This window comes from Morus notabilis, unplaced genomic scaffold (assembly GCF_000414095.1).
Source record: "Morus notabilis unplaced genomic scaffold, ASM41409v2 Scaffold503, whole genome shotgun sequence".
Taxonomy (NCBI): Eukaryota; Viridiplantae; Streptophyta; class Magnoliopsida; order Rosales; family Moraceae; genus Morus; species Morus notabilis.
In genome coordinates, this window is record NW_010366489.1 from 174,727 (window position 1) to 246,815 (window position 72,089).

Here is a 72,089-nt window from a genome sequence, read left to right on the forward strand (position 1 = left end):
CATGATTTAAAATCATTCTCGATTTACGTGTGTTTTTTGTGAGAGAAAATACTATAACGAATTATGAACCATGATTCGAATCATAACATGAATCTAGCAACCAAACAACCCATTGTGAGGCCAAGCTTATTAGAAAGTATGCACGTCATGTAAGCAATATTTGAAATATTGAAATTAATATCAGATGTAAACTTTAAATAAAAAAATTTGAAAACATTCATGAAGTTTGGGGATGTTCATCGGTTAAAAACCGTCAGTTTTAGTCGGTTCGGTAGCTGAGCCGACTATGTCAGTTTTATAAAACTGTGCACCGAAACCGAACCATACAAGGGAGTAGTCAATTCGGTTAACCGACTTTGATTTTCGGTCAGTTTTCAGTTTTGGTAATCAGGAAGGTAGCCATCAGTAAACCATCGTGCTACCAACATCTTTAGTTGCATTTGTTGACCAAAAAATATGGAAAAATGTAAAACTTTCCTTCTATGTAAATCTGTAATCAGAATAAATGAAAACAAAGCACAACATCTAAATTGATAATACCACAAACACAAAATATCCAAATCTAATGTCCAAAATTTAAAGTACAAACTAGAAAGTCACAACAAACAATACTAATGTTCAAAGTTCACATATAAAGTCCACTTTACAAGTGTAAAAAACATATAAATTGACATAAGAAATTAAGAAGTCCAAAGCATAATTAAAAAGTTCAACTTTAAGTAGTGAAGTTCATTTCCAACTTTTCATAAACCTCCTCCTATTCCCCTTCATCCTCATCCTTATCCAAATCTAAATCAATTATATCGTCATATGTATCGCTACAATAGAAAATTGAAATTAAGTAAATGAAATTGAATAGATAATGACAAAAAAAATATATAATTCTAATTATCTTATTTGGGTCTTTTAGAATATTATGCATCATTTACTTGAGTGCTTCCATTCGTTAAACATGTTGGAGTAGAAACAACCTCACCATCATCTATAAGTGATAAGTGCATAAAAATGCACTTAATTTGTTTATAATTGTTAAATAAATTAAGTTTTAATTAAATATTTTTATAAAATTAATTATATGTGAAAGTATTTAATTTAAATTTAATTTATCTTGTTTTGTAGGAAAATAATTAAATGAAATGAAATTAAATTAAATTTTATGACAATTTATCTTCTTTAATTAACGGAAATAGTAGAAAATAGGCCAATATAAAAAGCTTAAAAAGTATATAGGCCAATTTTTAGTTGTAGAAATTAATATGCCATAACTTGTTAAGTTATGATTTATAACCAGACAAGTTATGGACAAAAATAATAATTTAACTTATTTATTAACTTATATAAACTATTGACATATTAATTTTAATTTATCTTAAGTCTTGCCTATTTCTCTCTTTCTCTCTTTAATTAATTTAAAGAAGCCCATTAAGAAGCCCATCAGCAGGTTCAGCGGTCAGCCGCCGAGCCGAGCCTCCAGATTCCCCGTGACACCTGTTACTCTCTGGCACGCCTTAGATCCGTGGGACCCAGGTCTTCCCTCGCGCATGCGTGCTTGGCGCGCACTGCTTCCTCTTCCACGCGAGTCTGCCTTCACGCGTACGTCAGGCACGTTTCTCTTCACTTCCTCATGGGCCCCGGCTGTACAACATTTCCCACTCAGAGCGCGCCACGTGTCCCACCTGACCGAGATGCTCCCTCGCACACGCGCGCTTGGCGCGCAACTCCTTCCCCCTAGGCGAGTCTGCCTTCACGCTCGCGTCAGGCTTTTCCTCCGCGTGGACTCGTTGTGCAGAACTTCTCCTCTCCACTAATCATAGGGCGCCACATGTCCTTATCTGTCTGCTCACTCTTTTTATTGCCGTTGGCGTCCGTTGTCCTCCCCATATAATCCCATTCAGTTTCAGTATTCATTTTTCCAATTAAATCAATTGTAAATTTCAATTAATTCTATTGTAAATTTCAATTAATTTGGAAAACGTTTTTACTTTAGTTTTCCTTAATTTTGTCGCTGATTGTTACTTTTGGCATGACCAATAACTCTATAAAGAGGGTCATTTTAAAAGTAATTAGGTCGTAAATTTTAGCTTAAGTGTACACTTTTACTTTCAAATTTTACCTTTCTTTTTTTTTATATTTTTTATCTAGAATTTTGTGAGAATTATGTACAAATTAGGCTAAAATACTTTGATGAGGTTTATATATTTAAATGATTAATTTTCTTCTATCTTTTTCTAATTTCTTATATTGATATATTTTGTTGTTAACTTTTATATAAATTTAGTCATGCTCTTTTTATGTAATTATTGCTCAATATAATTGTATCAATAATATTATTTTATGAGTAGTATTTTACTGCAAATATTGCCAACGATATATTGTCGTTTTAAGATTTCTTGTAAGAACAATTTTTATTAGGTTTTAACATAAGAATTTTACTTACTCGGATACACTTTAATTCACATGTTCTTCAAATATTTATTTTCTGATTGCTAGTTTGGGATGTAAAACTTTCAATTAAGTAATCTTAAAAAATCAAAATCCATTCGGGTGAACAAAGCATATAGGGGAATCTCGACACCTTACCGGTTTTAATTACATAGGTTTCTCATATATTTTCTTACGCTTAAACTTCTCAACAAAAATTTTATTTTATTATTTATCTCCTAACGATTTTTATTTGCTAATCGTTTCTTGTTCAATTTGTCTATTCCTTGTGGATATGACCGTCCTAACTGTGTTATCGCGACCGCTTTATTTTCGACACGTTTGGGCGTAATCAACGAGGAAATTAGAAATTAATTTACATATTACAAGAAATGAATAAAAAATATATAATTACAAGTATATGTAGTATGTATAATCATCATTAGTATTACCTGGGACAACATGATAGCAATTTCTAAAAGATTCAACCTAATCCATATATTGCTTAAGAACCACGGGTTCATATTCTTCATCCTTCACGTTCAACTAATTTTTTAAGTAAATAAGTGCTTCCACCATCCTAGGTGCCAATAAACTCATAAAAGGATCAAGAATACAATGATCGATAGAAAAAGCTGATTCAGATGCAACTATCGAAAACGAAACTGCAAGCACATCTCTAGCAACTTGGGATAAGACCATATACCTAAGAGCATTGACTTTCCGCCAACCTAAGATGTCAAAACTATCATCCACTAGCTTTTCGTATTACTCAGATAAATACTTATCCACATCATTCTTATGCACATTTGCACTATCCTCGTTTGGTGGAGGGCGGACGTACGAGGAGGACTGAGGAGCGAGACGGAGCGGCGGCCGGCGGCTAGAGTTTCTTTCCTCAAATCACTGAGAGATTGAGAGCAGAAAGAGTAAATGACTGAACTTGGATGAAATGAAGAGTGAGAGTCGAGAGGATAGGAGATTAGCAGGGGAAAAAAACGACAGCAGAAAAAAGAGTGCAACTAAAAAATGACAACATTCAAAAAAAAAATTTGACTCGGTCGGTTCGGTTTTTAATAGAACCTCTAAACCCAAAATCAAAACCGAATTGGCTTTGAAAGAGTTCGGTCGGTTAACTGAACTGATTATTTGTTGTTCCACGTGGTGCCGTCTTTTTCAGTTTTTGAACGGTCGGTTCTTCAATCAGTGGCGGTCGGTCTCGATTTTATGGTTTTTTTGTAAAGTCCTACTGAAGTTTCCTTGACCAATTCATAAATAACTGCTTGCTTCAAATTTTCAAAAATCACTTCCCCCTTCTTTTTTAAGCGAATAGTAGCTAATAAATGTTTTATTATTTTCTTTTTAGTTAGGACTTTGTTTTCATATTACTTGATTGTGTGGTTTTGGTTTTGAAGAGAATTACAAAATTAAGGAAAAAAAATAACTCTTTTGAGATTTAGCATATATATATATATATATATATTAAGAAACGTGACTTTAGCTAGGCATAAAAAACGTCGAGTTTCATATTACTAAACTTGCAACTAAAATGCGGGTATAGTGCATCTAAGGGTATGTAAACGTTATTGGAGCAGATAAATTTGCATCTAAAGTAATTGCAAATCCAGAGTAGAGAATATGAATCATGTTATTGAAGGGAACAAATCCAGAAATTAGACATTTACATTAATTGAAAATCTCGAAATAAGCTTTTAAAAAAATCATTTGTAAAAATGTTTTGTTTCCATTAATACCAAAACACCACAGCCAAGAACTTTTTATAATATTGGTCATAATTCTTAAATAGTTAGATTTCTTTTATAATTTTAATAAAATTGTTTCAAGATTCTTTTAGCATATATAAATCTCTTCTAGCTAAAACTTTATTGCAAGAGATCCGGCACGTCGGCCACAAAAATTTCATTCTTAATCTCACAGTGAAACAATTTATAAGGCGATGGACTTCATGAATTTAAAAAAGACGACATATCGTCATATCTTGACCGTGAAAGTAAGAGGTTTTTAGTGGTTTTACACGATCTTTCACGGGTGTTTGCCGGCGTTGGCTCCGAAACTTCAGAGATAGATTGGGCCGTTGGAAAAATACATATGAATTTCTTTTCGTAATCTTCAACAAAGATAAAAATCTTTCTTTGAACTTACGGTAAGTTAGTTCTGGCCACCGTGGTATTCCCCACTAACAGACAATTTCGATTTTCGACCACATAGGTATTCTCTTTCTACATTACTCTTGGAGGATGGGCATTCTAAAGAACAAGAGAACTGCATGAACTCTCAATATTTTCAGACCATTGTAGTTAAAATATAAAAAGAGTAGATTTATGGTAACCATTGGATTAATGGTTGAAGTACAAAACTTCTTTAACGTCATTCTCCTTTATATATATATATATATATATTTCTAGATTATAGATTATCGATATATATTATATATATGCATATTGTAAAGGATTTTTATCATTTTGGTATTTGTACATAATAATATCCTATTTTTCTCAAAAATCATACAAAATACTTTATAGTTTTAAATATATCACCATGCCACTCCGAGTTTTGTTCATATAAATAGCTTAACGAATATAGTTCTAATTCAAAGTTTGATGATTAGTGAATATTGAGGTTAAAGTTGTCTACTTTTGAGTTTTCGTTCTCAGGACAATATTCAAAACACCTATTTTCATTAAAATACCACTTCACTCCTTTTATTATGTAACACTACTACATATTAGAGATAAAAGGATGGTTAAAAATCTTCATTAAAAGGGTACTTGGTGGTGATGACAATTAACTCAAATTAATCAGTGATTAACTATATATGCTATGAGGTTAACTTCGTCTTTTTATCCTCATTAAAAGGGTACTTGGTGATGACAATTAATTCGAATTAATCAGCAATTAACTATATATGCTATGAGGTTAATAAAAAATAATAAATAAAATTACTAACCCTTACACAAGAATAAATTCAACGATTTTCTCTTCCCTTTCCCGATACAAGGGAATAACTAACGTCCACTATATAAAGCCTAATTTAAACCAATCATGTTTGGGCCGAAAGTGGGCTATTTGACACCTATGGTCCATTTTTTATGAAGCCCAGAAGGCCCAAAATGAATCTCTTAGCCCGCGAAAACCTACGATGCATTACAAAGGAAAGGATTTTGTGGACTGTGGTATCTCCCTTCGTGAGTCCCTCCAGAGACTTCTTCTTCTTCTTTTCTGAGTTAGGGTTTTTCTTCTGGCTAACGACAAAAAAGGCTCCACCTTCACGTTTCGTCTTCTTTATTGTAAGATTGATTCAAAGAATGTCTCTTTCTGTTCTATATATTTTGTAATTTGTGTTCATATATGTCATGTACGATTAAAACGCAAAGCTTTCGCGAACGGAAAATCTCTTATTTTTATCTCAAAATTTCCTTTTTTTTTGTTATATTTGTTTTTTTTTTGTTTGACTTGCAGATTAATTATCACTATTTTTAGCGCGTATACGAAAAGAACATGTATTCCTCCAGAGGAAGTAATGCGTACGGACAGCAATCTTATGCTGGGCAATCTGCTTATGGCCAGAACGTAATCTCCTTTTCTTATTAATTTTCGCAATTTACATTTTCTTCCTTAATCTTTGCCGGGTTCTTTAAATTGACCGTATTGGAAGGAGTTTCATTACTTGATTCTTTTCAGATGATATTACTTTAGGGATTTTCATTAAAATTTGTATTGTCAATTTTCCGTTTATTCAAATCTCGGGGGCTAGTTGGGGACCAACTTAAAAAAGGCTTCATTTTTATGATTTTTCTGTTATTTTTCATTAAAGTAGTTAATCTGGTTGGTTAATTTGCTTACATTTGCTATTAGATTCCCAAAAATTGGTAATGTATCAAAGAGTTGTTTTTTTTTTCGGTTAAAATGTTTATAGCTCGGATCGGCTTATTCTGGAAGTACTGTTGGAGGGCCTGACGGTGGTTCTCAGCTTTCCATGGCTTCGCGCCATTCTTCGATGTTAAGTGGTTCTCAAGAAGCTGAGGCTGGTGGGTTTAGAGCTCATTCTGCGGCCACGGCTCATTATGGTGGACAATACAGTTCTGTGTATGGCTCGGCTGCTTTGTCCGGTGTCTCTCAGGTCAGAGGATTTCCGTTCAAGATCAATATGTGATTCTTTGCTGTATCGAATGCGTTTTAAACCTTAAGTATTGTTAGATGTTTGGATGATTTCCTTTTAGGATTAACATATGATTGCTATATTTATAAGAACGATGGGATATTGTTTAAGCAGGTTCCTGCAGTAACTGTCAAAGCTGGTTCATCTGCTCTTGAAGGTCGCGCGGGCTATGCGTCAGCTATAACAGATTCTCCAAAATTCTCATCTGGTGAATATGTCCCATCTTCAAGCCACGGGTATGGTCACAAAGCGGGTCAATTATACGCGGAGAAGAATTCTGACTTTCCTGCGATAGATAGAAGGCAATACGGTGAACGTCAGAGCTCTTATCTGGGACGGGACTTGCAAAGTGAACCCACTGGACGATATGCCGATTCTGTTAGTTTTGCTCATCAGCATCAGGTATTTTGTTTGTATCAATTTTTGTGAATTACTAAATGTGTCACTTCCATCATTCTTTTTCCTCTTGCTTTCTTTCATCATGCCATCTTTCCCTGCAGTGTGCTTGGTCCTCGATTGATTATAATTTTCCTTCCTTTATCTCTTGTGACAGAGTGAGATTTATGACAGAATTGATCAGGCGGTGCTGCTTCGGCAAGAACAGCTACTGAAGGCACAGTCATTGCAATCTGCTACTCTTGATGGGAATTCCAGGTAATTTTCTTCGATATTGTTTCAAATGTAACTTATTTTGAACTTGATGGACATTCGTGATTAACCATAGTTAGATATGTGTCCTATTAAATGAACACCCAACATCCTTCCTGCCTTTTTAGTTGGCCTATTCTTACTGGTGATAGTCTGTGGACAGCTATTTAGATGGTAATATGTTTCTGTTAGAACTGAGTAGCAACACATTTCTGGCAGAGAAAGCGATTATCTTGCAGCAAGATCTGCTGCGAGTCGTCATACCACCCAAGATCTCATCTCGTTTGGAAGAGGGGATGCTGATTCTCGTAGTTTATCACTCCTTAGCGCTTCATCGTACAACGCACAACATGCCCCATCAATATTAGGGGCAGCTCCACGGCGAAATGTTGATGATCTTGTGTATGCACAAAGTTCTTCAAATCCTGGTTATGGAGTGAGTCTCCCTCCCGGTAGGGATTACGCCACAGGGAAAGGGCTCCATGTTTCATCACTCGAGCCAGAATATCTGGGAAGCGTGTTGCCTCGCGGTGGTCATTCGAGGGTTGATGAACAAAAGGGTGATAGGGCTAGTTACCTTCGGGAGTTCGAACTAAGGGAGGAGGAACGCCGTCGCGAGCGATTGCGGAATAGAGAAAGAGACAGAGAAAGGGAGAAGGAACGCGAACGTGAACGAGATCGAGAACGAGAACGGGAAAGAGAAAGAGAGCGTGAAAGGGAACGCATTTTGGAGCGGCGGGAAAAGGAGAGAGAGCGGGAACGCAAACGTGGACTTGACAACAAGCGTGAAAGAAGTCTACCAAGAGTTTCTAGGGATCGCCGAGGCTCGTCTTTGTTAAGGGAGGGAAGACCTTTACGACGTGATTCCCCACAGCCAGAAGCTTTGCATAGGTGGATCTTCTTGTTTCATTTTGGATCGACTAGTTCTGAATATATCTGCTTGCATGTTGCGGCCATTTGTCACTAACTTGGTGTTCTGTTATCCTGAAGGCGTCGTTCCCCTGTTAAAGAAAAAAGGAGAGAATATGTCTGCAAGGTAAAAAAGAAAATATTAAAAGCTTAGTTGTTAAAATGATGATGAAAATGCGTACGTCTGCCTTCTGTTGCATCTTCTTTTAACCTCTTGAGGATCAGGAGTTATGTTTTCCAGTCTGTTCATTGGCCTCGGATTTCAGTCTTGACTTCCTTCTATAACCCTGGCCGCTTCTATTATTATATGGAGTTGAATCCTTCTACTTGTCAGTTCTTGCAGCCTTCCCCCCCTTATCCTTACTTCTTCTTCTTCTTCTTCTTTTTTTTAATATAAAAACCTGAATCTAAAAATTCCTGTTATTATTATTGGTTTTTGCTTGTGCTTGACCTTGGCTCCATGTATTTTCTTGCTTCCTCTCCTAACTTCGGATCTCTTCTTTTTCCCATCTGTGTGTTCTTTATCTTGTTCCTTCGTTATGCTGCCGCCTTCTTTTTTCCCCTCCTTGTTGTTTGGGGTTTCATGACATGTTCGGAAACCTAAACTTAAGTAGTGGCACTGTGCAACATTTCCTGCTTCTTGGCTGACGGTGGATGGTTCCTGGACATATGAGTAAACTCCCGCAACATAAAATGCAATTATTAGAAATTTTCATGATGTTGTTTAATGCACGTTCCTATCATTTTACTTTAAATTAAAGTGTGTTTGATCATGTCATTGCCTTGGCTAATTATGCTGCCTATTGCAGGTTTACACGTCCAGTTTGGTCGATGTAGAGAGGGATTATCTATGCATAGACAAGCGATACCCAAGGCTCTTCATATCCCCCGAGTTCTCCAAGGTCCATCTTTAGTGTTTTATGTTCACCTGATTACCGTGATCTAACTTATTTTTTTTTTAAAATTGTTATAGGCTGTTGTATACTGGTCGAAGGAGAACCTTAAACTTTCAATCCATACTCCTGTCAGGTAACTTGCTTGTAAAAAACTCTGTTGCTTGGTTTCTGAAAGTTTTTATTTTGAACCAAGATATGGAATCTACATTAATGTTTTCTCCAATCGGATTGGGGGTTTGGATTTGATTATATAATTGGTTTGACCTCTTGTGAAAATTAAGGAGGAAAAACAGATTTTAATTCATCATAGTAGTTTAAACACAAATATATATGGAATCTTTTCCGTCAACGTTTTGCTTCAGCTTCTTGAAACAGAAGTTTAGCATTTTGTGTATTTTATTATGAGAAGAAGAAAGTAATAGTAGTTGTTGAGTATTTTGGTGTCGTGAACAGTTTTGAGCATGGTTTTGTTGAAGAAGAGGGTGCGGCTATGGCGAAAAAGGATTCTGCTACCCTTTTGGCTGAAGAACCTGCAAAATCAGGGAATAGAAACACAGTTTGGAATGCAAAGGTTAGAGACTTCTGTTTCTGTACTTTAAAAAAATCTTCATTACTTGATTTTTAAAATGATGAACCAAAGCTCCTTCACATAAGCTTGCATCAGAGTGAGCTTCATGATCATTATTACATTCTATTATTGACAATTTGACATTTCAAACATTGAGGAAATTTATGCTTTGTTCCTAGCACGTTAAACATTTGAACTTGCTCTTTGATATGCGAGAAGAGATCCATATTGGTGTAGCACCTTCCTTTTTTACGTAATAAATTCATGCATGAATTTTAGTAGCCCTTACTGTTACCCTTCCGCAAGAAGAATATTTTGATTTTCTTGTTGGGACTAGTTGGTAGAAGCACCGTCTTTGTTTTAGCATTTTTTTCCATTCTAATGTATTCTACTGAAGAGAACACTAGTATTGTCCTGGAAGTTTTCTGCTGGATTAAATTTTCTGCTTTTGTCCCCTGGTCAGGTTATTTTGATGAGTGGAATTAGCAAGAGTTATCTGGAGGATCTCTCATCTGAAAAAATTTATGATGATCGGATACCCCATATATACAACATATTGCGGTTTGCTGTTCTTAAAAAGGATCATTCGTTAATGGCAATCGGTGGCCCGTGGCGTGCTGTGGATGGTGGTGACCCATCAGTTGATGATACCTCATTAATTCAAACTGCCCAAAGGTTATTTCTCACCCTCTCTCTCCATCTTCTATATTACATAAAGAATTATGCTTTCTCAAGTGATGTGAGCAAGTTTTACTTGATAGGTATGCAAAAGAGATTGCTCAACTTGATCTACAGAATTGCCGCCATTGGAATCGTTTTCTGGAGGTTGCCCCCTCACTCTTCTTTTTTTTTTCCCCTGTAATTTATTGCCTGTGGTTTGAAAAAGTTTTAAGTTTCTCCTTGCATTTACAGATACACTATGATCGAATTGGCGAGGATGGACTGTTCAGCCATAAAGAGATTACTGTACTGTTTGTTCCAGATTTGTCTGAATGTCTCCCTGCATTGGATGCATGGCGTGAACAGTGGCTTGCATACCAGAAGGCTGTTGCTGAAAGGGAGCGTCAACTTTCTTTGCGAAAAGAGGTCTTCTTTTTACCCTTTTAATCTTTTTCCCCCTTCTTTTCAATCAGTTGATATAGCAATTCCTTTCTGTTCCTTTAAGCTTAGATTGATTGTAAGAAGAAATCATTGCGTGCTCTAGTTGTGGGGGTAACTTTTTGGTTTTTTTTTTTTGGCTGAGTATCTTATTTCTTTTTTCTTTTTCAGAAATTGAAGGAGAAGGAGAAGCAGAAGCAGAAGGAGAAGGAGAAGGAGAAGCAGAAGGAGAAGGAGAAGGAGAAGGAAAAGGGAAAGGAAGGGATAAAAGGTAATGGAGTAGCAAAACTACTTTCTTGTGTTGTTCGATGTGTGTGTACGTGTATACAGGTTCTTGGTAATTGCGGGGTTTAATTCTGTCTTAATGATTTTTTTTCCCGGGTGATTATTTAGATAAAGGTACGGATTCATCAAAAGATGTTAAAACGGACAAAGAAGAAAAAAAGAAAGATTCTACATCCTCTGGAAAAGCCAAAGTTGTTGAGAAAAAGGAAAAAGATGGCAAGGAGTTAAAGGGAAATGTATCAGAAGCAACTGGTGATGCAGATGACCAACCTGAGAAACCAGATCAGACAAAAGGTACAGAGGAAGGTGTGAATGTGGATAAAAAAGAGGAGGGGGCAACTGCTGTTTCTCAGACAACCAGCGACGTTAAGGCTGGGAAGAAGAAAATCATAAAAAGGATAGTCAAACAGAAAGTTGTTGGTAAGACAGCTGGTGATACTGCAAGTAAACAACAGAATGGAAATGGAAATGAAAAAGAAGAGAATAATGCAAATTTAGAAAGTTCAGGTCAGCAGGATCCGTCTTCAGCTGGGTCAAGTGGGGTCAAGACTTTTATGAGGAAAAAGGTTACAAAGAAGGTAGTAAAGGCCAACACAAATGAAGATAAAGATGCACAAATTGAGAAGAAAGTTGAAAAGGAAATTGACATCTCTGCGGACAAATCAAAGGACAATTCAGATCCAAGCAGTGGTGCAACTGTGCAAGATTCCGGTGTGAAAACAACTGTGAAGAAGAAGATTATCAAGAGAGTACCTAAAAGAAAGATTGCTAGTGTTGAATCCAATGATGGGGTTCCTGACATTCAGAAAGAGGCTGATAGCAATGAGAAAAAGGTTGTTAAGGAAGTAGATTTAACACCAAATTCAGGGAAGCAAATTGCAGATGTAGAAAACAAGCCAACTGAAGTAAACAAAAGTGAGAAGAAAGTAGATGCCGAAAGCAAGCCAACTGAAGTCAAAAAAATTGAAAAGAAAGCAACTTCTAAAACAGAGTCATCGGCGGCACAAGGTAAAGAGAAACAAGATAATGTGGTAACTTCTAGTTCAGTAGAAGTGAAGGATGAAAAAGCAGAGAAGAAAGAGGTAAAGGTAACGGGTGAGAGGAGTAGCTCTGGTACTAGAGAAGAGGTTGATCCTGACAAGCAAAAGGTATCTCAAAAGGATGTCAATGATAGCAAGAAGGGGAAATCAAAGGAGGGTGAAAAAGTTAAAGATGAAAAGGACAAAAAGGGCAAAAACGTAAAAGATGAGTCGAGAAGCAAACCAAGTAAAGAACTGAAAGAAAAGAGAAAGTCTGAAGAACCTCCTCGACACCCGGGATTTATACTACAACCTAAATGGAACAAAGATTCTAAAGTAGGTGCCTTGTAGCCTGAAAGTGATAGCATTTTATCTTTCAACGTTATTATCTTATTTTCATTCCTATTTCCTTGCCTAATGTGCGCTCATTTTCTTCAGCTGCGATCATCATCACTTACACTGGAGTCCCTCTTGGATTATACCGACAAGGATGTTGAAGAATCAATATTTGAGGTTTGCTTTCTTGGATATCTATCAATTTTGTATGTGTGCAGTATGCTTTGGTAAAGTATTTCCGTAGACAATGTCATGTGAAGAGCTTATCGTCTGTTTACTCTTTTTACAGTTTTCACTCTTTGCCGAGACGCTTTGTGAAATGTTTCAGTATCAGATGGGTTATCGTCTTTTGACTTTTCTCCAGGTTTGTGTGAGAGATTTAAATCATACATGTGTGTATTTATTTAAATCATTTGCTTGTTAATGTGTCATAGTATGTTGTCTTGTCTTGTAGAAATTGCGCATAAAATTCGTGAGAAAGAGATCTCATCAAAAGAGGCGCAGGGAAGAAAAGAGTGGGAAGGAAAATGAGAAATCATCACCAACTAAGCGCCTGAAGACAGACGAACCCCCCTCTGTGAAAAATGAATCTGACAAGATATCTGAACCATTGAATGCTGGTCAGCCTGATGACAAGAAAGGTAATGAAAACATAGCAGAGGAGCATAAATCTGTTGATCCTGTTGATGAGGTGAAGATGGAGAATGAAACAGATGAAGATGAAGACCCAGAGGAAGACCCAGAAGAAGACCCAGAGGAAGACCCAGAAGAAGATCCAGAAGAAGATGAAGAAATGGATGACGTTAATCCTGAAGAAGATGATTCCTCTGTCCAAAATGACACAAAAGAAACAAACTTGAACGCTGAACCTGGAAATGAGAAGGATGAAGCTGACAAGTCAGTTAAAGGACAACCTGACACGGGAGCTGCAGAGACAACAACAAAATCTGATACAAATACAGGCGAAAAAATTGAGGCAAAGGCAGATACTTCTGAAAAAGGTGCTCCTGCTACTAAGGAGGCGCCTGTCGACAAGGAACTATTACAGGTATTTTCCTGCTTCACTTGTACGCTGATTGTGTTATTTTTTTAAGTGGTGCACTAATGCAACTTTTATTACCTGGTGCAGGCTTTCAGGTTTTTTGACCGGAATCGAGTTGGCTACATTAGGGTAAAAGTCGACTTTTCGTGTATAATAACTGATTTTTGGGGTCACAACCGAGTGGTAAGACGTTATTTGTCTTTCTTTTTTCCAGGTTGAAGATTTGAGATTGATTATCCACAACTTGGGGAAATTCCTCTCCCACAGGGATGTCAAAGTGAGTATCTGTTGCGTTAAATTCAGACTTGTTTTGTCATCCCATCTCTACTTTTCGTTAACGCTCCTGCTAATTTTTGTTTCACTGCATCAGGAACTTGTGCAGAGTGCATTGTTAGAGAGCAACACAGGAAGGGATGACCGCATTCTCTACAACAAGCTAGTCCGAATGTCCGACATATAAGATTTTAAGAATTTTTAGAGCGAGTTCTATGCTCCTGGATATATATCTTTTTTTTTCTTTTTTTTCTTGGATTTATAGTAGAGGTTTTTCAAGAAATTTATTACATAGTGCTGGATGTGGAAGATGGATTTGAATCTGCTATTAATTTTTGCTTAATTAATTTGACGATTTGAATCTGCTATTTATTTTTTGGTTAATTAATTTCTGGATGCTATCTTCTTATCTGAATGTGTATTGTGTGAGATGATGTGATTGCGTTTCCTTCACTTGGTTTTTGTCAGCCCCATTTTAAACTGGTCAACAAAAATAAACTATTAAGTACAGATTCTTTAAAAATGAACCATCAAGAGATTCTTCAAAGAATATTGGAGTTAACAAAAACAAGGACAATGAACTAATATTGCCTAGGCTGCGAGAAAGTAAATTACTATTTAATTCAGAAAGTTGTGTTCAACAAGTGGTAGAAAACTTTTGGCTATTTAGTTAATAGCATGTTCATGAACAAGATCTACAAGAGTCTTCATAGCTTGCTTCTTCATTGCTTTTCCATACAGTCCTCTTCCCAGTTTCAGAGCTTTCTCCATCTCCACTACGCCGCCACTACCACCACTCTTTTTCATTCTGTCCAACAAGATCTTCAATACCCTCTCGTCGCTCCCCACTGCTTCCATGATGCTGTCCAGCACAGAATCCACAGGAGGAATTCGCCGGCTCCACTTTTTCACCGACTTTTCCGAGCCATAAGCTTCACTAAATGCAGCCCAAAACGATGCCCTCAAATAGCCCTTCTCTTTGCCTCTCACCATCCATCTCCTCATCCCTTCCTCCAACCTAAAAACCGTGCCACCAGTATCCATGCCTCGCTCAAGACCTATCTCAATCTCTCTCACTTCTTGCCTCGAAAAAATTCCCTCCTCGAACTCGCACCTCTTGCAGCCGCAACCAAAACCCCACCTCCTTGACATCTCCTTGCGCTCTCCCAGTGGAGAAAGCACGTCAAAGTATGCAAATGTGATCTCCTCACCAGCCTTAACATCTCTAGAAGCATGGACTAATACATAGTCACCAACATGCAAACGCCTTGCATTGGGAACACATGAATGGTTGATAAAACAAGCCAAAACCCACAAACCAATTCCATAATACTCACTGTTCTTCCCCAAAACCGTGGCTGCAACTGCATTTTCCACTAGAGAATTCACATCCAAGATGCTTAAAATCCTCTTCCTATCAAGCTTCTCTACTGAGATGCCACAACTACTCTCACTCTCAGACCTAAATAAGCTCATATCAGGAATCTCAAGATCATTTTCACCTTCACCCGAACACAATGTAGCAAGCAAATCATGGGTTCTAGGACACTTACTCGCTAAATTGGTAACTTCATCAATGAAATTCTTCCACATATTCAATTGGGCATTCTCTCCCAATTCTTCACCTCCCAAAATACTCCTCTCAATGGCAATTGCCTTGCTCACAAAAAGCAAAGTCCCCGCATCGATGTTCTTCGCCGCGAACAGTCCTCGCCCGCTGATCTCCGATCTCCTTATCTGAACCTGCCCAACGTACTCGGCAAGCTCAGGCGGCTTGCCGTGGAACCTACTGAGAACCCAATCGGAGAGATCGAAAGCCCCGGTTCTCGACAAGAACTCCATCTTCTTGCATCTTTCCAAGTACCCATTGAGGCTTTCGGAGCCCCCATTACAAACCTGGGGATCCAGGTGGGCAGTTCTGAAGCAGTCCAAGGCCATGGAGTACCTGTTCAGGTTCATCAAGATCTTCCCTTTGCAGAGAAGAGTCTTGAAATGGGTACTCTCGATTTTCAACGCTTCGTCGCAGTCCTCCAAGGCTGCGCCGAATTCTCGGAGCCTGCACCGGGCTTCGGCCCGGTTAGAGAGGGCTAAACAGAGGGATTTCTGGAGCTTGAGGACATTGTTTGGGTCGGGTTTTTCATGGTGTTTGTGGAGTTGATCTTGGCAGAGAGTTATGAAGTGTGAATAGGCGTTTATGGATTCCTTGTATTCTTCTCTGAGCAAGAGCTCTGTGGCTTTGGATCTCAGCTGTTGCATTAGCTCTTCCGGTTCCGCCATTGGGAAATGCAAAACTTTGCGGTTCTTGATTGTTTCTCTTTTCTCACATCATCTTTTGGGTTTTGGCTGTGAAGATTCAAAGAATTGGGAGTGAAGTAATGAGTTTTGGCTTCCATTTGATTGACGAGGTTTCAGCACATATTTAAATTTCCTGTGTAACGGTCATATTTCATGGCTTTTTTTTTCTCTACTTTCGTAACGGTACTAGCGGCTATCTCGGGGAAATTTGTATTATAAGAAAAGCTGAATTCTTTGTTGTGTGCGTTTGCTTGGCTTTGCAAGAAAAAATGTCAACATTTTTTTTTTCCGTAATTTATAAACTGTATTTTCCTAATATCGTACTTGTCTTGAAATAAGGAAAAAAAGAAAAAAAAAACTTGAGAGATATTATTGTGTTTTGATGGTTTATGATGTGTCATTCAATCCCTTACAAGACTGCATAGGGTAAATCTTACGAATTACGATAGCCTCTTTTTTTTTTATGGAAAATTGCTTATTGGGTTCCTCAAAAAAAAAAAAAGAAGAAAAAAAAAGAAAGAATTGATTGGTTCTTTTTGTTGGCTTAGTAAATGAATTGATCGGTTATTATTAGAGCAGGATATTTGCAGTAATTTCAAGCCCCAATAAATATGAAGACCTCTATCTTGTAAAGATATGGCAATGTAGAATAATTACGCATTAATGGCCGCATACGTTACATTATCATCTAATAGATGAAGAATATATGTACTAGGAAAATTGAATTTTTGAATATTCACTACCATTACAAGGTTGGATACGTTCATTCCACTGCATGATACACGGAAAAACCTCCCTTGAGATGATTAGAATTTGACATTTTAATTACTGCCCCATAATTAGCAAATTTTCAACAACACGTCAACACCCTAGCCTCAAAAGCCCATCTTCAAACTCTTTAACGGATAATCTCGCCTCTTTATTTCTGACTGGAAGGATATGAGACATATCAGTCTATTACTTCTTTAGAGAGTACATTCCATCTCTCAGTTCTAGCTTCTCTTCAGCAACTAGTCCAGATAAGAAGCTTTGCAACTGTTGGAGACTTTTGTCATAAGACGGATCGGCTACACAGAACATCTGCAGCATTTTGTTGAACAATCCATTTGAATACAGTTTAGTTTTTTGCAAGTTAATAACTATCCATGTTATTCGACTTGAATGAAAAGTGAAGGGCACCGTCCACCTTACCTTAAGGGTATTATGGATTCGATCCAATGCCATGTTTCCGAAATTTGTGAGCATCCCCATGATAAATTTCTGCAACAAAGATGCATAGAAATACATAGAAATGTTCATTATCAAGTTTGATGTTTGATTGCATTTACCCGATGCTTGTCAAAAGTGATTTGGTTAATAAAATTGACAAGAGGGAAACAGTTTTTTTGAGATACTTTCAAGTGTCTTCTTTTCTTTTCTTGAGGAAGCTGATTCACATTAACTCAGTATGCAAAAATCAATTTTATTGGCAAATTAGTAATTGACATAAATTTCACGTACCTCATACACAGTCATTTCTTTCCGAAGTTGATCTTCCACAGAAGCCACAGATTTCTCTCCCTCATCATCAGCTACTAGTTCTTCACAATTCCCACTGTTACCAACATTCTTACTTGAGTCAACCATACCTTCCATCAGGGTAAAGACATGATTGTTGTCTTCTCTAATTGATTCTGCAAGAACTCCCTTCAGTGTACAAAGAGATTGATGCATCAGTTTTTCACTCGAATTCACAGTTCGACAAATAACAAGTTTGAACGTAATAGAACAATTATAGCTAAGTATATAATTTACTATCCAGTAAAATTAACTGTTTCTGATAGCTAGTAAAAAATGCGGTTTGCTGCCTTTAATCCAGCTAGTATCAAACATGAAATGCTCAATCACGAAAGAAAGGGGAAAAAAAAACCCGACAAAATGGTAGGTTAAATTGGATGTCTCTAGTCACGCGCACAGAAACAAGAACCAGGTAAACTATGAAACATGGTAGGATGAGTTTATCAAAGATACCTTGCTTATCCAGAAATTTATCCTGCGGTTAAGCACATCTACTGGAACCCCAATTGCAGTTGCAAGATTTTTAGAGGTCCAACTGAAAGCAAAGACACAAGTAGTGCCGTGTTAAAGTCACTAACATATAAGGTATGAAGAAACTCCTCAATTTACCTACCTAGCCTCATCTTGAAATTTCATAATTATAGCTGCATGCACTGGAGCCACTGTAAACTGCATCTCTCTATCTTCAAATTGCAATTCCAACTAAATCAGCACAATCAAAACAAAATTTTTACGTTATTTGAGTGGGTTCAGAAAGAAAATGTAGACCAACAGCTAAAAACATTTGACATCGGCAAGCACTCAAAGTACATGGTACTGAAGCACCAAACCTTGACTGCACCAAGATTTTTCTTCCACAGTAGCTTACGAGGGGTCTTGATTTCATTAAATCTCTTTGCATAATCAGAGAGCAGCTGGTCAACAGGCTGAGGTATAACAAGGGACTCGTCCTGAAAATCTTCTCCAAGTTAATCAAAATGCAACTAGTAATTGTCACGGAGATTAGAAAGTTGCGTTAATGACAATAGAGAGTTTGATTGAGATATGTACAATTAAATCAAAGAGCAATTATAGTGGTCCATAATTCCTGGTGCTTGCCATTTTAAATGGGTGGAACCTAAGTATAGATACTTGTAGAATCATTTGAACTACATGACCAATAGCCACGTATCTATTACAAAAGCAACACACTGTAAAAAAATGCCAATGAAAGTTCTATCCCAACTATCAATACAATGGAAGATGCGGATATAGAATCTAATATTATATCATGATAGGGCTTTGCATAGCATAAATTCTGTAGTAGCTATGCATGTAAAAGAAACAGATTAGGTGCTTGAAATGAATCTTTGGCAGCTAGGTCTAAAGATCAGTGTGTTAATACGAAGTACATATACAATTGATACTATTGGCAATAATTACCTGGATTGGAGGCCAGAAATTAGAAGATAGAATTGTAGCATCAAGAATATCCATGGGCAACGCAGTATCCCCCAGCTCAGAGCCTAAGAATACGTCCAGCAGAAAAAAAAGTGTGAAACAATAGCCCCAACCACCCAAATCTGTTTTTAATTACTAAAATGATAATACCAAAAGAGCTACCGGTTTGAGATAATTGATTTATGGTTGCTTTAATGTTGCTGTTTGTCCTCTTGGAACCGATTAAATCGTTTAGCATAATTTCACATTTCTGCATGCTGCTCTCTCCAAAATGTATCTGCAAATAATGAAGACATAAGAATGATCATGAAAGCAAGAACTTAATTAATAAAGTGGAGAATTTAAATACACGCTATACATAAAGAAACTCAGCTTCAACTAACAGACTTCAAATAAAAGCCACAAACTTATATAAATAAAGCACCTGCCTTGAGGAGTTCAAGAGTGCGCAATTCTGTGTCTATGTCATAATCAGACTTGTTGAGAAGTTTTTCAGCCAGCATGACACGATATTCGTTAACAAGTTGATCTTTGGAACCAATTATGCCAACAATCATCCCAAGTATGTCAACCTTCCTTCGGTTCCTGCTACCCTTCAAAGGGTCAGCTTCTACGGGGTCAGGCTCCCAGCTGAAAGGGCAGAAATCATGAAGAGAAATGCATCAGATATGGGGCATAGAAACAGAAAGATATAAATGTTTTACCATTTCAGGCGTATCAGTACAAAAGCTTTCTTATAACTTGCATAAAGCCATATTTCATTCCTGCCATGTTATTGTACACACCGTATGGCATTTATCCATGCTTGCTTGTCATCGGTGTTAAAATCATCATCAAGACCAGTGTTTTCCTGACTTTCTTCATCTCTATTTAATTCTTCAAGAAGGCTGTCCCCAGTATTTCCAGAAATATTTGAATTCCCACCACTACCATCTGTAAGCATGGTCACAATACATTTTATAGTGTCTTTCCTTCCTCTTAGATAATCTCTTATTGGTTCACCAACTGCTTCAAGGAAAACACCTGCTGGATCCATTGTCTTGAGTGCCTTAATAGTCGAAACATATTGATGTAATATGTCATTGGTTGAGGCACCTGCAGTAAGTAAGCGATATCGTAGTGCAGTGATAAATGACTCAACCAGCTTGGAATGCTGTCCAGTGTACTCAAGACACTGTTTTAAATCTTCAATCACGGGCAAACTGCATAGTCCAAGAGAGGAATGAGTAAGGAACATTCAAAGCTATCTAATCAAAGTGTTAACATGTTTCAACTATTCAATGGAGTATAATATTGCGTAAGATGGGTATTAACAAGTCCACTTTGCCGTGCACTAGTAGCCCTGACTGGTGAAATAAAAGGATACAGCCCATAATTTTTAGCACAAACATTAAATCACACAATAAGAACCTCAGTCCATAGTCCATTCAACAAATCAAGAGTAAAAGAGGTAAATTTACCTGTCAGGGTAGTCCACAATAATCTCAAATAGCTTGGCTATTCTTAAATCTTGCAGAGTTTCATAGGCAAAATATTCTAGTCGCAATTGCCATCTTACAAGTCCTTCAGATGGCGTCTCAGACCCAGGATAAAATGATGAAGGGTGTGAAGCCAAAGGTGACTTGAGGCCGGATGAGACATCCTCATAACTGGTGGACTCACCAAGATAAGCAAGAAGGGCATGCAAGAACTGAAGAGGCACGGCCTGCATGATGTATATTCAAGACAATAAACAAATATTACGGGGAAAAGAAAGTGCAACGAAAAAAATACTACAAATATCCTAAAATATGCTTATATGTAGACCTACATGGAAAGTAGGTAAGAAAGACACTTGGATCAAGACAATATTTAGGCTAAGAAAACAACCTGTATCCACCCTTTAATGGACTCCAAGACCGAACTCCTGTAATCATCACCAGCAAGATCATGTACTTTGGCCTGCCATGCGAACAACAAATTAGAGGTGACCCAGGATTAAATATAACACGGGGCAAGCCAAATTTAGCACAGTACAAAATATTTGGTCATGAAAACATCGGAAACAGAAGATATAGAGCAGAGGTGGGAAGTAAAACAAGATAAGCTAGATGACATAGTGCAAAACGGAAGCAAATTTTCACCTTAAGAAGCAAAAATATGGCAGAAGCATAGGCATCTTCAGTCATGGATGTAAAACCAAGATTCCTAAGATCGCGAACAACCTTCCCAATATTTTTCACCAACTTGTTATTCTCAGAGAACCTGCCTTGTATAGAGGATTCATCAATTTCCATTTTACCAGCCCCATAGGATCCTTTGCTCCTTTCATCTAAAGCCATGTCATCCTTATCTTGAATTTCACTTTCATCATCATCATAATCCCCATCAAATTCTCCCGCCATGATAGTACTTAATTGCTCCAAGCTCTCCTTAAAGTACCAATGTAGCACCTCTAAGAAAACAAACTAACTATCAAAAAAAAAAAATTGTATGAAAAACAAGAAACATCTATATGGGTAACAAACAAGATATTCACATACCAGGAAAATGACGAGGAAGAGAAGCCATTAGAACCGAAGACACTAGTAATTGATACTTAGAAAAGAGGTGAACTCTCTCTGAATGCGAATTATGGCTTCCATCTGATGAATTGTCCTTGAAAGACTGTAAAGCGTGAACCAGCATTAACAAGCACTTCTCTTGATATTGCTTTTCCGTTGATATCTCTTCCAATGCCTTGCACAGTACTTCCTGAACTTCGTCTTCCCCAATCTGGCTTCGAAAAATTTTCTCGCATCAGCAAAACAGGAAAAGAAGAAGAAGAAGAAGAAGAAAAAGGAGACTTTCAAGCTCATTACATTGGAGTTTTTCAGTTGGAGTTCGGAACTACCGCGATAAGGATCGAAATGCCTCCAAAATTTGAAAGCGCCATTTCTCTGAAAAGTTTCCTGCGATGAATAGAAAAACCCTTGAAATTCATATTTCTTCCATTGGTACAAAGATCATGGAGAGAACAACGGCGAAATCGGTTACCTCGAGAGCACGAAGGAAGTGGTCTCTGACGAGAGAGTCGAGGCCGTGTTTGCAGAGGGCGTGGACGTGGGCGACGAACTCCGAGCCAACGGAGAGGTCGCCGGCGCCGTTGAGAAGCGCCTCCGTGGCGGCGCAGAAGCCGTCGTAGCTGCCGGAGATTTCTTGGATTGAGTCGTCGGTGAGAGTGTCCAAAATCCCCAAATTGAAAGCCGAGGAGGTCGAAACCTCCATTGTTGCTCGGAAGGAAAGCTCTGGGCACCCTAGAGCCTAGTACTGAAATGAAAAATCGAAACTTTCGTTTCTTTTGGATTTGGATTTGCCGCCAATTCGACGTCGAAGGGGAAAGTTTTCTATGGGGAAATAGACGCTCGAGTGTAGAACCCATCTACGACGTTAACATTGTCGTCGTTTAGGCGTACGCTTGGGAACTGAACAATAAAAGGAAGGTTTTTTTTTTTTTTTTTTTTTTTTTTTTTAATGAAGATTTTCACTTATTATTATTTTTTTCTCAGGAGAAAAAATGTGAGCAAAATTATGTGTGATGTCGTTCTATAAAACCTCTCTCTTGAAAATTAACATTATAGGATAACTTTTAACTTTTCCTACATATAAAAATAAAACAAATGGAGAAACTATGAAGTAATTGTTACACTTTGATGGACAAATAGATGAAGACAAAAACAAAAAGGAATATGAAGTAGGGGTGTAAGAATTGAGCCCGAACCCTGACTAACCCGTCCGACCCGACCCGAAAATATAGGGTTATATATTTAAAAAAAAAATTAGATTCAAATAGGCCCAACCCGCAATGTGCGGGTTAGGCCGCGGGGCGGGCAACATTTTACCCGAGTTGCCCCGACCCGCCCGTTTCTGAATGAAGTTGTAAAAGTTTGTAACCCTAATCCAAATCCTTCCTCACAAGTCACAGCCTCCAGTTCACTTCAAGCCTCCCTCACTTCCCAAGCCTCCTAAATCCTTCCTCGCCTGAGTCGCCTCGATCTCGCCTCCGCCTACATCTCGCCTGCGCCTCCATCTCGCCTCCACAGCTCCGCCTCCATCTCGCTTCCCCCTCACCCTCAGTCGCGCACTCTCGATCTCGCCTCCATCACCCTCAGTCACGCATTCTCTCGATCTCGCCTCCTTCTGTCCCTCAGTCACGCATTTCCTAATTTTGGGATTGCCGGTTCGAGCTCAACATATCCAAGAGTATCGCCGTTGTAAGTACTCGATTGATCTTTGTTTAAACTGATTTGGTTATGTTTTCATGGAAATTTTTTGCTTTGGTTGCCTTTCTCTCCATTTTGCTTATGTTTTCACCGTAAGTGTTTTTTTTCTTTATTCGATTCTATCAACATGTGGGTTAATGTTTGTTCCAACTTTATTCTATGTGTTATCACCGGATTATTCTCTTGATTGATGGATTTTAGGAAAAAGAATTCATTTCTTTGCTCTGCTCTGTATTTCTTGATCTTGGGGGTTTCCTAATCTTGCGCGGTATTCCTGATTTTGGGATTGCCGGTTCGAGCTCAACAGATCCAAGAGTATCACCGCTGTAAGTACTTAACTGATCTTCGTTTAAACTAATTTGGTTATGTTTTCACGGAAATTTTTTCCTCTGGTTGCCTTTCTCTCCATTTTGCTTCTGTTTTCACCGTAAGTGTTTTTTTCTTTATTCGATTCTATCAACATGTGAGTTAATGTTTGTTCTAGCTTTTTTTTGTGTGTTATCACCGGATTATTCTCTTGATTGATGGATTTTAGGAAAAAGAATTCATTTCTTTGCTCTGCTATGTATTTCCTTATCTTGGGGGTTTCTTGATCTTGCGCGGTATTGGTGGGGGGTTTCCTGATCTTGGGGCGGCGGCGCTGGCGGGTTCATGGGTGGGAGATTGAGGGAAAAAAAGGGAAGGATGTGGTTGAGTTTGGAGACAATTGCAAAAGTAGAGAGAGAGATAGAGATACAAAACTTTGATTGCATTTCCTTGAGTATGATTATGGAAAACAATAACAAATTGATTCTTGTTTTTTTTTTTTTCTTTTTTGTTTTAGAGTGAGTTGACATTTCAGGGGACTATGTTTGTGTTTGTAGGTATATATATGTGTGTGTATGGATATATATGTTTGCAAGAAGTAATTTTTTTAGAATGGTGCTCTGTTATTTGGTTGGAATTGTTTCATGGATATGGTTATTTGGTTGGAATTGAAGTCTTTTTTTTTTGTTCTTTAAGGTTTCTGGCGGGTTCATGGATATATATGATTATATTGATTACAAATCAAATAAGGTTTATGTTTTTGTTTCTAAAATCTTATTTTTGATAATATTGAGCTTTAATAATATTGGTACTCGTTATTATTTCCAGGCCAGCCGAGGAAGAAGAGTGAAGAAAAGACTAAAATCTTCATTGAAGGCAAGGCTGAAACATAAAGGTTAGTTTGATTTGTTTTCTGTTTGTTTTGTGATACCTGAGAACTGGGAAATATTATGTTTTTCATGAGAACTGAGATGAATTGATTTTAGGTTAATCTCTACGCTTAGTCTCAATCATATGTTATCTGTTTTTAGGCTAATTTGTGTGCTACACGGAAAAATTTATCATCCACCCGACACAAACTTCTGAAAGCACCTGCAAGTCCTCTGTTGAAACAGAAAGTGACTAATGCCAGACCAAAAATCCAACCTCTGTCTCTGTGCCTAAAGAGCCCATTACCTTGCCCACTCCCACACCCAGCCCTACCCCTGTACCTAATTTGGGCACTAAAATTGAAAATGAAAAAGAGGAGGGAGACAGTAAAAAGAGGAAGAAGTCACAAAAAAAGTCTCCTGTTTAGGATCATTTCAAAATCATAGAGGGTGAAGATCCAAATGAGCCTAGGTGTAAGTGTATCTATTGTGGGGCAACATATGCATGTGATAGTAGGAGACATGGCACCAGTAGTATGAAGGTTCACATAGAAAAGTAATGCAGGAAATACCCATATATGATCCAAGACAAAAAGTAAAAAATTATGAGTTTCCAAACAAGCACTGAAACTGGCAGTAATCTTGTTGCTATAGGCTTTAACAAGGACCATTGTATAAAAGCGTTAGCAAAAATTGTGATTGTAGATGAGCTTTTCATTTAGGTTTGTTGAGGGTGAAGGATTTAAGAATTTTTATCAAGTGACGCAGCCTAGGTTCTCTATCCCCTCACGTGTTACGATTGCCAATGACATTTACTAACTTTTTTTGGAAGAGAGGAAAAAACTGAGGGCTGAATTTAGTAAGGGCAGTCAAAGGATTTGCCTAACAACTGATTGTTGGACATCCTTGCAAAATATTAATTATTTGTGTCTAACTGCACACTACGTTGATAGTGAGTGGACTTTACAAAAAAGGATTATAAACTTTTGTCAAATTTCAAGCCACAAGGGAGAGAGTGTTGGTAAAGTCATTGAGTCGTGTTTGCATGCTTGGGGTATTGAGAGAGTCTTCACTATGACTGTTGATAATGTCTCCTCAAATAGTGAAGGAAGATTAAGGGGTGGAAAGAGGTTATTTTAGGTGGGGAATTTCTACATGTTAGGTGTTGTGCCCATATAGTGAACTTGATTGTCAATGAAGGTTTAAAAGACCTACATAATTCCATAGCTGCCATTCGTAACGCTGTGAGGTATGTGAAGTCTTCTCCGGTTAGGTTGCTAAAATTCAAGTCATGTGTGGAGCGAGAGAAAATTGAATACAAAGGTCTCGTATGCCTAGATGTCCCTACTAGATGGAACTCCACTTATATGATGCTAGATGCAGCCATTAAGTTTCAAAAAGCTTTTGAAAGATATGAAGAGGAAGATAACAAGTTCGTGTCTTATTTTTGGGGAGATGAGGGAGGGGGGGGGGGGGGGGGAGAGGAGGGGGGGGAGGGGGGGGGGTGGGAACGGAAGATTGGCCTGCTACTTGATGATGATTGGGAGAATGTTAAAGTGTTTGTGAAACTTCTGAAGACTTTTTATGATATAACTTTGAAGTTTAGTACCACTTTGAATGTCACTTCAAATTCTTACTTTCATGAGCTTTGTGAGATGCAAAACCAGCTATTTGAATTAAGCAAACAAGAGGATTCAATGCTTTCATCCATGGCTGTGAGTATGAAAATGAAGGATGACAAGTATTGGGGGAATGTTGAGAATATAAATTGTCTTCTCTTTATGGCTGTTGTACCTTGATTCTAGGTACAAAATGGATTATTTGACATATTATTTCTTTATAGTGTGTGATTCTTGCACTTCTGAAACATTAGCAAAGAATGTGAATGATACTATGTACCGGCTATATGAGGTTTATAGTGGGGACAATGGTGAATCTGTGGCTAATGAAAGTAGTGGGGAGGCGGCAACAACAAGTACAACGGTGGCAAAAACGGAAGCAGAAGGAATATGGTGTTTGTGGAGCTCATTTCTTTGGAAAATAGAGGAGAAGAATGTGAATGAGTACAAAAATGATGTGGACAGATACTTGACAAACCCTATGGAGGATCCAACTCGGTCAAATTTTGATGTTTTAGATTGGTGGAAGAATAATGTAACTAATTACAAGGTTCTCTCACTAGTTGCAAGAGACATTCTTGCCATTCCTATTTCAACGGTAGCCTCAGAATCTGCTTTTAGTACCAGAGGCCGCATCCTCGATCCCTTTAGGAGTTCATTGAGCCCCAAGATGGTGGAGGCATTGATTTGTATATAAAATTGGCTGCGTAGTCGTGAGTACATCAACTTTATTGACATGGAAGAGTTTAATGAATACGAAGATATTGAGTCGGGTAATATTTTTACGTTTTACTTTTTCTTTTTTAACTTTATTTCATCTCCTTGTTGTTTATTTTGTTGTCCTAAACTTGATTCTGATGACTTTTTTTATTATGTTTTCTTTTCATGATTTGTCAAATTCTGTTGCAACAAATGAGGGGCAAGTTGGGAATATATGTGCTATTATTTTGGATTAAACTGTTTGGAGTGGACTAAATTTCCTATTTTGCTGGACTATCTCTATATGAACTATTTATTTGACGTATTGTTAATTTTATTTCTGGACTTTATTGACTGTTAAGAAGTATGTTTAATGTTATATTAATGCTTATGGACTGTTTATGGATTTTATGCTTTTGGACTGTTAAAAGAGGTATGGAGTCATAGATTAAAATAGGTTTTCACCAACCCGAGTAACCCGACCCTGCCCGAGGTCACCTGACAGGTTGCGGGTTTGTAGGCTTAAGAGAGTGTTGCGGCCTAAAGTTTTCTCAACCCGCATTGAGCGGGTTGGCTCAATTTTTTGGCACAACCCAACCCTACCCGGCCGAATTACACCCCTAATATGAAGTACTTTTCGTGTTATTAATTGATAGAAAGGACCAATAAAATAACAACAGACTCTAAACCACTTATCACCCGTTCATTTCATCGATTCGAGTTTTGTTACAGTAAAAAGCTCTCAGAAACAATCACATCTAACTTTTTCACTACAGTAAAAAGCTTTCACATAAAATCACATCTCAACTCAAATTAAAAACTCGAATCAGTGAACTAAACGGACCCTTAGTCTAAACATGCACCACTTACTCCTAAAAAACTTGCCACATCTGAACAAATAAAACAAACTTAATAAAAATGCCTAAAAACTAGGATGACACAACATCAATTAAATGACCACGTAACATAATCTTGACTAATTCAACAATCCCTCCCTTAAACTGATATAGATAACATCAGTTTAATAACAATAGACTCTAAAGTCCCCCCTCAAACTGAATCAACCAAAGTGCAAACTCCAAGCAGCTTCCTTAACTTCTGAAACATAGGCCATTTGAGGGACTTGGTAAATATATCTGTAACCTGGTCTCCACTCCTGCAGTATATGAGATCAAGTGTTCCATTTCTTGTGAGATCTCTTAAGAAATGATACTTCACGTCAATGTGCTTGCTTCTTCCATGTAGGACATGATTCTTGGAGAGTTTGATTACTGAGCTATTGTCACAGAAAATTGTAGTAGGCCCTTGTTTCTTGAAATGAAGCTCTTCAAGAAGTTTCTTCAACCATATAGCCTGACATACACATGAAGTTGCAGCAACAAATTCAGCCTCCGTGGTTAATAAAGTGACGATTGGCTACTTCTTTGATGACCATGAAACAGCCCCAGAACCAAGCATAAAAACATATCCCGAAGTGCTCTTTCTATCGTCTTGATCCCTGGCATAATCACTATCAGTGAAGCCAATCAAGCCTGTCTTTTCTCTTTTCTTGTAGAACAACCTATAACTAGCAGTCCCTTGTAAGTATCGAAAGATTCTTTTTGCAGCTAAGAAATGAATCTCCTTTGGACACTCCATGAACCTGCTTATGAGACTTACAACATGCATTATGTCAGGTCTTGTAGTTGTTAAACACATTAAACTCCCTACAATTTGCTTGTAAAGAGTGCTATCAATCTTCATTCCTTCAGGATCTCGAACAAGCTTCAGACCCACTTCAGTAGGCGTGCTAACATATTTGTAATTTTTCATTTGAAACCTGTCCAAAATTTATTGCACATACTTCCTTTGAGAAATAAAAATCACAGTAGCAAATTGCTTCACTTTAATATTAAGAAAATAGTGCATAATTCCAAGATTAGACATATCAAATTCAACCATCATGGATCTCTTAAAATTTTCAAACATGGCACTATCATTTCCAGTGAAAATAATATCGTCAACATATAAGTAAGCAATGAGCAATTTTCCTCCATCTCCAACTTTGTAAAAAGTGTATGCTCATGTGGACATTTCTTAAATCCCTCTTAAGAAAAATAAGCATCTATACGACTATACCAAGCATGTGGAGCTTGTTTTAGCCCATATAATGCCTTTTTGAGTTTATAAACCTTATTTTCACTTCCAAGCTTCACATAACCAGGAGGTTGATCGATAAATACTTGCTCCTGCAGGTCACCATGCAAGAATGCTGATTTCACATCCAATTGGAAGATAGGCCATGACTGTTGAGCTGCCAATGCAATCACCAGTATGATCATATCATGTCTTGCAACAGGAGCAAAGACTTCTCTATAATCCACTCCAAACTCTTGCTTATAGCATTTAGCTACCGAGCGTACCTTGTATTTGTCAACTTCTTCATTCTCTTTCAATTTTGTCTTGTACACCCACTTAACACCAATTGTCTTGTGCCCTCTTAGAAGATCAGTCAATTCCCAAGTGTTATTCCGTTCAATGGCTGCAATTTCTTCATCCATTGCCGTCCGCCATTTGGATTCTTTAACAACCTCTTTGAAAACTGTAGGATCACAATATGAAAATAGAGTAAAATATGTAAGTGGGTCCTCAATTTGGTCAATTCCGGTTACCTCATAATCAGTTATCCATGCAGGACTTCTTCTAACACGTTGGGGTCGTTCTTCATTTGCTGTTGTTATTGGCGAGCTTGGAACATCTGCTGGACTATCTAGTGGGATTTGTTGATCATTTTCCGTTGGCTGCTACCTCTCCTCTTCATTGATGCCATCAAAGTTGGTAGGTATTTGTTGTTCAACAACATTGTTGTTCCATGGCCAAAACCTTTCTTCATCAAAAACGACATCACGACTGATAACAATTTTCTTAATGATGGGATTGTAAAGCTTATAAGCTTTTGATTGACCACTGACACTAAGAAAAATGCATTTTTCTCCTTTGTCATCTAGCTTTGTCCTCTTCTGGTCTGGAATATGGACATAGGCAATACACCCAAAAATTCTGAAATGATCTACCGCCAGTCTCCGTCCACTCCATGCTTTTTCTGGTGTCATATTTTGAACAGCAAGTGTGGGACTTCTGTTCAAAATATGAATGTCCAGTTGACTACTTCGGGCCAGAAAGTTTAGTGCAATTTTTCACTCACAAGCTCCATTTTGTTGAGGCGTGTAAGCTACCGTAAGTTGCCTCTTGATTCCATGGGTCTCACAAAAACTTGTAAATTCAAGTAAGTTGTATTCTCCACCATGATCAGTGCGAAGAACTTTTATTGGGCTGCCAACTTCTTTCTTAACAAGCACTTTATAATTTTTAAATGCAACAAAAGCTTCTGATTTTTCCTGCAAAAAATACACCCACGTCTTTTAAAATCATCTATGAAGGTGATTAAATATCTTTTACCTCCATTGGAAGATGGATTTATTGGCCCGCAAAGATCAGAATGAACCAGCTCTAATGCCTTTTTTGCTCTCCATGACTTTCCTTGCGGAAATTGATTACAGTGTTGTTTGCTAACAACCCATTCTTCACAAACTTTAGATTGAGCTGTAATTTGAGGAAGACCAATCACCATATTTTTCTGTTGTAGAGTCTTCAATCCACCAAAGTTTAGGTGACCATAGCGAAAATGCCATAGCCATGCTCCATCCTTTAATTTTGCTGAGAAGCATGAATGGGGATGTTGTGGAGATAAAGCGGAAACATACGATTCACCGTCATGTTAACTTGAGCAATTAAGCCCAACGTTGCATCTTGAATTCGACAAAGTCCACCTTTGATAGAAACCTCATATCCCTTTTCTTGCAGTTGACCCACACTAAGCAGATTTGTCTTCAAGTTTGGAATGAAGAGCACATTAGAGATTGTTTGTGTAGAATCCCCTTTGGTTTGGATTGTCACCCTTCCTTTTCCCATAACCGAGACTCTAGAATTGTCACTAAACTTCACATTATCGCGAAATGACTCATCCAAATGAGAGAATACAGACTTGTCTCCACACATATGATTGCTGCAACTTGTGTCTAAGTACCACAAATTCTTGTTGGTTTGCTCCTTTGCATGACAAACCATTAACAAAGATACTTCTTTTTCCTTCTCTGCAAGATTATACATCTCTCCATGTTGTCTATTCATATTAGTTCGGCATTCAGACTTGTAGTGGCGGTACCTATGACATCTGTAGTGAAAAGATACCAACTTCATCATCGTTCAATTCTCAGGAATCTTACAAGAAAAGATTTAAGCCTTTGATATGAAACATAGTTTAATATGTTGCAATATCTCAAGGATTTCCTCATTCACGATTTCTCCCTTAATTTTCTCATAACCGTTAGAGATAACCAGCTGGGTTTCCTTTCATAACCCATGATCTGCTCTTGACCGTTGAAAACCAAATCCATGTAAATAAATGTATTTATTCTTTTCTCTTTTTTGATCTCTCATGTATTGTATATATAAAGGCATCCCTTATGTATCAGAACTCACATATAAAAGACATAAATATTAATCAAGTGTATTTCATTTTTAAATCTTATATTGGTATCAGAGCCTCACAAGAGATCAATCCTATAGCCACTACTGTAAAAGTTCCTAAAGACACCTCTGAACCCGAGCTCACTCTCCAAGTTCTCCATCAATGCTCTAGCTTGATCTCTCTAAAGCTCGACAGTTTCAACTACCTGCTATGGCGATCTCAAATGGAACCATTAATCCAAAGCTTGGACATGGCACACCATCTGGTTGAAGGCAGTGAACCAACAAAGGAGATAGTCAAGGAAGATGGCAAGGTTGAGCCAAACCCAAATCACATCCTCTGGACAAAGAATGACAGATTATTGAAAGCTTGGCTACTGAGAAACATCGAAACAGAGGTATTGATCTCCTTAGAAAACATAACATCTGCCTACAAGGTATGGAAATCTATTGAGGAACAAATTCTTCCAAATAATGTGGAAAAAGAAATGATGCTTGATGATACCTTGATGACACTGAAAAAGGGAATCCTTTCACTAGATGATTATCGTACGAAATTTGAAAGTGTGTGTGATAGTCTTGTAGCAATCAAGAAACCTGTAAATGAAATCAAAAAGGTGTTTCAGCTGGCTAGAGGTCTTGGACCCAAATATCAAGAGTTCAGAACTGCCATGCTCACCAAACCACCTTATCCCACCTACCATCAGTGTGTATTAGCACTGCAGACACATGAAAGAATGATGAACAGTAACACAGAAGAGTAAGAAGTTGTACCACGCCAAGACTAAGCCTTTGTCCGCCAAAGACAACGAGGACGGGTCATGGTGGAGGCAAATTCAACTCTCGAGGCTGCTTCAATCCAGCATCAAGGTACAATTCAACTCCACACTATTCCCTTAATTTCAGTGGCAACAAGAATGACCAAGGAGGAAAAAGTATAAATTGGAAACAAGCCACACAAGGAGATTGCAACAAAACATGCCAAATATGCAGAAAATTCAATCATACTGCTCTAGAATGCTGTAACCGTTTTGATCATTCCTTTCAACCAGAAGATCATCTGCCTAAGGCTCTTACTGCAATGAACCTGAAAAATGAAGAAGATTCAACCCTTTATGCAGACTCGGGAGCCACAACTCACATGCTAAATGACACACGTAAACTCTCCAAAGTCGTGCATTATAAAGGTAAATACACTATTCTTGTAGGTAATGGAGAAAGCTTAAATATTTCTCACATTAGTGAAGGAAAACTTAAAACTAAGAGTGGTCCTTTGGATAAAAAACGTTCTTATTGTTACAAACATTAAAAAGAACTTAATATCTGTTAGTCAACTAACACATGACAATGTTTGCACTATTGAATTTGATGCTAACACCTTTCTTGTCAATTCTCAGGAGGGCAAAATACTTGCTAAAGGGCGCAAAAGCAATGGATTATATGCATTATATGAAATAACACATCAAGCCTTAGCTACTTTCAAGAATCATGCTTCTCAAAATATTTGGCACAAACAAATGGGACATCCTCATTTAAAATTCCTTAAGCATTTACATTCAAAAAGCTTTATCGATGTTTCTAGTTAGGAAAAGGAAAAATCTATTTGTATCAGTTGTCAAATGGGAAAAAGTTGCAAAATTCTTTTTACTTTATCAAATAATATTTCAAAATTTTCTCTAGAAAAACTACATTGCAATATATAGGGCCCTGCTCCTATCTTATCCTATCAACAATTTAAATACTGTGCTATTCTTATTGATGATTGCACAAGATATTCATGGATGTTCCCTCTGAAAAGAAAATCTGATTTCTTTGAATGCTTCCTTAAGTTCCAAAAACAGGTTGAAAACCAATTCGAGAGGAAAATACAAGTCTTTCAAAGCAATGGAGGAGGTGAATTCATGTCAACCGATTTTGAAAAACACTTGTCACAGTGCGGTATCCTCCACCATGTCTCATGTCCCCACACACCCGAACAAAATGGAGTGACGGAACGTAAGCATTAACATATAGTAGAAACAGGCCTCACCTTGCATTTTCAAGCCAATATGCCAACCAAATATTGGGTGGATGCATTTCTCACTGCATGCTTTTTAATAAATCGTATGCCATCTACATCCTTAAACATGTAAACACCATTCTTTAAACTGCTTAACCGACACCCAGACTATGGGAGTTTGAAAGTTTTTTGATGCAGGCGTTTTCCATACTTGAGAAGCTATGGGAAAAACAAGTTTGCAAAGAAGACATATCCTTGCATTTTTATTAGTTATAGTCCTGTTCACAAAGGTTATAGATGTCTTGATCCACAAACCAATAAGGTTTGGATATCAAGACATGTAGTTTTTGGTGAAAATGTCTTTCCTTACGCACCCCACAAAGAAATTTCACTGCAAGAAAATCTTGAAGTCACAATGTTCCTTGACTCAGACGCAAGGAAGAAAGAAAAGCATGACCACATAATTCAAAAAGGGACACAGTCAAAACCAACTGAAGACCCTGAGGATAAAATTCAAAAAAGGGAATCCTGCATCTTTTGTAATGAAGAAAATGCAGATGATTCCCAAAGAGATAATAAGGAAACATCACAAATAAAGGAGATAGAATCAGGAAGCGATATGGAACCTGCAGCCCCTAACAATGATGCCACAGAAAATGATATCGACATGGGAGTCTCAGAAGTACAACATTTCACCAAAAATGAAATCAACAATGACGAAGCTAATGTTCCAGAATAAGCAGAGTCAACGACTGATAGTGATCTTACAACAAGGCAGCAACCTCCTCATTTGGACAACTAATTAACTAATAACTTTAATATCCATGATGCACGTTTAGTTCAAGGCCCAGAAGATAACCATATGATCACCAGAATGAAGCTGAGAAGGAATCCAGAATTAGATCCAAGCTTGGCAAATGAGACACAACAAATTCAAAATCGAAGGATTCAACTAACAAGCAAACTACATCTCTCTCTCCTTGCAGTCAACGAAGACACAACACTGAAAAATCATAGAGAAGCTCTTACACAACCTCACTGGCATGATGCAATGAAAGAAGATATACAAGCTCTACATGAAAATCATACGTGAAAACTAGTGCCCAGACGGACAAACAACAATGTACTTGGCTCAAAATGGATCTTCCGAATAAAATGTAAAGAAGATGGGATGATAGAACGATATAAGGCCCGATTAGTGGCACAGGGACACACTCAAGTGGAAGGATTAGACTATGAAGAAACTTATAGCCCGGTTGTGAGAGCCACTACTATTCGATTTGTTCTTGCCATTGCAGTCTCAACAAGCTGGAAACTGAGGCAACTGGATGTTAAAAATGCATTTCTTCATGGATTTTTGAAAGAAACCGTATACATGGAACAACCACTAGGGTTCAAAAATCCAAAACTACCAGATCACATGTGCCAACTAAACAAGTCCCTCTATGGGCTCAAACAAGCACCACGTGCTTAGTTTGACAGACTATCAGAGTTTTTGATTCATATTGGTTTTGTTTGTAGTAGGGCAAATTCTTCCTTGTTTATCTTAAGACAGAACAAAATTATTTTACTCATGTTAATCTATGTTGATGACATTGTGATTATAGGAAACAATGAAGAATCAATACAAAGCCTGATAAATAAGCTCAACATATAATTTGCACTAAAGGATTTAGGAGAATTGCACTTCTTCCTTGGACTTGAAGTCTAACACTTTCTTGAAAGCATTACACTCTCATAAGGCAAGTACACCAAGGATCTCCTAAACAGAGCAAAACTCTTAGAAAGTTCACATTTCAACACACTGATGGCACTAAAACCTCAACCAATGTCTCAATATTCAAAACCTGTAAAAGCAACAGAATACAGAAGCTTAGTTGGTGCACTGCAATATCTAACCTATACTCGGCCGGACATTGTACATGCAGTCAACAAGGTGTGTCAAAAGCTTAAAGAGCCAACTGAAGGAGATATGAAAGCTGTGAAAAGAATACTCCGGTAACTCAAAGGAACAATGCACTATGGAATCAAATTCCATGCTCAAAGTCCATTCGAGCTATACAGGTTCTGTGATGCAGATTGGGTTGGGTGTCCTAACACTAGAAGAAGTACAACAGGCTTTTGCATTTATCTTGGAGCAAATTGCATCTCTTGGTCATCGAAGAAACAACCAACCGTGTCAAGATCAAGCTCGGAAGCAGAATATAGAGTAATGGCATTAACAACTGCAGAACTAGTCTGGATCACCTTCCTGCTTAGAGACGTGGGAATCAAACTAAGTGAATTTCCTCAAATTTTCTGTGACAACAAAAGTGCTCTATACACGACAATAAATCCAGTATTCCGTGCTCGCACAAAGCATATCGAGATAGACTACCACTTGTAAGAGAAAAAGTTGCCATAAGAGCATTAACAACTAGATACATTCCATCAACTCATCAGATTGCAGACATCTTCACCAAACCCCTTTCTAAACTACCCTTTCGATATTTCAGAGACAAGCTAGGAGTACATTCCATCATTCCCTCCAGCTTGAAAAAGGGTGAAAAGATACCAACTTCAGCAACGTTCAATTCTCAAGAATCCTACAAGGATAGAATCAAGCCTTTGATATCAAACATAGTTCAATATGTTGCCATATCTCAAGGATTTCCTCAATCACGATTTCTGCCTTAATTTTCTCATAACCGTTAGAGATAACCAGCTGGGTTTCCTTTCATAACCCATGATATGCTCTCGACCATTGGAAACCAAATCCATGTAAATTAATGTATTTATTCTTTTCTCTTTTTTGATCTCTCGTGTATTGTATATATAAAGGCATCCCTCATGTATCAGAACTCACATATAAAAAACAGAAATATTAATCAAGTGTATTTCATTTTCAAATCTTATCTTGTAGCACTCCACATTGGACTTGTTTGCTGACCTCAGTTTATATGTAGTCGAGTGGTGGCCTCCTCGTCCTTTTCCTTTTCCTTGAAATTGATTGTCTTAGTGTTGGTGTTGTTGGTTTCCATGATCATTGTTTCTTCTGCCTCTTCCTCTCCCTCGATTTGCTCCGTTTGCTGTCAAAGGCAGATTGTTGGTGGAGGCTTGCAATGCTTGCTCTTCTTTTTCTTGTTGAGCCATTTTTTTGTTCATGTACCAACAAAGAGCCCTACAATTCATCAATCAAAAGAACATCAAGATCTTTTGATTATTCAATTGTACAAACAACATAGTTAAATTTTAGCGTCATTGATTAAAGAATCTTCTCAATCACATTCATGTCTTCTATCTTTTCCTCATGCACACACATCTTGTTGATAATTGCCATTGTTCGTGAGAAAAGATCAGAAACGGACTCTCCCGACTTCATGCAAAGCATTTCAAACTCCGTACGAAGTGTTTGAAGTTGCTGCCTTCTTGCTTTTGTCGATCCTTGATATTTTCTCTTCATTGAATCCCAAATCTGCTTGGAAGTTTCTTTCTTTAGTATGGTTTTTAAAATTTATTGATCAATAGCTTGAAAAAGGCAGTTCTTTGCCTTCAAATCCTTCAGTTTCAGTCTTTCTAACTCTATTCTCTGCGTCTCTGATAGCACTACACTTTCAGCTGGTTCTGCAACTCCAGAATCAACCACTTACCAGTACTCCTTGGACCTTAGGAAGTTCTCCATTAGCATGCTCCAATGATCATAGTGACCATCAAAGCGAGGGATTACTGGCTGCATAAATATTGTTCCAGTCGCCATCTGTGAAAAAGAAAACAAGTGAAATAAAAAGCTACAACTAAAACTCTATTTCACTCTCTTTTTTCTTTGAACAGTCACTCACACAACCAGACCCAATTTTTTACTCTCTGACACTCGATCGTATTGAGCTACTCTTGATACACTCAACTTGCTTTTTTACTCACTCAGTGCTTACTTTTCTCACTCAACAAGTGGCTCTGATACCACTGTTACAATATATATATATATATATATATATATAAGTGGAAGAAGACAAAGGTGAATAACCTTTTATAGTTATCAGCAATTGAAACTGAACGTACAAAGCTCTTTATATATAGTAACATCAATACATGAAAGAGATTATGAAGTCTAATCGTGTAAGAGCCCACTAACATGCGAGAGCCCACTAAATCTAACGTGCAAAAGCTAAAGAGTCGGTAAAATAACAAACCATTATTTTATCAGTAAAACACACTTGCTAAAAACAGTTAAGCACTACACTAAAAAACTAAACTCCTAAATACTAGGACAACTGTTAACAAAACAAAAATCCCTCCTGTTGACGGCTAAATTTCGTCAACAGAGATACGCCGGGTTACCCACTAATATCCTGTTGGTGCTAGAAATTAACTGTATATTTAAAATTAGGTTATGAAGTGTTTGTGGTATTTTTGAAAGCATGAGAATAATGCTTGAATGAAAGGACACACAAAATTTATAATGGTTCACTCTATTAATGAAGAGCTACATCCACTTGTGTACTGTATTTCTTTTTGGACTCTTACAATTTACATGCATGTATATTCTTCCTCTGATTTAATACTAAAGAAACCAATCCATCCCCCTCCGTGTATGGGGCTTTGTCCCTTTTATAGCTCAAGGTTCCTTCGCGGGCGGTTCTCCTTTGTAGGTAGAAGTACTCGAGTGGCCTACCTCTCTAGGCCCAGACCGTAGTCCACTAATCACCTTTTGAACTGTTCACTCAGCCAATTGGTCTTCCATTACGGCTTTGTGGATCCCTGTAATCCTTCACTGCCCACTGTATGGCGGTTTAGGGGATTGCAATTAATGCCTGTTCTGTAGACATCTCTCATCCCTAGACGCAACTTGTGATGTCAGGCTCCTTTCTAAAGAGTATTCCCCTCGTCGTCTGTGCTGCGTAGACCTCATGTCCTTCCTGGCAGTCGACCCTTTCCAGATATGAATTGTTGCCATAAGATCGACGGCACGACTAGTCGACAGTACGCCGGGTTGATGCCCTAAGTTAGGCCTTCTTTGTAGCGTAGAGGGGAAGCGAGCTTCAAGCGTCGAGGGTTGTCGCCTTTTGAGAGAAAATAGGGTCACGCTGTCGCTGTTCCATATGTCACCTATATTATCCCACACAACACCTCCCTTAAACTAAAAGTTTGCAAACATTCAGTTTAATTCCAGCGTGCCAACAGTAATTACGTAACATGACCACTAATTGACCTTAGTTATCTCTCTTTTAAATTTTTTTTAACAAATCTTTTTATTACGTAATAGTACATGCTATTTTTTTTTTTGAATCTTGTTTTCGGTTTTCTTATTTCTGTGCTTAGAGATAAATCTTAGATCATTTTTTTATAAGGATTCTTCTTCCATACATGCATTGTCATAATTTTCACGATTGTTAAGATAACGATTCTAATTTCTTAATCTTTATGTTTGTGAGCAATGCCACATATTAAATTTTTTTATAGGGACTTATTATATTGTTAATTCTTTTTAAAAAATACTGATATTCTCTATTTATCAGTCGTCAAATATGTATTAAATTTAGTCAAAAATTAAATCAAATTAAAAAAATAATACAAATTTAACGATTAATAAATAAAAAACATTAATATTTTCAACAAAAAAAAAAACACCAGAAAAATTCTCTATATTACATCCATTATTATAATTTCTTAACCATCATATTAGTTGTATATTCATAGCAGGTTGAGCGTGTACTGCCAATTTCCTTCATTATCATAAGTACGCAATATGTCTTACAATGATTGTACGTCCAGTGAGTAATCACGCTCAATAATTCAAAATATTTATATTTCAGCTAACGATTTATCTTATCTGATTTGTTGTTAGTTAGTTTCTAATTTTAGATTATTTATACAAAGAAATCATCATTACGGTAATAAAAGGGCAAGAAATGTACGGGTTTTAGACGTTTTTATTATTTTCTGAGTTTGTGCCAGTTTTTAAGAGGGGTAGTAAATAGAGATGCAACAATGAGTCATTATTTGAGGCACGACCCAGTTTATAAATATTAGTGAGTTGGGCTGAGTCAACATATATCGGCCGGCCCATGAAGAATCATGAGTCAGGTCGGGCTTGGGCCGGCCTGTCTAGGTCCATGATAGCTGGTCCAGCTCGGCCCGTCTAGGCCCATAATGAGCCGGTCCAGCTCAGCCTGTCTAGGCCCATAATAAGCCGGCCCAGCCCAGCCCATTTAGGCCCATAATATCTTCATGTTTTTTTCTTTTTTTTATAGTAATTTTGTAAACATCTTATGTATAATTATTCTGATTATACTCTTTTTTTCTTACTAAGGTTTTGTCCCATTGGGTTTTTCTTAGAAATATTTTTATTTAATGAGGTAATCATAAATAAAGTATCATTTTTCATATTTCTATTGACTATTTAAACTTATATATTTGTTAACTTGTTTAAAAATTCAAAAATAAAAAATAAAAATAAAAAAAATTGAAAATTGCATGCTTAAATGGGCTGGCCCATCTAAACCCATGATGGGCCTTGCGTGGGCCAGCCCATTCAAGGCTCATGGCACGGTCCATCCTGGCCCGCGGCACGACTCAGCTTGGCCCACGTAAAATTGACTCGTGGTGTAAATTGGGCCGAGGTCATTCTTATACGGGCCGGCCCAGCCCGGCTCACAAAACTCGTGGGCCGGCCTGACCCGGGCCGGCCCAGCCCGGCTCACAAAACTCGTGGGCCGGCCTGACCCGGCCCGGCCCGAGACCCGCGTGGGCCTAAGGAGAACGGACCGGGCCGGCCCGTTCTTGCATCTCTAGTAGTAAATAGATGCATGTGCCATTGACCCAAAATCAAAAGGATGAGGAAAAAAACACATTTTGGAGGGAAATAAATATTAAGAAAATAGATTTTGAGACATAGAAATTAATAGTATAATTTACACACACACACACACACACAAAATTCAGAGAATCAGAAAATATCCAAAATTATCTGACATCTCTTATCCTCTCCAAAACTATCATGTCTTTGATGTTGCTATTTTCTTTTATATGTTTTTAATCAATCTCATTTATGGCAATTTTTTTTTTCTAGAAAACATGCTATTTATTATTGGGATTCGATTTGACGAGCCTAAATTCATTAAATGTAGGCCATATTAACTCACAGAGATCGATCCATAACAATTAACAAACGAATCAAGAACTAATTTTTGTTTGTAGCGGTTCGACTCGAATAGAATGATTGACTTATAATAGGCGTTAAAACCGTCAATCAATAAAACAGGGGCTGCGCAAACTCAATCGAGCCTATCTGTAAGGATGTGCAGATCGTCGATTGATAAGAATCGACTGCACATATCAACTGGTTTCAAAGATAATAGGAATCTCATATAAATAATCGCCCACGAACATGATCAATCCCACTAGTAAGAACATTGACATGTGAAAACATTCACTTTAAGAAACGACTTCCACTTCACTTACTGGGGTATGAAGCAATCCACGATTTGGGCTATGAATGAGGCCGATCATGATACTCGAGATAGTGGAATCTTTGTCTCGAGTGAACGTAAGTCCTGTTCATTTTATCGATTTGAGTTTAGAATTTAAATTTTACAACAGTAAAAAATACTTACATAAAGTTACATCTCAACTCAAATTAAAAACTCAAATCAGCGAACTAAATGGGACCGTAACTTCTACTATAAATTTGTAGTCTCCATCTTAATTTATTTATTTTATTTTATTTCCGCTCGTAGTTAGTTTGTTTTAGTTATAATCTTACGAATCCAAACGGTGATCAAAGGCTCTAATTGCTTTGTTTACAGTTTCTTTGATTTAATTATATTTTACTTTTTATTTAACTGTAGAAAAGCACGTCTATAATTAATTTCAAACTTTGTCATTTAATTACAATTGTTGTAAGAGAAATGCTATTTACTCAATTTCCCAAAAATAAAAGAAGGAGGAAAGAGAAAAATAGGTCAAGACTTTAGATGAATTAAAATTAATAGGCCAATAGTTTACATAAGTTAATAAATATGCCAAATTACTGTTTTTGTTTGTAACTTGTCTGGTTATGAATCATAACTTGACAAGTTATTGTCCATAACTTGATAAGTTTATTTATAATTTATCTAGTTATAAACTATAACTTGACAAATTATGACCTATTAATTTCTATAATTAAAAGTTTGTTTATATATTGTCATTTCTACTATTTCCGACAAAAGAATTCTTAAAAGGTACCGAGCCGAAGAAGGGATCCAAGCCCCAGAATCCAAGTTCAAAGGTGTGGTCACTGGTGTGAATGCAGCCCATTTCGAGTTCTCTTTAATCTTTCTCCTTCTTGCGTACGTTTGGGCCTCTAAAGCAATAGACTGGGTCCAATCCAGGATTTTGTAGACATTTCGATGTTGTAAATGGGCTACAACGAATTCTATCTGACCCATGTGCTTGGGTTGACATAAGGCAATGAGGGGAGAATAAAGCCCTATATTAGATACCTTTTTTTCTCCTTAATTAACGTTGTTGTTTAAGTTAATTAACTTTCAATTAGCATGATGTTTGAGCAGTATTACTATATGGTAACTGGCTTTTCCCCCACTTTATAATTTTGCATGTTGTGTAAGAGAAAATCATAGGATTCATAGAGAATTGAATTCCCTGACCTAATTTTGTTCGCCGAATTTAAGTTTAATCAATATAACACAATAAATGCTATATCTAACTAGATGAATACAAAGCTCCCTAAATGTGAAAAAGAACCGCTATGCACGTTCAATGTTAACTTGAAGAAACCATCATAAGATTTGTTGTTGACACATTACGAGTACTGCACTGCAAAATTATTCAATCTACCAATTTCAATATGTAGATATAAATTACAATTTTCGCAATATGTTGGTGGACTTTGGATATTATTATTCTTTTTTTCCTAAGGTCAACTTGCTTTGTTGTATTTTCACTTTTAAATGTTAATTTACCGATTCATCCTAAAGCTTAAACTATTAGGATGTGGGCCAACAATAGTTTTATACTTTAACACTCCTCCTCACGTGTGGGTTGGACAATGGGCAATCGTGTGGGTTAATTAATTAGAAAGCCCAACACGTGAATATTTAAGCCCGAAATATATTAAAGACCCAACACATGATGACAATTTTAAATGGAGATAAAGAGTGTAATTACGGGAGTTTGAACTCAGGACCTCCCGCTCTGATACCATGCTAGTTTACCAATCCATCCCAAAAACTAAGCTGTTAAGAGATATGCCAACAATAGTTTTATACTTTAGGGAGAAAGAGAGAAATAGGTCCAGACTTGAGATGGATTAAAATTAATAGGTCAATAGTTTACATAAGTTAATAAATAGGCCAAATTACTGTTTTCGTCCATAACTTGTCTGGTTATGAATCATAACTTAACAAGTTATTGTCCATAACTTATCTGGTTATGAACCATAACTTGACAAGTTATGGCAACTAAAAAATGACCTATATACTTTCTTAAGTTTTTCATATTGGCTTATTTCATGCTATTTCCCTATACTTTAACATTAAAAACGAAAGTTGGTGAGTGCTAAGTAACACTAACTTCAGAAAAAGTAGAAAGATATATTTTTTGGTACGCCTAACGTATTGATACGTTGAATCCGTACACTTTTAACTTTTACGTGATTTTATACAGATTTGACGAGCATAAAACCTAATCTACCGGTATGTTGGCGTACTGAAGAAAAAAATAAAAAAAAAATAAAAAGAAAGAAAATTAGAAAAGAAATGTAGAGGGACACTTGAAAAAAAAAAAAAAAAAAAAAAAAAAAAAAAAAAAAAAAAAAAAAAATTGTTTGATTGTTTTTCTCTTTTTTCATTTTTTTTTTCAGCTGATGAGTCACTGCAGATATATTTACTAAATAGATAGATATAATATGTGTGTGTATGTCAATCAATATATTTTCTACGTCGAACATGAATTATATGCTTGGAAAGCTCTTAACATATAATAAAGATACCACTATTAATAACAGCACGCATCTAAGTACATGTTTTGTCTTGCAAACTAAATATCGATGGAAGCTTGTAGCTATTTTTCACCCAATAGTTATAAGGTGCTTCAGAATTCTGCCAAGTTCAGACTGTATAGTATACTCACAGTAAATAAATGATGGCGTTTATTTTCTCCTCTATATATGTGAATTCAAATTGTCTCAAACCCATCAGAACCACATATGTCATGTGTGGATCGATTTTAGAAACTCGTGCGTTATATATTAACTTCTAGTTCTACATTACATATTGCAGAGGATAGAACCTTCGTTCCCCAAAGCGCATATATATACATGGTGAGAAAAGAATGCAGGTGTGTTGTGTAGGAATGTAGAGTAGTTTATGTAATAAAAAGATCTAAAATCTAATAAGTTAATCTTTTAGGTTAAGTTAGGTTCTTAAAGTGTGTTACGCCAGTTTCACATGTGTTGTCTTCTCAACAAATGGTATAAGAGCTAATGATTCATATGGGTTAAGTGATTACATTCGATTGCAGTTCTCACGTTGCCTCTCGTGGAGAGTTGTTGGTCTCGTAATTGGTGCTATTGCAAGTGCGGATGGTGGAGTATTGGTGGAGTTGCATGATTTCGGTTCTCTTTCCCATGCTAGAGTTGGCTCATATTTAGAGTGTGATGCTTGGATGTGTCAACTACTAGAAACTTTGGTTCGAGGGGAAACTCCATAAACACACATATGAGGAGGAGATTATTAAGAAAAGTGTATGCATGTGTTGTCTCATATGAAAAATTAATGAGAATATAAAATGGTTTATATACATAAAAAACCTAAAACCTAATAGATTAATCTTTTAGATTAAGTTAGAGTCTTAAAGTGTGTTCGACCAATTTTAATTGTAGTGTCGCCCAACAATATATATATATATATATATTTGGGTGTGTATATATAAAAAACAAATATGTTGTAGATAGAAAGGGATGTAAAACGTGTTGTCACTTGGCACCGAAGAGTGTGCACATAATAAAAATTGGTAACTATAATTACAAGTTGGTTTAAAGTACTAGTACCAGAAGTTCTCTCCAACCATACATCTTCTTATTTAATTTAGTAACATTATTACATATAAATATGGTATATATACATATATATATATAAATATATATATATGCTAGTTTTTAATAGTTATATTTTTATAGTATTACTCATATAATATAAAAATTTAACGAGATAACATGATAAAAATTTAATCTCGTTAATTTGTCGTAAATATATAACATTATAATGAATTTGTATAGATATATATATATATATATAACCTGTCATCTTTCTTTTTGCTTTGAGCTGTCAATTTTAATTACCATAGGGCTACTCTTTTTGCACGCAGCAAATGCGAAGTAACAAGCTTTGCTGGGGCAGAGCAGCCTTATATACACAAATTAAGACAACTCTATCTCTCAGCCATTAATTGCAAAAAAATTGGTTGGAATTCTTTCCCTTTGACATACTTAAATTATATATATATATATATATATGTAGTATTCTTACGCGTCACAATAAAGAACGACAATCTTTGTGTAGTGTTTAAAGTATATATCTACTCAAATTAAATGTGTATTTGGTATTTTGAGACGTGGTTTCATTTATATTAGATTTTTAAAATTGTATGACTTAGTTTTCAAGTTGTAAAATCCGTAATTATTTCTTATCTTCTTCAATTTTAAGTGTTGATGATAAAAATCTCAGACAAGATCAGCTGTTGTATCATGTATGGTCTCACGGAATTAATCTCATATGTAATAAATAGCGAAAAACATAAAGAAAAATTTAAGAAAAAATACAAGATTTATATGAGAGCTTCCTTCGTTATAATTGCTGAATTTAAAAAATAAAAATACAAGACTTGAGAATGACCCATATACCATCATGATCAATAAACACACATTATTTTAAATTTGGAGTACAAATCGACTAATTAAAGAAGGATAAACTTTATCTTCAGTTTGAAGCTTAACTTATTTCTTTTTATAAGCCTCATAACGATGTCGGCCACTTTCTAACCAATCACTTGAAAGTATTTATAGATAAAAATAATCCACACTTAAAGTCGGCCCACTGTTTTTTAGTCTAACACTAGTCTTTGACGTGCGCGATGCGCGTGATTCGTTTAAAAATAATGATTGTATAAATTATTTTTTAAAATAAGTGAAATAAAAAAAAAGGATATCTCTCACTCAAAAAAAATTCTAACTTAATTGTATTGTGTTTTTAATTAGTTTTATTATGTTTTGTTTGAATATATTTTTTATTTATTTTAGTGTGATTTGATTTTTTAGCTTAACACATTTTTATTTATTTTTTCATTAGAATAATTTACAACATTTTCATGTGAGTAGTATCGGAAAGTTGGTGCAAGATGGTAGTAAAATGATTATAATTCATACAAATTATTTATATATTTTTATCTTTGTATAACATCGAAAATTTGGCACAAAACAGTGTTAAAAATTGGGCTACAAATCACTTAAAAATAAATAAATAAATAAACATAATAATAATAGTAATAATAATAATAATAATCATCATCATAATGATGATGATAATAATAATAGGGGAATGATTCCAAGTTACGTGCGTAAATGTAATCTATTCAAAATAACTGATATGCAAATTATTTTTTTTTTAAATGAACGAGAAAAAAGGCATAAAAGAAACGTGTTTGAGTATGGTGATCCGAATTCTATTTAGTCCGACCTGAAAAACTCACGGCGCGACATATGTGGTGGAGCTTTAATTATGAAAATTTTTTAAGGGTCTGTGGTAGTAGCGGAAGGATCGGGTCGATAGGCCCTATCTTGTAGCCCTAATTTATTTATTTTTAAATATATTTTGACATGATTTTATTTTATTTTAGTGTATTTTAGTTTAATTTTAGTTTTAGCATTTTTATTTGAGTTGTATCAAAAATTTGGTGTAAAAACGGTGTTCAAACGGGCAAAATCGGGCAACAAATAACTCTAAAATAAATAAATAAATAATAATAATAAAATAAACCCGACATTGTTTCCTGATCGTCTGATTAAAACAGATGGACATTTCAGATCTGTGTGTGCATAACACGTGTCAATAGGAGCGCGTCGGTGGATAGATGTTGCAGACGTCTTCTCCAGATGGGGCCCGCCAGTCACTCGGTTCAGTCAATGAACGCACACCACTTGTCAACGTTGTCAGCTACATTCTTTCTCGCGCGTTCCCATGCGACTTCTTCCACGACTACGTCTTTTGTGACCCAATTGCGAGCTGAAATGTTGGACCACTTTTAATCCAACAGCTTTCATTCTTCCTGTGTGGATCCGCAACCAAAACAAGCTAATCGCTCTTTGACGCGTGGCTTTTTTGCTGAGATGCGCTACACTAAATTATTTTCTCTTCTGAAAAACGTATTTTCAGGCTGATTTTGAGGGGAGATACGGACGAACCCAAAAACGGATTCTCCTTTTATTGTATGAAAGATATATATGGAGGTGGTGGACTTCATGAACCACTTATAACCTTCTTTCTACTCGCACAAAACATGATTTTGAAAAATTCAATATTACACAATCATTTCCAATTTGCTGGATAAGATGTCATATATAATCTATTATTTTAATTATTAGACCCAATATATGGTTTCCAAATTTACACATATCCATCTAGACTACAGAAGATTCTATCATGAGTTTTCTTTACTTAGAGCTTGAGATCGTAATAAGCCAAAACGTAACATCAGTTACGTCACATACATATATATATATATATGTATGTATCTATATATGTTTTGATATATTTTCCTGTTCGCTTTCAATTTTATGCGTAGTAATGGTTTGAACCCGTTCATTTTGCCGATTTGAGTTTTGTTACAGTAAAAAACTCTCAGAAACAATCACATCTAATTTTTTTGTTATAGTAAAAACCTCTCACATAAAATCACATCTCAACTTGAATTAAAAGTTCGAATCAACGAACTGAACGGACTCTTGATCCATTCTCAAAAGGAGGAACAAAATATTTGCATGATGATATGGATAGATAGAAAACTTGTCCAATATAAACATCACAAATGGACTGCAAGTTTGCTTGAGTTAGAAAGAAAGCCACTTATTGATCATCAGCCCCCACTTGAATTTGAAAACCTACTCATCATGATCTCGTCAAATTAAACGCAAAAATTGTACTGAAGTTTGCTTGTGACAGTTCTCTCTGCAGTCTGATACATATCATGATATACAGTTATATTATATATAATACATATGTGTCCCACCACCATATATTATTTCAGATACGAGGAAGCAAAAAATTCCCTCACATGGGATTGCTTGTGGCATTTTGCATATTTTCTTAATTATTCACTGCATGCAATTTTTATTTTTATTTTTATTATTTATTTTCTTTGCAACGATGACATTTAAAAGAATTTTATATACAAGTATACTTAAGGTTTCCATCAAAATGAGAACATATGTAGAAGTACTTAAAAAGTGCAAAAAACTTAAAACTTATATAAACGTCAAATCCTCTTGCGAATGCTATAAAAAATATATCATGTTTTACATATTAGGATCTTTCAAGTTTTCGAGATGCAACGTCGGAGCGGTTTATTTGTTTTTACCCCCCTTTCTATATAGTTTGGAGTTCAATAATGTGTATAATTTCCTTTATAAAAAAAATGTTATTAATTTTCAATTCTTATTAATTATTCTGTTTAACGGTGTATTAACTGCTAATATTTTTAAATACATACAGTCGTAGTACACTAGAGTGTGACCAAGAAAGAAAAGAGAGAAAAATAATATTACAATCTGTATAGATCAATATTTTTAATCTGCTAATTTCTTGCTAAGAGAACTGAAAGGAGATTATAAAACGTTAATACCAAAAAAAAAAGAGCGTCTTCTGCACTATATCTTGTGTTGAGCGTATGTTCGACTACGCCCGCCGAGCACTGTTCGGGAGCATGACGTCAAGAAGACATCACCGATACTCCGTCACTAACGGTGTCGCTGAACATGATAACTCTACCGTCCCTGATGCTCGACAACTTCTGCACCCGAATATCTTGCGCCAAATACCATCTTGCGACCAGTCTCTTTGTTGAGCACTCCCGATGTTGAGGGTTCATATTATGCTCCTTATTATCCGTACAAGGGACTGTTAGATTGGTCAAGTACGATAGTCATCGATTTGCGACACATGTCTCTATGTCTGACAAGCCTATACAATCGTACCGGCAAACCTACGGTGGACGGTGGGTAAAATCCAGATTCGGCAAGAAACTATAAATACCCCTCAAAGCACATTTATTAGGTACGAACACTTCTTTGCGCCTACTCATTGTCTCCTCATTTATTGCTCGCAAGCCTAACACTAACTTGAGCGTTGAAGGGTCCTTGGCTGGCACCGCACCGGTGCTCCAACTGATCTCAAGCCTCACTTGTCTCCAGTGCAGGATAATCAAGTCAGCACCTCGAGAATCAGAACACCCATCAAAGAGGCTTGACTAAGCAAGACTGAGTCAGATAGAAAAGTCCGACCACCGTGTGCAGCCGCACGTGGGTGTTGACTCAGCAAAGACATCAACATCTTGCATAAATGACTTGTATTTTCATCCTTTGTGAAAAAAAAACGAGTTCATCCGATCTATCACAATTTTTGCTTTTATTAGAGTTACTTGTCCTACCTATCTATGTATATACATATATACTAAAATATGCGATATATACACATTAATATTTATGACTGCTCACCAGAGTTTATTATTAAGAGCAAATTCCTCAACTGCCATAAGGGATGATAAAAATAAAAAAAAAAATAAAAATTCTCATATTAACATGTAAAAAGTCCCGATTTTATGTTGGCGAAAAAAACTCTGAAAAGTCCAAGAGTACTTGGTATTGAAGCTGGCTAGCTATGCATGTGAAAGTTATTCACTTACACTTGCATAATTCATAGCACCACTACTTCACACGTCTATTCTCACCGGCCACCATTTACATTTTGTACGTCACATATGCATACATATATACGTATATTTATACTTATGGATTAACCTATATCTATGTATACTTATTGTTATTCCCTCTCTATCAGAAATCAATAGTTAAAGAACAGATTATAATATTGATAAAAATAGTTATGTTATGAACTTATGGCTGGGAAGGGGGACGGAGGATTGCAGATTGCTGTAAACATTTTTGAACAAGCACAATCATGTTTGTTATATGACAATTTTCTTTGCCAAATTTAGCAAGCGAGCTAGTACCTATAAGAGTTTTCATTAATACATGAGTTGGGACAGATTAATAATTTAATATATCTAATTTCTTCTCTCTGCTTTAATTTTTCCCCCCTGCTCAACATGTCTGAATATTCAGAGCCATTAATTAATTAATTTAATTTGTTAAAAAAATGAATAGTACCAATAAAAACAGAAAATACAGGGGGAAAATAGTAAATAATTTATTCCAGCTATAAGTCCACTGAAAATAGTTTGATAACCGTATGGGACCCCTATTTATAACGAGAACCAGTCATTATATTGCACTGAGAAGCTATTTAACATACCCCCTCATCATGTCCATTATCTCACACACACAAATTATATATATATATATAAGTGTATGCATATTATTTATATAACTGTACATTTACTCTTGAATAGTTGCACCGTTATACAGAAAGTTAATTTGCTGGTGCACTCAGCACAGAATTTAATGCCCCCTTTTTCTCTTCTATCTTTCAGTGGTCGGCAAAGATTCATCTTTGTTAGTTTACTAATCCCTCATAATAACTTAAGTTTTTGAGATAAATTGATAAACTAACATAATATTAAAGTGAGAAGTCTTGAGTTTAAACCCTCCTAATTGCACTAATTATTCTCATTGAAATTATCATCATGTTGGATCTTTTATATATCTCGAACTTAAATATTCACGTATTGGGCTTTCCAATTAATTTATTCACACGATTACCCATTATCTAGCTCACACGTGAGGAAGAGTGTTAAAGTATAAAACTATTATTGGTTTATCTCTTAACAGCTTAAGTTTTTAAGAGGGATTAGTAAACTAACATGGTATCAGAGCGGGAGGTCTTGAGTTCAAACCCTCGTAATTGCACTCTTTATCCCCATTTAAATTGTTATTATCAGAGAGGGATGTCCTGAATTTAAACCCTCGTAATTGCACTAATTATCCTCATTAAAATTGTCATCATGTGTTGGGTCTTTAATATATCTCAGGCTTAAATATTCACGTGTTGAGCTTTCTAATTAATTTACTCACACGATTGTCCATTATCTAGCCCACACGTGAGAGAGAGTGTTAAAGTATAAAACTATTGTTGATCCACATCTTAACAACATTAGTTTTTGGGAGGGATTGGTAAACTAACATGGCATCAGAGCGGAAGGTCTTGAGTTCAAATCCCCGTAATTGCACTCTTTATCCCCATTTAAATTGCTTTTGAGATGGATTGGTAAACTAACATGGTATCAAAGCGGGAGGTCCTGAGTTTAAACCCTCGTAATTGTATTAATTATCCCTATTGAAATTGTCATCATTTATTGAGTTTTTAATATATCTCGGACTTAAATATTCACGTGTTGGGTTTTTCATTTAATTTACTCACACGATTGCTCATTATCTAGCCCACACGTGAGGGAGAGTGTTAAAGTGTAAAACTATTGTTGACCCACCTCCTGGCTTAAATTTTTGGGATGAATTAGTAAACTAACCATCTTGATTACTCATGGAAAAATATTTCAAAGTAAATTTTCTTTCGTCCATACAATGTAAAATAGTTTTTTTTCTTTTTTTAGGGGAATCATGTAAAATGTTTTTATATTACTCCTCAAAAGAATATGTTTTAACTACAAAATGCTCGACAATTATACCCGTAATCACACAATGCTCGTTTGCTTCGCACATTTTTAGTCAAGATATGATAATGAGTTTTAATAATATCACGATATTTTAGCAAAATATAAGATGCAGAATTTAGATCATGTCTCTATTCTTTTTTTTTTTTTTTTTTTTTTTGAAAAACTGGAAATGCTATACAGAAATGTGAATTTATGCTTGTTATTTCTTAATCCAAAGAACTATGGCTCATCAATAGTTCTTGTACAATCGATGGAAACATCTGAATAACTGCTTTAAGAATATTATAGCACCAACGCCACACACACACACACACACACACATAAGAAACGAGTTCACTGGACGAAAAAAAAAACCAACTAAGGCCATGTTCTTTTGTCCAAAAAAGTCAAAAAAGATAACTCGAGTTTCAATTTTATTCAAGTTCACGTTCTTTTAAGTTTCAATTTTATTCAACTTTACTCAATTTTATTCAAGTTACAACTTCAACTCAAGTTATAACTCAAATTTAACTCAAAAATTACACTCAAATTACACTCCAAAAGAACAACCCCTAAATTACTAACAAACGAGAGAAAATATGCAAGTGGAAGTAAAAAAAAAAAAAAAACCATTGTTAAAACCTAAACCAAACTAAACAGACTAAAAGGTAAACAAGAACCACAAACAAGCAAATGATAAAACTTCCAGCGAAGAGACGGTCATCACATCCAGCAAATGATAAAAACAATTAAAAAAAAAAAAAAAGGTTGAACATTGTATAAGAGAGAAAAATTGCAGACACGCCACATCCAACGTGGGTAGACCACACACGCATGCAAATAATCAACTGGATGTTTGGGACCCCTCGCCCCGCTTCCTGTGCTGTAGTGACGCCTGACTAGAAAATAAGGATTCTACCTAATATTGCCGTCCAACACTAGATATACTTTCGATACCATTAAAATGTGTCGTCCCACCGGCCGGGTGATCAAGATCCTCAGTTTGAACCATAACAATGATTAATAAGTCTTTAAAAAAAAAAAAAAAAAAAGTCGACTTTTATAGTTTAAGTTAATTAAGCTCAGGAGAATTAGTTAACTATACCATAGATATAAAAAATGTGAAAGGCCGACAGTGAATTTAATTTTCTGTTCACTACTATCCTTATATAAAAGGTGTTACGCGTCGTCCACAAAAGAACAACCCCTAAATTACTAACAAACGAGAGAAAATATGCAAGTGGAAGTAAAAAAAAAAAAAAACCCATTTTAAAACCTAAACCAAACGAAACAGACTAAAAGGTAAACAAGAACCACAAACAAGCAGATGATAAAACTTCCAGCGAAGATACGGTCATCACATCCAGCAAATGATAAAAACAATTAAAAAAAAAAAAAAACCCATTTTAAAACCTAAACCAAACGAAACAGACTAAAAGGTAAACAAGAACCACAAACAAGCAGATGATAAAACTTCCAGCGAAGATACGGTCATCACATCCAGCAAATGATAAAAACAATTAAAAAAAAAAAAAAACCCATTTTAAAACCTAAACCAAACGAAACAGACTAAAAGGTAAACAAGAACCACAAACAAGCAGATGATAAAACTTCCAGCGAAGATACGGTCATCACATCCAGCAAATGATAAAAACAATTAAAAAAAAAAAAAAAAAAGTCGACTTTTATAGTTTAAGTTAATTAAGCTCAGGAGAATTAGTTAACTATACCATAGATATAAAAAATGTGAAAGGCCGACAGTGAATTTAATTTTCTGTTCACTACTATCCTTATATAAAAGGTGTTACGCGTCGTCCATGGTCGCCACTCGCCATCACCCTCTCTGTGCTTCGAGCGCACTGTCTTTCTTACATTTACGTATCGTGTGTGTATTGGTGATTCGAAATGATTTCTTTCCTAATGGATATTGGTGATGAGAAATTTAAACCTAGGTATAAAATGGGGCCCCATTTTCTTCTTGATTTTTGCTGTGTTAAATGGGACCCACATTAATACATTCATCTTATTATTACTCGAAAAAGCAGTAACGTTTCCGTGAAGCTAACAACCGCGGCATTGCAGAGAGAAATTATACGTATCGTGTGTGTGTGTGTATATATATATATATAGTATACGTATGTGTGTATATATGTTACCGGTTTTGTTCCGTGTGATGGATGATAAGGTACCCTACAACTTACAAGATGGTGAAACGTAACCATATATAACTGTCCCTTTCTTGTAGTACGCAGAAAACAAACCCAATAATTTTGTCTAACACTATGTTGGAGGATTGCTCATAATTGGAAGATGTCCATACATATATGTCTTTTGTATTGTACAAATACAAGATCTTAGATATATATATATATATATATATATATGTATATAACTACACATCTCTGCAGTGCTTGCTTCTAGAAAATTCCTATACATATTATGTATATGCATGGTGAAAATTAAGCAAGCACGTTTTGTCTGGAATAATTAAGAAACTTTTTTCTGAACTAAGTTGTGGCATCCATAATTATTTTAAAAGCCACATGACATTGCCCAATATTTGAATATATTAGTGAGACAAACTAGTCTCGCTATAGCTTATAAAACGTTTTTCCTCTCCTCCCACGTAACATAAAAGAACAGTGGCGATTTTAATTTCCTTATTTTACTATACAATCTTTCTTTTCATTTATGGTTGCAGTTTCATATGTAGTATTGCATTCAGTTTGCTTTTACTTGTCATATTTATTTCTCCTGTACAAATGGACAGGCTTTAAATGATGACACATCCTTTGTCTCGAAAAAAAAAGAAGAAAATAAGACGCATGATGTCATATATATATACACACACACGTACATTATATTATATCATGGTGATTAATTATAAATTGATACTTATAGTACTAGTGGACTACATCTCTCTCTCTCTCCCCCCACTATATACTTCAATTTATTATATCATTTTAGCTTACAATATATATACACACATACATACATTATATTATATACATGGTGATTAATTATAAATTGATACTTATAGTACTAGTGGACTACATCTCTCTCTCTCCACTATATTCTTCAATTTATTATATCATTTTAGCTTACAACCGATTATTTTATTGCTATATATTATCTATCATAACATTATATAACTACAGTTTAGAGGGGCTAGCTAGCTTTATTCTTTCACATCTTACAAATTTAGTGCCGGGATCAAGAGATCACCAATGCTGACAAACTTCTAGTTGGTATTCTTTCTCTTGCTCTATAAATTCTTTACCAATTTATTTAATATATATGTAGCATTTATTTTTTTAGCTAGCATTTATCGGGTCTATATATTATCTGTCATAACATTATATAACTACAGTTTAGAGGGGCTAGCTAGCTTTATTCTTTCACATCTTACAATTTAATGCCGAGATCAAGAGATCACCAATGCTGACAAACTTCTAGTTGGTATTCTTTCTCTTACTCTATAAATTCTTTACCAATTTATTTAATATATATGTAGCATTTATCTTTTTAGCTATCATTTATCGGGTCCAGATTATAAATACCGTAGCAGCACACCACCTCCTCTTTAATCATATGTGTTTGGACAAATTTATTCTCTAATGGACCCATTGCCTTCATTCCAAATAAATACGCTTATGGAAAACTGTCAACATGCTATAAAGATTAATCTTTATATAAAAATGCATGAATGTATATTATATAAATATATAGTAAAACAATATTTTTCTTCTACCAAAAGATTTCGTGAAAAAAAAAATGCGAAAAAGGGGAAAAGAAATACCCTTGGGTACGTTCTCATCACTTTATGAAGGGTGGAAAAAAGAGAAAAAGGAAAAACAAAATAAAGTAAAGGGAAAGAGGATGAATAGTGAAGAAAGGTGTGGGGAAGCAATTGAATGCCTCTTCATAAGAATCTGAATCAGAAATTGTTGACATATAGTGGTACATATCTTTGCGGATAGATTGCCGGAATTTATAGCATCATTACAACTCAATCATGCATTGAACTGCTATCTGTCACTTTAAATATGAAATATTAAAAATGGATCGTGTCATATTAAATGAGAATAAATAGAACGTTGAGAGGTTTGAGGATCACTATACATAACAATAATATTACTTATTTGTTTACTTGTTTAACTTTGACATATGTCTGCATGATTTTCTGAAAATAGTTTAATTTTTCAAACGTGAATATGTATGTTTTGAACTCAAATCACATGTTTAATTTTTGGTGTCTTAATTAGTGTCTAACCACTTATATTATAACACATCATTTAATAGACTTAAACATTAAATTATAGAAAAGTTAGTTAAAATATATTTTAATTTTTTTAAATGATATGGCATAATTCGATTGGTTAGACACCAATTAAGATACTATAATTAGACATGTAATTTCAATCCGCATGTTTTCGATGAGTTTAGGAATAGTGTCTTTGAGAGCAAAATTAATGGCACTAAAAGATAAATACGGTCTGATCATATGTGGTGTGTAATTAACTTAATAGAAATAATAAACGTTGATCAACCAACCGGCCACATCAGAAAATTAAGCCTTTTTTTTCTCGTTAGAAAATAATCGAAGCTTGGTTTTGCTTTTTTCCTTTTCGTTTTATGTTTCCAATATCTATACGAGTACCTTTTGTTTTGTGTTGTAAATTTGTAAAAAAGTTTGGATTTCCATCTTCCAAAAGTTTTTACAATTAAGATGGGCTTCAAACTCTTGGAATAATCTGATGACAAAAAATAAAATAAAATAAAATAAGTTTAGTTTGTAGGAGATCAGGACTAATCAATTAATTTACTTAAAATTTGCAAGAATTTCAATGGAGACTACTCCATTTTAAAGGAAAATAAATTAAAACATGAGAAATGGAGGAGAGAGAGAGAGAGAGTTGTTTTTGTTTTGTTTTTTGTTTTGTTTTTTGTTTTAAGCCTAATTAAAGATCCTTCCTGTCAAACTCTTTAGATCGATGACAAATCGGGACCATAATAAAAGTAGATTCTGACAGGAATAAAACTGTGAAAATAAGAAGGTGACCCCAGTATCCATTCTATCAACTCAATGCGAGGCTGTGTCATATTTAGGTGTTTTAATTTTCTGCTATCTCAGTTCATCAGTTCTTCTTCTCTCTCAATATTTCCAATTTAAGAAACCCTTCTTTTCAATTTGAAGGAAAATAGAGGGTTATAGTGATACAATTCCACCTCAAATTATATATGTACATGTTCCCAAAAAAAAAGTACAGTTGCGGCCGCTTTAAGCCACCATAATATATATATATATATATATATGCTATGAGTTTGAATCGCTATAATATTTAATTTGTAGGACTGCAGAATCATATTCCAATTTTGATAAAGTACTATAGCATATATATACCCTAGCTAGCTAATTATATCAAGATTTAGATTATTATATGAGAGAGAAAACATATAATCACATGAATAAATTTTTGCCCAACTTTTACGCTGGTATATGCTATATATGGGTGCCATATTGTCATGAATTTATTAGGGATACAGATATGTATTGACAAACACTATTCACTTTTCTTGAATCCAAAATATATAGCGTGTACTTCCCTAGAGACGGGCACCTATCCTAGCTCTCTTAAATGCCCGCATTGGTCCACTGTACTAGTTTTCACAATACGAGTGTTTTTTTGGGGGGAAAAAAAAAACCTGGGTTTATTTTTTCAGGTTTTAAAAAAAAAAAAAGAAAAAGAAATTATGGGTGCTAGCGAGCTAGGTAGGGATAATTTGAACTCTATTAAGAGGCGTTTAATATGCAGTAATCTTAAAGATGAGAATGAGAATCTGTAATATTACTATATTTGGTACAAGAATTATAATTTTTAGATTCCCAGAAAAGTGATTACCATGGGATTCACTTTTCATCATTTTAAGATAATTTGAATACCACCCAATATGGTATTATTCAAATTCTCAGGAATCTCAAAATCATGGGAATCTTATTGTTATTATTATTAAATAATAATAATATTAAATAATAATAATATTATTATTTTTATTATTTTTATTATTATTATTATTATAGATCTTCTTCCATGCGAACAACCAAACACAGTAATGTAATATTCATGGGAATTTAAAAAAGATTCATGTATAGAACCAAACACAGTAATATATTATTCCTATGAATCATATTACTCTCTATCATTTTCTTAAAAATATGATTTTTACTGATTCATGCATACTAAACGCCCTTTTAAAAATGTGAATTCAACGCAAGACTACTTTTTGTAATAGAATAATGGTAGACAAAACTTGCCACTACCAAGTATCTAGCTCGTTCTTTATTATTCTTCATTTGTGTGATTTTCCTTTTTCTTTTGGATAAAGTGGTTATCATGTGATAATTATATGGTTTGAATCCGAGATCAGGAGGACTTAAATGAAAAGCTTCCATATATTTGCAGGGTCTGATATTAGAGTACGATCCTAGCTAGGCCCTACTTAAGATTCCCAATTGTTGAAAAAGAAAAGGCTGATATTTCCAAGCAAATGTATTAGATTCTATGTAAAAAGTTAGAAACATACAATTCAGGTTTTATGAGTACGTCAAAAGGTTTTTTTTTTTTTTTTTTTCTTTCATTTGTACGAAAGAAAGAGGAAAAAACTAATAAAGATATATGTATAGTACAAGTTAATAGACATATTTATCTTAGTACTGCGAATCATTTATATGATGAAGATTGCCGGATTAGCGCCTCTTATGTTTCTCTTCCCTTTATTTTATATGTATAGGACAAGTTAATAGACATTTATCTAGTGATTCTTTCAATTTGTGATTATTAATGTAGACGTAACAATTAAAAACTTATTTATATAAATAGATATATGCTCATTATTGAAATTGTATGAGACAATGAGGCAAACCTTTGAAAATTCAGGGTGGGTATTATGAAGAACAATGACAGTTAAAAGAATTCATTATCTTAACACGCTTTATTATTAGCCATATTTTTAGTTTGAATGGTAACGGACACTGTACAGTTGTGTTATGTTGAACACGTGATGTAACAAAGCCCAAAGACGTCTGCAGTTTTTTTTTTTAAATAAATATTATGTGAATATTTTTTTTGCTGCTAACTTGTAAGACTCTAGTTGGATTCCACGGACTAAGGAATTAATTGATATTTATTTTAAAGAATCTTTAGTTTATAACTTTCATAAAATATTGATGGTCGTACAAAAAATTGTTTTGTAACGCCAACATTTCTTTACCATATGATATAGAAATTCATTTACGCAGTATTGTTCAATTTTCAATAAAGAATGGAGCGAAGGACATAATTCACTATATGAAGGTCACTTAAACTTCACGCATGCATAAATTCTTATCAAGTCAAAGAACTATGAGGAATTGGATCCTATAATAGTTGTGATATATGTCTTCTCTCTCTAGATATATAGAATTTATTAGATAATAAAAGTAAAAAAACAAATAGCTTTGTTACAAATGCAAAGGAGCTAAGAAAGTCAAAATACAATCACAAAGATAAAAAGGACTAAAGGTCCGTTTGATAGAGTTTGTACTTTTGTTTTTAATCAGTAGAAGAAGAAAAATAAAAGTTGTAACTTTTTAGTAAGTATTTAGAATAAAGAGCTTAACGGGTCAAAGTGATTTTTAAATTTTTTAATAAACAATAAAAATGTTAAAATTAAGTTTATAATGTCTTAATTAAACTCTGGTACAAGCTTTAAAGTCTATTCATAAGTATTTTTTTAGAAGCCACAATTTTTGGCTTTGACTAGAAGCTCTTCTAAAAAGTCAAAACACTTCTGATAAATCATCCAAACACTTTCAGAAGCAGCTTTTGGACCCATGAAGCCAGGAAGCTCTTCAAAATAGGCACTGAAAGTAAATTTATATGAGAGAAAGTACTGTAATATAAAAAGTTGAATTTAAATTTTTGTGAGAGAAAATATTATAATAAAAGTATAATATGTGACTTGAATTGTAAAATGAACGGGACCTAAAAGAGCTAAAAGCCGAAAGTCATCCCAAGAGAATGAAGTCAAGACTAACATGATCTTGTAAATAATCTCCAAATTAATATGCCTAGTATAGTAGTATCAAAGAGAGTTATAAGAACTTCGATCAGTGTATCTTTAATTAAAATCTTCACAGTAATTCACATATCGCAAGCATAATAAATTAGGAAAGAAAATATTAACATTTGACGAATTACGAATTTGTATGTATGAGCCATAGTAATAGTATGCATAAAGCTTCACGACCTACTTTATGTGAGAAGGTTTTTACATACATTTTGTTTTCTGTTTTTTTGTTTTGTTTTTGTTTTTGTTTTTGTTTTTTTGTTTTCTTTTGTGCCGATAGAGAAATAAAGACAAGTAATATATCATGATATACGTATATGTATATGTATCTGTATATGTATATGTACCCGCGGTATTTGCACGTGCTTCGTAACACAAGCTGGACCACCATTATATTATTTCTTGCCCGTACTCAGATTTAGCTATAACAATGCTAGATACGAATAGCAAATCGAGGGTATATTGGTCATCAAAATTAAAGTTTTTATTTATTTATTTTTATGTTTTGTACTTATACCTCGATATAACTCATCCTCTTATTTGTTACTCTACCTCCTATATATATTGCACCGCTTCGTTTCATTTTCCCCAATCTCTTTCACACTTTTTTTCTTCCTAAATCTCCATTTACGTGTTCTCTAGTAACGCTCTCTCTCTCTCTCTCTCTCTCTCTCTCGGACAAAAGAAAACTTTAGCTTAATTCTTCTACTTGGGTTTTGGGATTTAGCTGAAAATTATGGGAAGGTCTCCTTGCTGTGAGAAAGTAGGTTTGAAAAAAGGTCCATGGACTCCTGAAGAAGACCAGAAGCTATTGGCTTATATTGAAGAACACGGTCATGGAAGCTGGCGAGCCTTGCCTGCAAAAGCTGGTAATAATTATTTCTTAATATAATTCACAACTTCTTCAGTATATACATGTATATATAGTATATATGTGTATTGGGTAATAATAGTAGTAGCTTAATTTGCTTTATTTTAAAGTTATTTTTGAGTGATGTTTTCTCTGTTTATGATCATGTCTAGGGCTTCAAAGATGTGGGAAAAGCTGCAGACTAAGGTGGACAAACTACCTTAGACCTGATATCAAAAGAGGAAAGTTTAGTTTGCAAGAAGAACAGACCATTATCCAACTCCATGCTCTTCTTGGTAACAGGTAAATATTAATTTCTAAATAAAATGAAAATAAGATGGTATTAAATAATATTATAAATACACTTCTGAAAGTTTCAGTAGAATCTAATTAATGAATATTATGATTTTCTCCATTAATTTCTCCCGCGCCACTGCTTTTCTCGTCTCTTATTCTCATCTAGCTAGTCCATTATATCCTTACAAAGAAAGTGATCGCACAATAGATCATATAATAACATCGTACGTATAAATAATATCACAAATCACAAAAGCCCTAGCTTGTTATTCTCAGGATCTTTTTTCCTTATTATTTAATGTGATAATAATGATTTTCTTTTGTATGATTATAATTTATAGGTGGTCTGCTATAGCAACTCACTTGCCAAAGAGAACGGACAATGAAATCAAGAACTACTGGAACACCCACCTGAAGAAGAGGCTGACCAAGATGGGGATTGATCCGGTGACTCACAAGCCGAAGACCAACGCCCTCGGCTCCGGCACCGGCAACCCCAAGGACGCCGCCAACTTGAGCCACATGGCTCAGTGGGAGAGCGCTCGGCTCGAAGCCGAAGCAAGACTTGTCAGGGAATCCAAGCTACTAGTCTCCAGCAACAACAACAACAACCCTCTAGTGTCTCACCAGCTCGGCTCAGCTTCGGCCCATCAGTTCCTCCCCAAAGCCGCCGCCGTGCCGCCGTGCCTCGACGTGCTCAAGGCCTGGCAAGGCGCGTGGTTGACCAAGCCCACTAACAACAACAACAACACTAACAACAATATTATGGCGTGTATGATGGCCATGGATGACCTAGAATCTCCGACATCCACGTTGAATTTCCCCGATCATAGCGGCAGCGCCACCGCCACCGTCACCACCAATTTTGCGGTTCAAGCCGCCGTCGGGTTCGGCGTGGACTCTCTCGATGATCATCACCATGACCAGAACAATACGATGTCGTTGCAAGACATTGCTTTTGGCTGTACGGACAATGCCAGTGCTTGGTTTGTGGAGGGTTTCAGGACGGGGAATAATATTGAGAACGTGACAACAACGACAATAACGTCAACCACCAGTACTAATAGTGTGCATGGACTTGCTAATATCATGGAAGGTTTTGCGGACGTGTTTGGGTACAACTCCGTCAACGATGACCAGCCGAACTCGTCTGCGGACGGCGGCGAAGAAGGCGGTAATAATGGCGGCAGCGACGGAAGCTGTGCCGGGGCCAGTGGAATATTTGAGGAGAACAAGAGCTACTGGAACAGCATACTGAATTTGGTTAACGCTTCGCCGACTGGGTCGCCTGTGTTTTGACATGATAGTTTGCAGTTTGTGTACTAGTTCAAGTTCTAGCGATATTCTAGTTACTATCTTAATTTAGATTAATGCTAATGATCAATATGGAAGAAAAGATGATACCTGATCTTAAGCAGGGATGATAATTCAACTTAACTAGTATACTAATAATAAGGAAAAAAGTTCTAGTTTTAATGACAATCTAAGTACTCGTTTTAAGATCGTATAATAACTCATCACGTGAACATCTTATCACTAGCATTAATTTCTCTATTTCATTTTTAACAGTTAATTTGAGTTTTTAATTCGATTTGAGACGTTATTCTATGTAAAAGCTTTTTATTATAGTAAAAAAGTTAAATATAATTGTTTTTTAAAGTTTTTTACTGTAGTAAAACTCGAATCGATAAAATAGATGAGATCTTATTTCTTTATTCCCCTCACGTCACCTTAAAAGCTCAGCTTGGAAATTTCTGTTTCCTGTTATATAATACCAAGTTAGTTTTACCATTAACTATGGCATGAGACTTAGTCCAGATCGAGCTAAACTGTCAAATGGAACGAACTATAACAATATTTAACACATGATATATATATATATATATATGTATATATATAGTATATGTTGTATGGTGACTTTTTTTAATTAAAAAATGGCAAACATGTGCAACTTGTACCATGCACGAGCACTTCATTATATTGTTGGACTGAACGAAACGGTCACGATGAATCTCAGTCAGTTGATCTTTAGTTTATATGATCTAGGATTTTGTGTTTATATATAAGTAGAAGAAACCTACTAATTATAACATGCGTGTTACATTCATATTTCGGATGATCATCTCAAAATCTAATAACTAATGTATTTTTCTTTATTAAAAAAAATAAAATGTTAGATCATATCAAAACCCAATAGATAACATGCACTTTTGAATGCTAAATCATCATACATAAAATTAAACAATTGTATTTAAAGATTTCAAATCATTTTGAAATAGAATAATAAGACTATATGATAACAGAAATTAATTATGACAGTTCGTGTTTCTAAAAGTTAGATCTAATTAAAATCATATTAAATTAATTAAAAAGCACTCAAAAACTTATGGAAGATTCCAATTAAAAAAGCCAACATATGGAAAATCCTAATGTAAAATTCTCAATGTACTATGACAAAAATTTCAGTCATGGATATGTCAAGAGAATAGTGTGCCAGTGTTACAGAATCTCGCGCGATCGAGTACTACTGCTGTCAAAAACCATGAGCAGAGAAGGAGATAGTCACTGTAGCGCAATGAACGCAGTACTCTCTATTTTTAGAAGACGTTTGGTTCATAAATTAGAATCATTTTCGATTTACGTGTATTTTTTATGAGAGAAAATACTGTAACGAATTATGAACTATGATTTAAATCGAGGTACGAATCCCCCAACCAAACAACACCTTAGATCGAGAGCAAACGCAATTCAGTAATCGCCGGTACTTCTTTACCCGTTACAATATTAATCATGTTCCCATCTGTAGGTGCAAAGCAACACAGAATTAAATTCATTACAGAGGAGCCAACGTCTTTTCGCAAACCAGGACATTGTCCTAGTTAGTCTAGATACATGCATATTAATCTTTCAAATAAACTATTTCTCTCACACTAATTTTTCATCTAATGCATCTAAATTTACGACCTAATGTCCGGATAATGGATACTAAATAGGAATTAAATAGTAGCGAAACCTATCAACATTCTCTGATCTGTGTAGAAAACGTTTTTGATAATACGGTTTACAAGTTTTGTAGATTAATCGAAGTGCGTGCGCTGACAAGCTGGTTTGAACACTCGTTAATTAACAAAACAAAACACGTTTTGTGAGTAGCGAGATTTTTTATCTCCATCAAAATGAATAGAAATACTCCTGTATAATACACATACACAAAAAGTAAACTGTTATCATTTTAACCTACGGTAAAAAAAAAAAAAAACTGATGCTACCAATTAATCAACGTTAATTTGGCAATACGTACGATGGGAATAATGTGAATTACCGTTGTCACAAGGACGTATATTGATAAGTAATTTTGTTAAATACCAAACGTTATTAATAAAAGATAAAGCTAGAGTAACGATGATCGGTACGTACAAAGTAAAAGGTTTTGTTGGCGATAACTTTATCCTAGCTAGCTGTGTAGTAGTAGTGGACGTCCGTTGAAGATGCATTAATGGACGAGGGTCAGAGCAGTAATGAATATTGACTGTCTCTTTCTAATTGTATTTAATGTGAGTCGTGACAGTCTGATTGGAAGAAATAGACCGATCTCCCCCTGAGGCAATCATAACTATAGGAAATGTTATAGGATGCAGGTGCTTTACGGATGTCACACTCTCGATTCTGCCTGCACTCTTATACATTTGTGTGCGTAAATATACATATGTATATATAATATTAGGCAAAGTATTTACATCGCCATTTATTATTAACCGGATTGAAACGGACAATTCAGCATAAATGGTATATATTTATATGTAAATATGTATAATAAAGTATAAATTTTGTATATTTACACATTGTACAATTTAACATATGTCTTGTACAATTTAGCATACGCCTCGTATAATTTAACATATAAAAGTTATACAATTGTAAATATGTATAAGTTATATGACAAGTTGTACAATTCATCATATATTTTGTATATTTACATACGATAGTTGTGTAATTTAACATAAATCTTGTATAATGTCTTCCGCCGAATCAGTCAGGTAAATATTGTCTGCCGGATGGAAGACATTTCCTATAATATTACTCGTAATAATATTATTTTATATTGCACATTTCACTGCTTGACATATGATGAACTCTATTAACATAATATATTATTACTTTAGTAAAAAATGAGATAGTACTAGATTTCATATATTAAACAATGAATGCAGAAAATAATAAAAAGAATGGTCACTGAACGAGCAACACTAGCATTTCTCTTCCTTTCACATACTGGTATTCCCCTTCATTTCACACGTTTGTTTTGATAATTCAGACTGGTTTTTAATCTATAGTTTAATTATATGTATGTAGATTCAAACCACCTCTTTAATTTTAATTTTGTGTCTCATAATATGACGTCATTTAATAGACTTAAATATAAAAATATAAATAAATTAATTAATTAGTATTTAAAATTTTTAATATAATATAATTTGTTAGACACCATTTTAAATATAACTATTATATGACCATATGTATAAATATAATAATTATGTAACACTGTGTAAAGATAGACGTGGAACCATCAATCTCCCTTCTTTAACTTCTTTTCGTATATGGCTGTGGATATATTGATCATTATTTAATTGCGAGGCATCTTATACATACATACATATGTCTTGTGAATTTATAAATAACCACTAACGGCTACATATTTATATATATATGACACACATATATATAATATTATATAACAACGTAATTATGTATATTTAGACGTAGACCTATATACACCAAAGAATACGTGCGAATAAAAAATAAAGCTAGCCTTGATCGATGATCGAAATCAATGCAGTTAGCTTTGTATATTTATATATTATAATCAAAACGGCATGGACTGCTTAAATGCTATAGCAGTATAGAAATAATGTTCGTATATCTTAACTCAACTAATGTGGTTGAATCCATTAATTGTTACACTAAAGTGACAAATATCCATGTTCTAAAACTTAATCTCGTTTGCAATTTTCTCAGTGCCAATGGTCCGAAAACGTGAAAAGCAATGACATGCCATTTTACCCATACAATATACATATACATATATATATATATATATATGTGTGTGTGTGTGTGTTCTGCGCCCTTCAAACCAATCATTAGTTTCAGGACACCTCATAAAAAAATAAGTAAATAATTGTTTAATTATTTGCGTAAATATGCATGTGATTACATGATATGTAAATGAATATATATATATATATGTATATATGTGTGTGTGTGTGTGTGTGTGTGTGTATAATTCAAGAACAATATATATGCTGTCTGATATGCTTGGCTTGTTTTTTAAACAAAAGTTATTAAAGAAAAATTAACTGAGAGATCTCATGAGATCAGCTTCAGCTGGAACGCCGTGGAATAATACATGATTGATATATGCTGGAGTTCTTAATGAAACTAAAGCAAATATCGTGGACCTGGTCCCTTAAAAAGAAAAAAAAAAAAAAAAGAAGAAACATCATGGGAAGTTATGATATATGGTGTATATTTTTTCTACGTTACTGTAATTATCACAAAGAGTGAGGGATTGAAACCATACATGATGTAATCCTATTGACCAATTTCTTGTAATTCTTCTATTCAATACTATCCTATCCTCCGCACCAAACAGACAGGTGAAGTGCAAATTCAATGATGTAAGTAAATATGATTGTCAAACAAAATTACTCATAGTATAGCCAACTTTATTATATAATCCTTCATCATAGATCAGAGATGTGTTTCAACTAATTATAAATTACCATTAATTTGGATGATTATTATCATGATACATGGTGCAATACATACCAATCCAAAACTGATTATATATATACACATGATCAATTAATACTGATTATAACATATTTATTTGTATCAATAGTCTTTAACCCGCACTTCGCGCGTCATTTATTTAAGATAACAATTATATTAATTGTTGTTTTTTTTTTTTTTAAAAAAAAAAGAGAAAGAAGAAAAAAAGGACATAAAAGGAATGAAGACAAAAGCGAGAAAAAGATCTAAAAAGACACAAAAAAATGTTTTTAACTTATTTTGTTGTGTTTTGTATTAGTTCTATTTCGTTTTATTTAATTTATTTTATTTTAGTGCATTTTTATTTATTTTTATTTTTATTCAAATTATTCATAGTATTTTTATTTTAGTAATATGGAAGAGATTTAGTACAAAAAGGTGTTAAGACAAATAAAATCGGACCACAAATTAGTTATAAATAAATATATAAATATAATAAGTAATAATAATAATAAATAAATAAAATAAAATTTTATTTCGGCCGTCGGATGAAGCTTATCAATGGTTTTGATGTGTGCGTGAACAGTACGCGCAGAAAAGGTGAGTGGAGCAGTAGGCCTGCATCAGGAGAGCCCCACTGTGATTCTCATCAGTCAATTAGAACGCAACACGTGGCGCTTTTGTCGGCCACTTTTGATCAACGTTTGATTCCCTGCATCGTGATTCACATGAGCTCATTTTTTTAACAAATACTATTTGGACATGTGATAAACTAAAATGATGAATCATTTATGCAACGATACGTGTATTCCACTAAAAATCACCGAATTAAAAATTGACACGTGGCGCAAAAGAAGACAAAATAACTTAACAAAAATTGTAAATAGTTCTTTTGTGTCTAGATGAATAGTAAGTGCATTCCCCTTTAATATATGGTTATAGATTATAGATATATAAATAGACAACCTCTATGGTGGAACTCTTAAAAAAAATCCACCGATGAAATCCCCACTTTTAATAGATGGTTTAATTTTTTAACGGTTAGATTTGTGTAAAGTTTGCATTAAAAAATTTATAATATGCCACACATAACTGCTCCTGCTCCTGTTATAAATCCGTCCGTTAAAAAATTAATCTAATAGTTAAAAGCATGAGTTCCACTGGAAGAGGTTTTTTTAGGGTCTCACGATAAAAGTTGCCATATAAATATATTGCTTTATACAATTTCCTTTTGGGGCTCTTTCGCTTGATTCAATGACTTAGCACAATATAGTGCATAATTAAATATCGTTTTTTAGTAAAATTCGGAAATTTATATACAAGAACTCAAATGAATTTGAACATTTTTTTTTATATAAAAAGAGGAGAATGTCACCACTTTTAAATGAGGTTAGGGTGATTTAAACTCTCAATTTATGACTAGAATGAAGACTTACAATTAATTAGACTGTTCTTACACATTTAATTTGAGCAATTTATAATGTAGCCAATCATAACTATTTGATAACAAGATTTGCGTACGTATATAATCCACCTTTTAGATTTCACGTTAAATAAAGGGAGAAAGAGAAAAATATGTCAAGACTTGAGATGAATTAAAATTAATAGATCAATAGTTTACACTTTACACAAGTTAATAAATAAGTCAAATTACTGTTTTCATTCATAACTTGTCTGGTTATGAACCATAACTTGACAAGTTATTGTCCATAACTTGTTTAACTATGAACCATAACTTGATAAGTTTGTCCATAACTTATCTGGTTATAAACCATAACTTAACAAGTTATGACCTATTAATTTCTATAACTAAAAGTTAACCTATATACTTTTTTAAACTTTTCATATTGACATATTTTATACTATTTCTCTTAAATAAATTAAGGTCTTGTCTCTAAAATGATTTACGTTTCACATTAAATAAATTAAGGTATTGTCTCTGAAAAGATTTACGATAATTTGGAATACACTTGAAAACTTATTTCTAAACACTTAACTACAGTTCGTTTTTTCTTACAAAAAAAAAAAAAAAAAAAAAAAAAAACTATTTCTCATAACTTGAGCATCAATCGATTCTCGATATATACGTTGATCAATATTGACGAAATGTGGACCAAATCGTATGTAATTTACCCGTTACTTCTCGGATTGCGTGTATGAATACATTTTATATAGTCCAAACACTTGAGTGCTCTATGCCTAGGGAAGAAAATGCCTAGAATTCCTCGCCCAGCTACTTATAAATACTATTATTTTATTTTATTTTATTTTCTCACTGGACTTTGTTATAAATACTGTCTTGTTGCGGGCTCGTTCACTTCGCTGATTCGAGTTTAAAATTCGAGTTGAGATGTGATTTTATGTGAGAACTTTTTACTGTAATAAAAAATTTAGATGTGATTGTTTGTAAGAGCTTTTTACTATAGAAAAACTCAAATTCTAAACTCGAATCAGCGAAGTGAACGGACCATAATCCTTCTTCTCTGCTGTTTCATTCAAGTCCTGGCTTGGAAGGGCATTTTCTAATTCTGGCTTGGAGGTAATTATATGCATTCTTCAGATCATGTTACTTAATTTTATCATTCTTGTTTTGCTTTGAGTTCAGAACACACATTATTCCACTCTTTACTTAATTTGTCTCCTTGCAAATTATTTATTTCTTATTTTTATTTTTTGTTTTCTTGCTTCAATTCATTGCAGATCCGCTCTTCTTAGTTTTTCCTCTTTAGATAGAACTGTGCACACTTTTGTATGGATGCTACTTGTTATCTAGCTTAGTTTGTCTCTGTGCAATAAATTTGTGAAGTGAAAAATTGGATAAAGTAATCATAGCAAACGGATGAACTTTTTTTTTCCCCTCAAATGAATTAATGCAGAGCTTTACGAAATTTGAAGAAGTACTTTTGAGATCTTTTTTTTCCCCACTCATTGTTGTAATTTGTAAGAAATGTCTGTTTTTTTTTTTTTTTTCAATCACTATTAATTTGTATTAAATTGTAGTAATCTGTAGTTTTTTTACTGCTATCTAAAAGACTCACTACATGGGCTAATCCCAATCAATTTTTAATGACTTATTAAGAGTACATGAGTTTGAATTTTTATCTTTTACTTTTAATTAATAAAGTCATTTGACTAAAAAAGATAAAAATAAAGAGTAAGAGTAAAAGTCAAAACTTTGTCTCATTTCCTCATTTTCAATTAGCTGAGTTTCTTTGATTGTTGTTGTTGTGTTGTTTTATTTGTTATAGTGAGTTCCGATCGACATGTTCTATCTAATATTTCGATGCATATTTAAATGAGTTTTGGCATACAATATATATATATATATATATATATATATTACTAAATAACTTTACACTAATATATGATTAATACTCAAAGAGAATTGAGGAATTAGGCATATAGCATAATACTATTAGTCATATTAAAATATAGCAAAAATTAAAAAGTTTTTAAAAATAACCAAAATTAAAATCATTATAATAATTACAAAATAATTTTTATCATAAAATGTGAAAGTCATTACATAATTCCTACTTAAATTTCTATTGCTTAAATATTTCAATCGAAAATAGTAAAAAATAGGCCAATATGAAAAGTTTAAGAAAGTATATAGGCTAACTTTTAGATATAGAAATTAATAGGCCATAACTTGTCAAGTTATGGTTCATAGCCCAGACAAGTTATGGACAAAAATGGATAATAACTTGTCAAATTATGGTTCATAACCAGACAAGTTATGGACAAAAATAGTAATTTAGTCTATTTATTAACTTATGTAAACTATTGGCCTATTAATTTTAATTCATCTCAAGTCTTGGCTTATTTTCCTATTTCTCCCTATTTCAATTTCAATCTTATAAACATTAAACTTTACAAGATTATTTAGGTGTAAAGTGTTATTATTTGGGCCCTTTTTGCCATTCATGCCTATAGCGGATCACACACGGCCCGCTTCATATATGAGAATTACATGTTCATACCTTGAGTTGAAATTTTACAAAATTTTCATAATATTATAAATATAACAAAATGATATAGTTATTATCTTAATGATTTTTGGGTCTCAACATTAGCTTATTAAATTTTACCTCTTTAGAATAAGTAATTTAACAGATTATTATTAATAATTTGACATATATCATCAGCGGGCATAATTTAACATATTAATGTCTAAAATTTGATAAATTATTATCTATAATTTAACAAATTATTATCAAAGAATAACTTATTACAATAAAACTCTAAAAAGATGTGTTTAAGGGTATACAATTTTCTCTTTGCTATATGTGTGAAGAGCCCATATATGACTCCACCACAACTGGGCCAACATTTATTTGTGGATCCAAGTCCAAACAGTAGTAGCCACTACTAAGCCAATATTTAATTTTGTTTTGTTTTGTTTTTTTGTTTTTTTGTTTTTTTGCTTGAATTAATCAGGAGCTTGATTTTGCTTCTTCAACCTTCCTAAAAATTATCTACGGTTCTGATTATATCTTGTTGATAGTTGCTCACTAATACATCCTAGGTAGATTTACCAAATTTTAGGCTATATACTGTCAAGTTATGTATATAGAAGTAAAGTCGGATTCAGAACTTGATCTTGACAATGAGGATAAGTCAGGGGCTGGCTACTACAACAACACTAACGTGTATGTCAGAGTTGCAAAGCCAGTTTAAATCAGAAAGGCTCCTTAGGATTAGTGTCAAATGTTAAATTGATTGAACAATGCGGTATGTGATGAGTACTTAGAGATAATCTTATTTTTACAGCTTTTAACCTTTAAACGTTCATATATTTCCGTGATTGGCACTTGGATCTCCCGGGCGTGTCCCGGTGGTGCCCCGGGTGGTCCTCGGGGGTGTCCAGGGGGTGTCCCGGTGGTGCCTCGGGGGCTTCCCAGGGGACTCTCAGAGACGTCTCGGGGGGGCCCCAGGCACGTCCCGTGGCGGCGCCAGGGGCGTCCCGGGGGGGCACAGGGGTGCCCCCGAAGGGGCCCTAGAGAGGCCCTGGAGGAGCCCCTTACCCTGAAGGGCCCCAGACGTCTCCCGGGTGTGTCCTGTGGGTTTCGTTAATTACACTGCACTTCATTGACTAGTCCATACAAACAAAACAAACACCCATTTCATCCTATTCTTGACCAACAAAACAATAATAATAATGATTGAAATTTTCCCATCTTAAAATCACAATAATAACAAACACATTACATGTATAACAAAACCTTACATGTGAAATCCTGTCCATCTTGTAAACCTCCCAAAATCACTCCCATGAGAAGCCGCCATTCCAATCCCTGTTCTTCCCTCATTCCCAACACCTCTATAATACAATCTCCACTCATCTTCTTCTCCATCCATTTGAACCAAACAAGGTGATCCTACCCCTCTATTGTCCCACCCATTTTGGGCCTCTGAAGCCTTCAAAACAGGCCCATCTCTAAACTTGGTCCAATTCTTAAGCCCATCTTGGGACATTGCCAAACCAATACTTCTCTCTCCATTACAAGAAACCCCTTCATATGCCATCAAGTACTTGCCATCTTTCCTATTTCTCACCACATTGGCATTAAGCGCTCCAAACTCATCAAAGGCACCACTAGTGTTTTTCTCACCACCAATGATCTTCCCCAACTTCACCCACCTAATCCCATCTCTTGACCTAGCCATTCCAATGCAAAACTCCCCATTCCCAACATCAAATGAGTGGTAGTACATCCTTAAATCCCCATTCCCATGGAAAACAACTTGTGGTGAGGCAATGAACAAGGAATCCCATTCCTTTTCTGCCCCAACATCAAATAGAGCTCCACTATGATGCTCACCTTCAATTCTAGCCCAATACCTCCCATCTTGGCTAATTGCTAAACCAGGTAAAGACTTGTGAATTTTACCACTTGAAGTTGAACCACCCTCAAAATCTCCAAAAAACCTTTCTGGGTTTTCAAGACTGAATTTAAAAGACTCATCAGAAATATCAATATCAATCTCCTCAG

The 72,089-nt window shown here is 35.1% G+C and overlaps 5 protein-coding genes across 5 annotated transcripts in view; 2 read left to right on the forward strand and 3 right to left on the reverse strand.

The window, feature by feature from the left end:
- The first annotated feature begins 5,606 nt into the window (after positions 1 to 5,606).
- On the forward strand, positions 5,607 to 14,043 carry LOC21398767 (FK506-binding protein 5). Its single transcript, XM_010110393.2, has 21 exons — positions 5,607 to 5,729; positions 5,902 to 6,012; positions 6,359 to 6,562; positions 6,716 to 7,003; positions 7,155 to 7,255; positions 7,469 to 8,140; positions 8,240 to 8,285; positions 8,968 to 9,060; positions 9,132 to 9,187; positions 9,508 to 9,625; positions 10,086 to 10,297; positions 10,384 to 10,447; positions 10,535 to 10,708; positions 10,892 to 10,991; positions 11,114 to 12,360; positions 12,463 to 12,537; positions 12,650 to 12,724; positions 12,815 to 13,408; positions 13,490 to 13,531; positions 13,617 to 13,679; positions 13,773 to 14,043. The coding sequence occupies exons 2-21, from the start codon at positions 5,941 to 5,943 to the stop codon at positions 13,860 to 13,862; spliced, it is 4,386 nt and encodes a 1,461-aa protein (XP_010108695.1). The 5' UTR covers positions 5,607 to 5,729; positions 5,902 to 5,940; the 3' UTR covers positions 13,863 to 14,043.
- A 235-nt stretch (positions 14,044 to 14,278) lies between these two features.
- On the reverse strand, positions 14,279 to 16,158 carry LOC21398768. The gene has a single exon (XM_010110394.2). It carries the CDS (start codon positions 15,950 to 15,952, stop codon positions 14,342 to 14,344), a length of 1,611 nt encoding a protein of 536 aa, XP_010108696.1. The 5' UTR covers positions 15,953 to 16,158; the 3' UTR covers positions 14,279 to 14,341.
- Positions 16,159 to 16,640: 482 nt separating this feature from the next.
- Positions 16,641 to 22,357, reverse strand: LOC21398769 (anaphase-promoting complex subunit 2). The gene is made up of 16 exons (XM_024173669.1): positions 21,983 to 22,357; positions 21,808 to 21,897; positions 21,490 to 21,721; positions 21,091 to 21,401; positions 20,837 to 20,908; positions 20,428 to 20,672; positions 19,753 to 20,169; positions 19,396 to 19,597; positions 19,130 to 19,244; positions 18,950 to 19,032; positions 18,358 to 18,477; positions 18,141 to 18,229; positions 17,981 to 18,062; positions 17,471 to 17,656; positions 17,162 to 17,230; positions 16,641 to 17,050 (listed from the first exon to the last, which is right to left on the reverse strand). Exons 1-16 carry the CDS (start codon positions 22,211 to 22,213, stop codon positions 16,928 to 16,930), a joined length of 2,667 nt encoding a protein of 888 aa, XP_024029437.1. The 5' UTR covers positions 22,214 to 22,357; the 3' UTR covers positions 16,641 to 16,927.
- Positions 22,358 to 59,893: 37,536 nt separating this feature from the next.
- On the forward strand, positions 59,894 to 61,623 carry LOC21398771 (transcription factor MYB106). Its single transcript, XM_010110397.2, has 3 exons — positions 59,894 to 60,046; positions 60,201 to 60,330; positions 60,666 to 61,623. The coding sequence occupies exons 1-3, from the start codon at positions 59,914 to 59,916 to the stop codon at positions 61,621 to 61,623; spliced, it is 1,221 nt and encodes a 406-aa protein (XP_010108699.1). The 5' UTR covers positions 59,894 to 59,913.
- A 9,543-nt stretch (positions 61,624 to 71,166) lies between these two features.
- LOC21398772 overlaps positions 71,167 to 72,089 on the reverse strand; it is a 1,696-nt gene continuing 773 nt past the window's right edge. Inside the window, exon 1 of the mRNA XM_010110398.2 lies at positions 71,167 to 72,089. This exon is cut by the window's right edge and continues 773 nt beyond it. Coding sequence (XP_010108700.1) covers positions 71,320 to 72,089 — 770 coding nt within the window. The 3' untranslated portion in view covers positions 71,167 to 71,319.

Coding starts and splice junctions, on each gene's coding strand:
- LOC21398771 (XM_010110397.2), top strand. CDS start 59,914: ATGGGAAGGTCTCCTTGCTGTGAGAAAGTAGGTTTGAAAAAAGGTCCA. Junction 60,047..60,200: donor AGCCTTGCCTGCAAAAGCTG/GTAATAATTATT, acceptor GATCATGTCTAG/GGCTTCAAAGATGTGGGAAA. Junction 60,331..60,665: donor CATGCTCTTCTTGGTAACAG/GTAAATATTAAT, acceptor TATAATTTATAG/GTGGTCTGCTATAGCAACTC.
- LOC21398767 (XM_010110393.2), top strand. CDS start 5,941: ATGTATTCCTCCAGAGGAAGTAATGCGTACGGACAGCAATCTTATGCT. Junction 8,141..8,239: donor CAGCCAGAAGCTTTGCATAG/GTGGATCTTCTT, acceptor GTTATCCTGAAG/GCGTCGTTCCCCTGTTAAAG. Junction 9,188..9,507: donor TCAATCCATACTCCTGTCAG/GTAACTTGCTTG, acceptor TGTCGTGAACAG/TTTTGAGCATGGTTTTGTTG.
- LOC21398769 (XM_024173669.1), bottom strand. CDS start 22,213: ATGGAGGTTTCGACCTCCTCGGCTTTCAATTTGGGGATTTTGGACACT. Junction 17,231..17,470: donor AAGAAATGACTGTGTATGAG/GTACGTGAAATT, acceptor TCTTTGTTGCAG/AAATTTATCATGGGGATGCT. Junction 17,051..17,161: donor GAATCCATAATACCCTTAAG/GTAAGGTGGACG, acceptor AAAATGCTGCAG/ATGTTCTGTGTAGCCGATCC.
- LOC21398768 (XM_010110394.2), bottom strand. CDS start 15,952: ATGGCGGAACCGGAAGAGCTAATGCAACAGCTGAGATCCAAAGCCACA.